This window comes from Cornus florida, unplaced genomic scaffold (genome assembly GCF_030987335.1).
Source record: "Cornus florida cultivar Cherokee Brave unplaced genomic scaffold, ASM3098733v1 CherokeeBrave_3.0.0_Hap2_Chr04, whole genome shotgun sequence".
Classification (NCBI taxonomy): domain Eukaryota; kingdom Viridiplantae; phylum Streptophyta; class Magnoliopsida; order Cornales; family Cornaceae; genus Cornus; species Cornus florida.
The window spans coordinates 71,903,766-71,975,854 of NW_026775574.1; the positions used below are offsets into that span (position 1 = coordinate 71,903,766).

The 72,089-nt window shown below is 35.6% G+C and overlaps 3 protein-coding genes and 1 non-coding gene across 4 annotated transcripts in view; 3 read left to right on the top strand and 1 right to left on the bottom strand.

Moving 5' to 3' along the window:
• Window positions 1–19,690: 19,690 nt before the first annotated feature.
• On the top strand, window positions 19,691–42,090 carry LOC132303496 (protein phosphatase 2C 29). The gene is made up of 4 exons (XM_059800773.1): window positions 19,691–21,735; window positions 25,860–25,973; window positions 35,524–35,788; window positions 41,499–42,090. The coding sequence occupies exons 1-4, from the start codon at window positions 19,915–19,917 to the stop codon at window positions 41,621–41,623; spliced, it is 2,325 nt and encodes a 774-aa protein (XP_059656756.1). The 5' UTR covers window positions 19,691–19,914; the 3' UTR covers window positions 41,624–42,090.
• Window positions 42,091–42,265: 175 nt separating this feature from the next.
• LOC132303497 (pentatricopeptide repeat-containing protein At5g46580, chloroplastic) lies at window positions 42,266–44,654 on the bottom strand. Its single transcript, XM_059800774.1, has one exon. It carries the CDS (start codon window positions 44,526–44,528, stop codon window positions 42,381–42,383), a length of 2,148 nt encoding a protein of 715 aa, XP_059656757.1. The 5' UTR covers window positions 44,529–44,654; the 3' UTR covers window positions 42,266–42,380.
• A 1,035-nt stretch (window positions 44,655–45,689) lies between these two features.
• TRNAC-GCA (transfer RNA cysteine (anticodon GCA)) lies at window positions 45,690–45,761 on the top strand. The gene has a single exon. It is a non-coding gene; the product is annotated as a tRNA-Cys (tRNA).
• Window positions 45,762–69,572: 23,811 nt separating this feature from the next.
• The window catches only part of LOC132303498 (plant intracellular Ras-group-related LRR protein 5-like), a 3,077-nt gene continuing 560 nt past the window's right edge, over window positions 69,573–72,089 (top strand). Inside the window, exons 1-2 of the mRNA XM_059800775.1 lie at window positions 69,573–70,203; window positions 71,226–72,089. The exon at window positions 71,226–72,089 is cut by the window's right edge and continues 53 nt beyond it. Of these exons, the coding sequence (XP_059656758.1) occupies window positions 69,684–70,203; window positions 71,226–72,089 (1,384 nt within the window). The 5' untranslated portion in view covers window positions 69,573–69,683. The remainder of the gene's footprint in view (window positions 70,204–71,225) is intronic.

Here is a 72,089-nt window from a genome sequence, read left to right on the forward strand (position 1 = left end):
TGAGTAACCTAACACAAAAGTTGACCTAGCCTTGTTGCAATAGAAGGGTTTCACTTGAGTAGTTAGATGCAAAAAATAATTTTCTCCAGAGTGGCCCAGAGGATGAGATATACATGGTACAACCAGGGAGTTTCTTAGGCAAAAGGAAGGAGAAATTAGTGTGCAAGATGGAAAAAAAAATTAAAAAAAAAAACCTTGTACGGTTTAAATCAAGCCCCATGTCAGTGGTACAAGAAGTTCGACAAGTTTATGCAAAGACATGGCTACTGTAAGTGCAATGCTGACTATTACTGCTACTTTAAGAAGTTGAGACACTTTACATTATTCTTCTACTTTATGTTGATGACATGTTAATGGCTAATTCTGATTATGAAAAAATCAACAAGTTGAAGAAGCAGTTATGTAGTGAGTTCGATATAAAAGATCTTGGTGCAGAAAAATAAAGTTTTGGGATGAGAATTAAAATGGATAAACAGAAAGGTACTTTGTAATTGTCTCGTGCTGATTGCGTTAAACAGCTTTTGAAGCGGTTCAACATAACCATTTTTGGTTATTCAAGGATCAGTATCCGAAGATAGAGGATGAGAGAAACTTCATAACTAGAGTCCTATATGTTTTGGCCTTTGAAAGTTTGATATATGTCATTGTGTGCATGAGACCAGACATTGCCTATGTAGTGGGAATAATGAACAAGTTCATGAAGAATCTTAACAAGCTACATTGGAAAGTCGTGAAGTGGATATTGAGATATCTATGGGGTACAACATATAGTAGCCTATGTGTCAAAAGGGTGAGTTGATAGTACATAAGTATGTAAATGTAGACTTTATTGGCAACGTAGATCAGAGAAGAAGTACTACCAAGTATGTTTTATAGTGGGTACTGTTGCAGTTAGTTAGCATTGTCCACATATAGCAGTGATAGAGGCCAATAAGTATATGACTTGATTACAAGGTTTGTTGGCAGAGTGGGGATTCAAGCAGATGAAGAATGTTTTGCACAGTGAAAGTTAGAGTACGATACATTTGCTGAAGAATTCGGTATTTTATTTAAGGACCAAGCATATAGTCATTCGTTATCACTTCATCAAATCATTGTTTGAATATGAGGTGTCAACACTAAAGAAAATACTTGGCACTGAGAATCCGACTGACATGCTGACCAAGGCAGTGAGTGTAAGAAACTGAACTTGTGCGTAACTTCAGTCGGTCTTCTCGGATGAAGATAGAGATAAGTGCACCAATATGCATTAAACGTGCATCGAAAGTTAATGAAGTGGAATTGCTCGTATTCCAACCTATAAGAGAGGAATTGTTGAAGTTTTGGAGGCCAAATCACTCTCGAATTACAATTCTAGAGAAGTGCGACTGGTCATAATTTTTTAGACCTATCGCACTTGTATTATGAAGCTTTAGTATAATTTTGGAAAACTATAACAGGTTTCACTTTGGCAATAGAGGTCACAACGGGAGTTTCGATAAGTGCGACCGATCGCACTTTGATGTCATATGCGGGATTCAATTTCCTTATCCATTTTAGACTCTCTAAAAGGCTTAGAATTGTGGGGTGAGTTGGTTTCTGATACGGTCGTTATTCAATGCTCAAAGAATGTTATAAAATGCGGTCTTAGAAGCCTTAGATTTCAACTTTAAATTTGTAAAAACCACTACTACTATATAGTATGGCAAATAGGGATCGTCCACAAGGACTAGCGGCATGATTGTCAAATGATACAATGAAGAGGTTATTTGTTTAAAATCCTAATTAACAATTAATTAAACTAAAGTAATGAAAGTAAAAGAGATGATAAAGGGCAAGATAAAATAAAGGGGAGAGAGAGAGAGAGAGAGACTTAGGGCATAGAATCCACCTCTAAGCTATGACATTATACCCTTGTAATCAAATTGGGAAAAAGTCAATTATGAAACAAAGAATTGTGGCTACAAGCACACAGTTGCAATTGAGATCAAAAGGATATGTGAATTACACCAATAAGTGTAATTCATTAAAGTTAAGCATGCATTGTCTACCCCACTACATCTATTCTAGAGTTGTAGTACAATCCATCAAATCTAACATGAATTATCAAATTGAATGCAATTATATCAATTCAACAGCATTGTATAACCATCATCCATATAACTACAAGATATGAAGATGTTGAGATCAATCAACCACAATCAATACATAAGACAATATAAAGATCATGAGATGATGATTTTAAGCATTAACACAATAAACTTGGATCAACCAAGCATAATTCGTAGGTTATACAACTACACAATTTGAACCCCCAAAATGAAGACAAGTGATACAATACATAACTTAGGATTCCCTAAGAATGAAGCTAGCTAGCCGTGGAGATAGTGGGGATCATCATTGAAGCTTCAATCTTCATCTCCTAACATTGTCAAAGCTTTTTTCTTCAATCTCCAAGACCAAACCCTATAGAGAGAAAGTGTACAGATCCCAAGCCTTTGCTCTAAAAACTAATCTAATTCAAGCCTTCTTCAACTTGGTTTGCATTTGCTATTTATACTTGACTCATAACTGCCAAAAGTGGTTAGAACTAGTACAAAAAAGTCATCAATGGAGTGCACTGCAAACTGGGCTCAAAGAGGGCTCAAGATCTGAACTTGAAGGGCATTTCCCGCGAATGCGATAGATTGCATTAAAAACGTGATCGATCGCACTCAAACGATGAGGCGTCCATGAGATGAATTACATGGATCAATTTCTGCATTTTAACTTCCCTCTAGCTACCCTTCATCTCTAAGATTCTGTTGAAGCCTTAAAGTGTTGGATTTAGCTAAGTGTAGCCTTAAGCGCCTGAAATTGGAAACAAATCAAATCAGAACTAAAAAGATGAATAAAGATAGAAATAAGGTGCTAACATATGCAAGAATAAGGGCAAAGATGTGCACCTTTCGACATTTATTATTACGTTTTCTTTTGATGTATTTAATAATGCAATATCAGCAAACATCATGCACCATTATTGCAAATAGATATGGATTTACCAAGATAGTTGTTAAAGGCTCAAGGCGATACAAGGCGGCAAGACCTCCTGGAGCTCGAGTGCAAAGTAAAACACATGCATAATTGGAGCGAGGCATAAGTTAAGGGGAAAAAATGGCACCCAATAAAGATACAATAGTAATATAAAGATGTAAAACTAACCCAAATACTTAAGTTCAATAGTCAATATAGTAACATAAAAATGAAAAAGTCAACTAATTAAATAAAAACTAAAACAAACATAGAAATGTTCACTTCTTTTTAAGAAAACAACACCAAAGGATCAAAATATGATCATCATCATCAATAAGCATAACATCATCTTCATTATAACTAAATGATTCATAATTCTCAGCATCCCCTTTTTTCTCATCTTAATTTGCATGTTCATTATCCACATCTATAAGTTTAACTAACAATGAGCTTCCTACTGTCTTCTTTGTTGGTCGATAACTAGATTTTGATCTAGACCGATGCTTGTTCTCTTTTTCAATACTATTACCACTAGTAATAACACCCCATGCCAAGGAATCATCACCAAAGACTTGATTATCTTTTGCATTAAGACCGCCATCCATCCTCCCAATCAACCATTCATTGCTCTCATCAATCTCATCGAGTAAAATGGGATCAAGAGTGTCATACATATTATACCAATGCCTCCATGCCCTATTGTATTTTATGAACACTAATTGAGAGAACCTATTTCTTTTCTTATGATGAAGCCATAATAAATTTAACTTTAATTAGTAAGTATAAAAATTAAAATTTTATTTTTTAATAATTAAATTACCAATCTAGTTAGTAATTACTTACATGTTCAAACACACTCTAATTTTATACACAACTAGAAACACTACAAGTGAGGCTTAGAATCTTTATAACAAACTTTTGGAAAAGTCTTGTTAACTTGCCATATACTATGATAACCCGAATTCTCTGAACCCGGTGCACCAGCCAGTAACCAAAAAACTGACCCAATTACGGATTCCAAATGCGGAAGTAATGAATGAGAAAAAGTTCCTAGAGGTAAACAACACCTCTAAGATGATAAAGTGACTTCCCGAGAAGTCACGAGACTCATAAAGAAACAAATACGGAAGTTAAGGTTTACAACGTATAAGGCAATGAACTAGGGGTAAATTGGTCAGTTCAAACAGAAATGGATGGTACTGTACATACCATTAGATAGACAATGAAATATTAATAAACTTTGACCCAAAAATCACCTGATTTGAAGTTAAAACAAAGAAGATATGAATTTCTAAAGTTTTACAAAAAGGTTGCCAAAATGTACCTGGTAAGATCGATATGCTGTGAGCAGTTTTATATTCGAAAACACGTGATTTTCAAGGCTAAAACGGGATTTTTTGGAAAACGTTTGTTAAAAACCCCTACCTAAAAATGAGTCTTCTGATCAACCATGGTCCAAACCAAAAATAAAAGGCAACGTAAAATGACCAAAATGCCCCCGAGTGCAAGGTATGTCAAGAAAAAAAAAACAATTTGCTGCGAGTAGGCATTTGCGAAGTAACCCTTCCTAAAAATGATTTTCAGGGCTAAAACGGGACTTTTAGGAAAAAATTTGCGAAGTAACCCCTCCTAAAAATGAGTCCTCTAGTCAACCATGGTCTACACTAAATATGAAATATAATTAAAAAATGACCAAAATGCCCCCAAGATAAAACTATGTTGTAGAGATAAAACATGTTGAAAATTGCCAGACATTCCACACATCAAAAGAGTTTAGCCTTTGGCCTTATTACATACAAGTCAAAGTAGCATCAAAATAGAATACTTAAGTTCATATTACACAACCAAAAGGAAGTAAAGCATGTTTCTAAATAAGTTAAACATTTACAACTTCAAAAGAACAAAATCATGCCAACACTTGCATGTCAAAAATATATACAGGATGTCCAAATGAAACTCAAGTCAAGCTAAGGATGTTGAGCATCCAAAAAGAGAGTCTCCTTACTTGAAAAACAAATATCAACTAGGGTGAGTAAACGAGTTACTCAAGATGATAATGTATATGCGTATAACCTAAAGTTTTAACGAATTTGCAAGTGAATATAAACGGATACACGTGGATCATGCCACCTAACGTCTAAGTTCAATGTATAGCAAAAGGATCATCCTAAAACTACCTTTGAGACCCTTTCAAACACAATCCACAACAAGTATCACAATTGAACAACATTGGAATAACTAATACAAAACAAAAGTTACAACTACTTAATGTTATCAACTTGGAATGAAATGCAAAATCAAACAATATGGATTTACTTGGACATCTCGCCGGATAAAACCAACGCAATTAATTACTTTTAGGTTACTAGCCGATTGGTAACTTCCATAAGTGCGCACTAAATTTCGGGAGAACTCGTACCTCTCGCACTAGAGTCGTACTCTAGCCATGTCACAACAACGACACCCCAAGAATCCAAAATCAACAAATAATTCACAACGTATACTAAGTATACAATGCACTTAACCACTTTCCATACACAACCAAGTTTGGAAACCAAACAAATCATTCCCTAAGTCTTCAACTGCAATGGCATTTACTACAACAAGTTCACAATGTGAATTTCACTAAGCTATAACAATATTGCCAACATATGAATTCCATTCATGCTAGTATAAAATGAGTTTCAAATCCATGATTTAAACATTAATACAATATCAAATACACAATCAAATCATTGGCAACAATAATATAGAATTTCTATAGTTACACAAATAAAATCTCTAAATTTCAAATCATCACTAAATGAAATAAAATTAATACAAGTTAAAGATCATCCAAAAGCCTTAAAACAATATAAAGCCTTAAGTTAATTTCATACAATATACATTTATATACAACCCTAGAATTCAAAAAACATGCATACAATTTATATTAACCTCAAGAACACATTAAATCACTAAGGATATAAACATAAAACATTCCCTACCTCACTAGAGAATTGAATCTCTAGAATCCTCAAGAAATGAAAGAAAAAGGGGAAACCAAAGAAAGGTGTGGTAGAGATAGATGTGAGGAAGCTTTTGTCTTCAAGGTAGAAGACCAAAAGCTAAAGGGAAGGGGCTTGAAAGTGAACAATGGAGGCTAGGGTTTTTATGTCAACAATAGTGGTTTTGGTGAGGAAGACAACAATCTCTAACTTTTCCACTAACCTAAAGGCTTTTTGTTTGTCAAATACACTACACCAACACTACCTCTCTCTCACACACACACATCCACCCTCCACTTGTCACCATATTAGGTCTCATCACAAGGCTTGATCCAAGCCTTACACTTGTCAAATTCCTAAACTAACGAGTGTTCCAATGGAAAGTCAACAAATCATCCAATGGAAGTGTGACACTTGTCACACTTTTCCAAAATTGCAAAAAAGGTCTTTCCTCTAAATATCTAGCAAAAATAATTGTAAATGGTCCCTAAGACAAAATATCTCTAAAACTTAACTACCTCCAAATATCGAAAAAATGGAGACTCGGTCTTCACATATGCCTCCCACCAATTAATTATAAAACAATATTAGTAAATGATGTTTAGCTTCATGTTTGTATTTACGTAGTCCCTGTGTGCATCTCTATCTAATAGTAAAGAGATTACCAAATAGGTCCTCAGCTTTAGAATAAAATGACGGTTACTCACTAATTTTGTCTTGCTCTTTGGTGACTAAAACCAACCTTGTTTTGCATTTATATAAACCCTTTGCAATCTTTTCATCTGCCTCAATATTTAAGTTTAAATAAATGAACTTTAAGTTTAAAAAATAACATGGCGTATGCAAAAGGCGATGAAGTTGAACTTCCTACCTCCTAACAATGATTTTAAAAATTCCTTATACTTCTCTTCTTTTTCTTTATCCCTTTCATAGCCTCCTAAATGTATCCTATGGGAGGCATTATTTCACCAACATTTAGTATCAAAATGTAAACAAAAGGACCGAAAACCTTAAGACTAAAGACAATGGTGATCCAAAAGGAAGGCATCAAAATATAAGAAACTACTCTTTTGCCAATTTGCTCTTTTGCACATCTATTATGACTCCATTCTTCTGAAGTAAACTTCTTTATCTAGTTATCTTTTTGCTTATGAATACTTGATAATGTGATGAAAACAAAGCAAACCGAGTCTTAGGAAGTCTAAGCAACTCCCTTTTGAGATAGAGAGAATAACGTGCCAAAAGAAAAACAAAAAAAAATCAAAAAACACAACAAAAGAAGAAAAAAAAATTGCCAATAAGAGAAAAGACGAAGAGATAGAGAGCTTTCCTGATTCCCGAGTAAAAGGGGAGCTTATCAGAGACCACTACAATCTCGAATTGCTAGAGAGGGAGGGAGCCCCAAATCAAATACGAGTATACGATAGTGTATGTGTGTTTGAGAGCCTAGAGACCTAAGTCTTTGGGTTTACTTTAACTTCTTGATTCTATACTATGCGGTAAGGTCCACCACTAAATATACTTAACATCAATTCTATTTAAATAACTATTTAAAAAAAAAACATTTGAATCAGGCGCACCCCATATGTGCCTTAGGCTTATAGCGCCTGGCCAATGGGCGCGCGCCTAATTAAAGGTGCCTCATTAGTTTATGGAGACTCATTAGTTTCACCATACATCGTATGTATTTTAGTTTTTGTGTTCATTTACATATCTTGGATACTATTGGAGATTTAATGAAGGAATCAGTGGAGGAAAATCTTTCAATACTTCTCCTTTTAAATTTGGCAAGAAACTTGTACACTCCACTTTACTCCTTTGGAGACTAAAACCCTCACCATCCACTTTGGGAGGTAGAGGAAATACCACCAGCTTAGTTCCAGTCATTTCCCGGCATTATTCCGACCATTTCCCGGTTCATTTCTCAGCTTAGTTTCAATTTTTTCTGGCGTTGTTCCGGCCATTTTTCGGCTTTTTCTGGCTTAGTTTTAGTTTTTCCATGCGTTGATCGGGCCATTTCTCGGCATAGTTCCTGCCATTTTCCCTGGCGTAGTTCCGGCCATTTTTCCCTATGAAAATCTGGTCATTTTCACTAGTAAGATCTGGTCTGGTCAATTTCCTTGTTTTATTCCAAACACCTTCTCATCATCTTTCAAGGCTTTTCTTTGGCAAGTTGAGCATTCATGATATTTATTCTCCAACTTGAGGGGGGTGTTGAAATATATATATATATATATATATATATATATATATATATATTTCTACATAATTGTAGAGCAAAATCCTCTACCAATCACGGTAATTCGGTCAATTTCCTTCCAATTATAAATATTTATATATAATGGTGGAGAAAAATCCTCCACCAATCACGGTGCATCTTTTAACTATTATACATTTTCCATATTTTCTTATTTTTACCATGCCCTATATATAGGCTCTTTGTACTCAAGCAAAAAATACATCTGAATAATAGAAATGTAACCCTTCGTAGCTTTTTGTCCATGGATATAGGCCTTAGTGCCGAACCATGTAAATCTCTGTATTTTTCATCTTTCGTTTTATTATTTACAACATGGTATCAGAGCCTATTTTCTCTTCCTAGGTTTAGACCCTATTTTGTGGTATTCCCTTAGCATCTAAAATGTTGATAAGGGTTTTTCGGTGCTATTTGTGACTTATTTGGGATGTTGGTTTGTTCGACAGTAATGTTCTTCACCTTTGTCGTGTTTCTGATAGTTTTTATTGACTTGTTTGGGCTGCCGGTGTATTCGATAGCATTGTCTTAGTCTTTATCGTGTCTCCGGCAGTTTTTATCAACTTGTTTAGGCTGTCGGTGTATTCAGTAACATTGTCCTCGTTTTTGTCGTATCTTCAGCAGTTTTGGCTGTAGGTGTGTTCGATAGCATTGTTCTTCATCTTCTCTCTTCATCATTCACACTTGTACGTCATCTCAATGGCAAGTTGAGCAGGCATTCATGCTCTAACTTAAGGGGGAATATTAAAGATTTAATAGAGGAATTAATGGAGGAAAATCTTTCGATAATTGTTGTTGTTTCCTATTATTGAAAGATTTTCCTCCATTGATTCCTCCATTAAATCTCCAATACTCCCCCACAAATTGGAGCATGAATGTCCAACTTGCCATTATTGATTTACATTTTATATTTGCTCATTCAAATTTTAACATGGTATCAAAGCTTAGATGTTCTTGTTATCCTGTCTAGAATTTGAGGGGGAGTATTGGTAATATCGCATTTCTTTCTTGATGTAGTTTCAGCCAATTCCCGGTGGGTTTCGGTCCTTTTTTCGGATGGTTCAGCACCTTGGCGTTCCTCGATGTAGTTCCAGCCCATTTCCCAGCTTAGTTTCGGTCATTTCCCTGCTTAGTTTCGGCTTTTCACGGCGCTGTTCCACCATTTCCCGGCTTAGTTCCGGCCATTAAATCTTCAATAATAGGAAACAACATCAATTACTGAAAGATTTTCCTTTACTGATTCCTCCATTAAATCTTTAATAAATATTTTTACAATTTGAAAAGGGATTTGTTTACTTTGTAAAACACGTCAAATTATGTCCTTTTGGAATCTTATCATACGATTTCTTTAAGTCTATAAAAACCATATATAAGTCTTGTTGTTTGCTCCTACATTCTTCCACTAATCATCTAAATATGTATACTGTTTTCCTTGTGGATCTTCCAGGTATGAATCTGAAAAGATTCTCGAACATTGTAACTTCTTCCCTTAGTCTTTGTTCTATTACTTCTTCTTTTTTTCTCCATATTTTCATTGTGTGGCTCATTAATTTAATTCCTTTATAGTTGCCACAATTTTACAATTTTGTGTATCTCCTTTTATTTTGTAAATTGGTACTATTGTACTTTTTCTCCACTCATTTGGCATTATTCCTTGTTTTAGGATGTTGATAAAAAAAAATTGTTAGCCACTTAATTCTTATAGTACCTGACGTTTGCCAAGCTTCTATAGGTATATTATTTGGCCCTGCCAGTTTATTCATCTCCATCTTCTTAAGTGTGTCATCTACCTCCTTATTATGCTGCCATTGAATATCTCCCATATTACCATCTGGCCATTATATATACAAAAACATTATATCTTTATTCAAACCCTAACTTCACATTTAAGAGCAACGCCACTACTTCACCATTATTTGATCACCTATCTTCTCCTTCTTATTATATTTTCTCAATAGACGTCGTTGGCGTAGGAAGAATTGAAGTTGATAAATCTTGAAAGCCATCACAATGGCGCTAAATTAGCTAATGTTTATATTTGGGTGGTTGTTCTTTCTTTAGATATATATACACACGCGCAAGATTAATTGCAGCTTTGTGTTCAAATCTTCTTGGGTTTTGGTATGAAATTAGATTTGGCAAAAAATAGAAGAAATGGGTCGAGATGGAATGGGTTCAGGACTACTAAGTTTGTTAAGAATCGAGGATATATGGGGTTAAAGGATGAAACCTGTAATGAGTTCGGGATAGGTATGGAATGTGGTATTCATTAATATATTGGAACACGATTCAACCAAACATGTCCCATATCCGCCCATTTATCATCCCTAATATTGAAACGTTACATTTTAGAACTGGTAAATAAAATAAACCAAATTTACTTAATTTGTTCACTACTTTTTAGGGGTGGGACTTGGGCAGGTTAGCCCACGCTAAACTCAAGGTATTTTTTTTTATTTTTTATTTTTTTAGTTAGAAGGTAACCTTCGCTAAACTCAAGGTTCTAACACCTCAACCCATGTCAAGCCCAAGTCCCGAGGTACCCATCACATCGTAATCCGCACCATACCACACATGTTTCATGAATTTTCGGGTTCCTTAGGTCATCCCAAATTGTAGTATCCTTCTAAAAAATAAATATTTTTAAAAAGTTAAAGTATATAATTATGGAAACTTGACATAAATCAACCAAACTATGTTATTAGAATTTGGAAAGTTGTGGCACTTAATTTGGAAAGAACTTCAATCTATTACTCTTTATTAATTTGTTTTCTTAACTTAAATTCAATTACTATAATATATGTTTTTTTTTTTTTACTTTAAAATTTTAAAGTTAGTGTGTCTAAGGTAAATACAAAATAACAATGCAACATATAATTAAAAATATTAAAAAAAAAAAAAAATGTATACTTTTCTTGTATTTTTGGTTCCTTATGTTAGTAAAATCTAGTCTCAAATCATGTCAAAAATAAATTCAGACTCTAAAGTTAAAATCTAATTTCGTTCCAAGATCTCAAGGACATCATTGTCTGTAAATTTTTGAAGCGAGATTGGATTACTCAAATTAGGTCCACCCAAGTCCCATCCCTACTACGAGTACTTTTCTTTTTCTAATCTGTAATACTTCTAGTTTATTTATGCACTATTTTTAATTTTAGTTTTTACTTCCTACTTTGGATATTAATAAGACTTAAAACGGAGTGCTATTTTTAATAGGACTTTAAATTTTTAATAGGATTTTGGATATTAATACTTCTACTTGGGATATTAATACTTGTAGGTTGAAACTTGAAAGTAAGTCCGACACGGATGACATCATTTCAAACGGAGTCGCGGGTTAAACCAAAATAATGGACCCCACGCCACAGGACTTTTGTAATCGGTCGTTGACCAACTAGGTACATCATGGACCCCACTTCCGCCTCCTTTCATGTAATGCAACAGCTCATTTTTTGAACTCTTATCACTTCACAATAATTAATTAATTAATTAATTAAACGCTCAAATATCAAAATTGGTTTTGATTCTCACTTCCATGCTGATTTTCCACCCTCCCCATCTTTGCGCGTGACTTTTACCCTCTTCTTTTTTGCCCTTTCAAAATAAAAATATAAATAAAAAATAAAGTGATTTCACTTAGTGAATTTTAAAAAATAAATAACACAATTGTCTTTCGAAAAGAAAATATATTAGAGGTTAATTTACCGTGACTAATTAATCAAGAGATGTATGGGTGTTTATTAGATTAGTATCCTCTAATGTTTAAGGATATTCAAGTTATCTAAAAAATAAAAAGTAAAATAATAATTAATAAATAAATAAAGATTATAATACCATGTTTGATTAAATTATTTGAAAACGAATCTTTGAAAGTATCGTTAAAAAGTGTTAATTGAAAAAATATATATTCTAAAATTGGGTAATTTTTTAACAAAAATTATTTGAGAAATTATCAACTTTTTCAAATTATATTCTATTTTTATGTTCTTAATAGATTAAATTAAATATGTTGACACTTGAACAAGGATCCAAAGTCATACTCACAAGTCAGGGCAAATTTATTACATGTTCTTAAGATAATTGGTCCTAATTAATCACTGATTGACATGCAAGTAAAAAGTTAAATAAATTGATACAAAATTAACCCATTTGCTTGCTTATTAGCTAGTGACCAACTCAAAATCAATAATTTTGACACCAATAATTTTAGACCCAACTCTGACATATGCATATGCTAGTAAGATTCAAATAAAATGGAATAGAAAATCTTAAAATGTGTGCATTTATTTATATATCTATATATATATATATATTCTACATAAATAAAAGGTTTTTTTTTTTTGCCCCAAAAAGGGTAAAAAAAAACAAACACAAGTTAGAACTCACTCTCAAATGCTTATCCATTCTTATGGAGTGAAAATTAGCACATGTATGATATGTCACAAAAAAAAACTGCCAAGATAGGGAGAGATTGGGGTGTTGAGTTCACACTTACCGCGTGACATTTACATGTCGTTGTCGTTTAGCTCCAACATTTGGCGCTACCAACAATTTCTTTGACTTGCAGTACGTCTTTCCCGCCTTCACATGCAAATTCTTCCCTCTTTCTCTCTCTAAAATTTTCTTTTATTTTTTCGTTAAAAATTATTGAGGCATCTGTCAGATAAATTAAGGTTCCGCTTGTCAAAAAGCTATGGTGCGACTTCCAAGGTCATTTGCTAACTTATTAAATTTAGTAAATCTACTGTGCAAATTATTATTTTTCCCCAAATAAATGACCGAAATATTTCTTAGTCTTGATTTCAATAAATTAAATATATTTTTCAGAAATTTATTATTATTATTATTTTACATTAAATATAAAGACCATTTGTCAAACCTATCCCAACTCATCTAGTAACTATTTCTACTTCACAAAAGATATTATTTTATGAGTATCATTATCTTTGTCTTTACTTTATATAATTTTCATGTTATTTTTTTATTATATACCATATCTTCTTTTATACGTAGTGTTAAAAATAAAGTTCATTTGTCAAACCTGAGCAGCTAGTTACTCTTTCTACTTTACAACTGAAACTTTTTCCATTAGTTCATCATCATTAAGACCCCAAATGAACCAATTGTAAAGGAAGAGTTACGGTTTGGCTCGATCTCATTCGTTAAGAAAGTCAGTCGAGTTCAAGTTTAATTTCTAAGCTTATATAATAAATAAGTAAATTCCAAACAATGTTAAATCCGACTTGTGTAATCTCATTTGTATTTATGAACATAGATTCATATATGTTCGTGAACCATAGGCTTGTTCGAAGGGCTTATATATATATATATGTGTGTGTATCTATTTTTATTAGATTTCTTTAATTTTTTAAAGCATAAAATAAAAATAATATAATTTACTAAACAATCCTAGTACTAATTTTGACCATAAATTTAATTTATTTTCTTAAACAAGTTGAGTTGAGCTCAAATTCAGTTTTTTGAACTCATCGCGATCTTAAGCTGAACGTATAACAAAAATGAGCCAAGCTCGAGTAGCCTAAAGCTCGGTTCATTTGCAAGCCCAATCATCATCTTTGCCTTTAATTGTTTCACTCTTAAATTTGACAGCCACTAAGGTTAACTTCTCCCAATAGTATATATGACTACCTTTGTGGGCAGGTGCGAAATACTGAGCGAGCTATTGCACTGCCAAACTACAGGTGCCATGATTCCACATCAGCTGTGAAGATGAATGTGAAAATGTTATATGTAGGTTTAACATCATTCTATGATACAGTATGTTTTAAACTCGTGATGGTCGTGAATCCATCAGAACTCTGCAGTTAAGCATATTTATGTTAGAGTAGTATCAGGATGGGTGACCTCCTGAGAAGTCTGATTTGGGAGAGCCAAAAGTGGACAATATTGTGTCTGGTAGGGTAAGGGTTGTCAAATGGTATTAGAGTCGGAATCCAGCTAGAAGTATGGTCAACGAGGACATTGGGTCCCATAAGGGAGTGATTGTGACTACCTTTGTGGGTGGGTGTGTAACACTAGGAAAGCTACTACACTAGCAGGCTATGGGTGTCATGATCCCACATCGCCTGGAGAAGGATGGCCGTGAACCCATTAGAACTATACAATTAAGCATGTTAAATTCCTTTACCTCTTCCAAGGGGCCTTGCAAGATCTACTAAAAAATGGGGGGAGCTTTAGGCTAGTTTGTAGTTATTCGCAGTATCTTTTGCGACCTCATGGGAAGTCTGATCTAGAGAAACCAAAAGCAGACAATATTATATCGGGTAGAGTGAGAGATGTTACAATCTAGTTACTATTCCTACTTCACAATATAAATTATTCCATAGTTCATGACTATTTAACGGTGTAGTTTAATTAAAAATAATGTAGAAACTTTTTATAATATTTTACTTCACTTTGTGGAAGATTTTTTTGATTTTATTTATTTATTTCTATAACCAATAATCAACTCACAACACACACACACACACACTCTCTCTCTCTCTCTTCACCTTTAAAAGAAGAAAATATATTGGGTTTATTTCGATACCCAAGAGTCAACCTCACAACTCTATATTCATCTTGAAAAAGAGAAAATATTTGGTAAGTCGAGTATGTCATGTCATTGGTATACTCACTCAATCAACTTTCACTATTTAAGAAAATTGTCCGCACTTACATAAACAAAAATACTCTCGATCAACAAATAAAAATGATGGATATTGATTGGGGGATTATACTAATCATTGAGTCAAATAAAAGCTTTGATTTTCATTTAACCAAAAAAAAAAAAAAATTTTTGATAGAGTTTTTTGAGATATTTGCCTAATATCGAAAAAAAAAAAATTATTACTTGAAAATATTTTATAGCCCAAACAACAAAGTAATAAGTCTATTTTAATAATAATAATAATAAATGTAGAACTAATGGGCGCGAACTTAATTAAACTGAACTAGATGGTTTAACTTTATAGTAATTTACTACTAATTTCTATATAATAGTAATATATCACTTCTGAATATTCATTTAAAAAAGATTCGGGGATTGCGACATAGAAGAGAGCAGAAATATTCGTGCCGTTTGACTAATCAGATGCATAATACAGGCTGGGTGAGACCTTTTTCTCTCTCTCTCTCTATCACAACTCTTGGTAATAGATAGATGTATGATTGAATCCTGATCGTCCATTTATTTTAATTTCTTTTTATATGAAAGTCGTAATAGCTGTCCAGCGTGGCGTGAAAGGTACCCGACCAGGATCCGTGAGAGGGAGTGCTTGCTCAAATTTGGGGCTTCTGCCAAGTCAAACCTATATCCACACTCTACAATCCTACTCATGCTGCATTATTTGATTATGTAACAACAAAAATGTACGTGGATCGATTTTTTTTTTTTTTTCAATATTATTATTGTAAGAAATCAACTTAACTAAAAGAATTTTAGTCGATAGGTAAGGCCACATAATTTCATAAAAATAAAAATAAAAATAAAAATTACTCTTGATGTCAAGCTCATGTTCTTTCCGAACTCTTAGCCTCTTAAAAGTATTATTCAGGGTACATCAAATTTATGGACGAATTATACACCGTCTGACGTTTATCATTATGATATTTACTGAGATTTGATGTTTATGCTCAACAACATCTCTAATATTTTATTTTCGACAAACCTATTAATCAAATTTTATAAAATGACAATTTTACCAATTTCTTATATGAAAAGATGGTAATAACCTTATGTATTGTAATAAAATGGCAAAGTAATATAAGGTTGTTACTAACTTTTTACACTTAAATTAACTTTTTAACCGTCGATGAACGACTTTAGGAATAATCAAATTAATAAACGTTAAATGTTCTACAATTTTGTAATTTGCCATAACCTCGTGAGATATCATTGTAATTTATCCTAGTATTCAATTATATTATTTTTTATTAACGAAATGATAATCAAATTTAACTTTTATATTCTCTCTTTCTCAAAAGACACAATTGGATTAGGATACTCGCATGTGCAATTTTAGACCATGTGTTTGACAATGTATTTAGATCAATAACGCAATAATTTAAAATTGTTAATGCAACAATTTTAAATAAATAACATAAAAGTGTTGAATTTTCAATGTAATAATATGACAGCGTTGTTATACGATGTAATATGTTATACGAGTGCTACATAATCGATGTAATTGTCTTGCATGAGTATTACAGTATTGTTGCCTTATTGCATGGATGTTGCATATTTTATGCAGCACATTTCATTGTGATGTAAGCTCCGTTTGTTTAGATATAAAATGTTTTTTAAAAAATATTTTTTTATTTTTTGGTGTTTGATTGCCATAAAATATTTAGGATGAAAAAATATATTAAAATTTTATAAAAAATAATTTATCCATTAATTTTTGGTAAATAATTTTATACGTCATGCCCGAATGACTCGACCTCAATATCAACCTAAACTTTTGTCAAATACCGAAAAGTACAATTAAAAAAAATATTTTACCTAAAAAATAAAAATATTTTTTGAAAAAAATATTTTACGTTGAAACAAACGGAGCCCTAGTGTGAATTTTTTTTTGTTATTACATTTTATACTTTTAAATTTGTTCTTTTATACATTTATACTCATAAAATTTTAAAATTGTCCACACTAAAATTATGAAAAAATTCCTCTACATAAATTTGCCATCTTATATGAATTTATAAATATATTTCTGTGCTGCACGGTTGATTTAACAGTAATAGTGCACAAGTACTTCAAAGTACTATACACAATAATATTATAGTAATAGTAATAATAATGAGATATTAAATACTAGTAATGATTTGGTATAAGCAAGGGTGCACAAAAATACTGTAAACCACAACATTGTCTTTTAGTGACAAAAGAATAATTAAATTTCACCTAAAGCAATGCGAATTTTATTTTATTATTTTTGAAAAACAGGTATAACATATTAGTTAGCCTTGTGTGTTCACACTGATATCCCACCTAATTTTACAACTTATTTTATTATAAACCTATAACTTATTTTAATATAAGTATTATATGAAGTTTTGGTAGTAATAAAGTTTAAAATCTAAATGAGAAAATAATTAATTGAATTGTCAAAAGTCAACAACATTTGAAATGTTTTATATTAGTGACAAATTTGGATCTTTGTAATAACTACTGTGATAAAAAAATAATAATAAATAAAGTTGGGTGTATTTGATTTGGTTCTATAGTTTTTAATAAGAACATGATAAACCTGTGGTTGCATACTTGCATCACATGATAGGATTTATTTATTGTGAACTTGTTTGTGAAGAGTGAGAAACTTTTAACATATCTACTAAAATATTCTTATACATTATGTGAATTCCAACTAATATATATATATATATATATATATATATATATGAAGACTCATCTAATATATAAAGTATGCTTTCTACTTGGAAAGTTGTAATTAATTACATCCAACATCGATCAAAGTAGATGACTATAAGATAGATTTTCTTCTCAAAGAAAGTCAGTGGACCGACAGTTGAATGCAATTTATATAGCATCCCTAGGGCGAGACCTTAAATTATTGGGTAAAAATGATAATGTACAATATAAGTCTAATCGTAACCAATGGTAAACATAGATAGAGTCTATTTGATAATAGGAGACGTTTTTGTATTTCTGTTTTTATCTAAACAGAAATATATTAAAATTTTGAAAGTAAAAAAATAAAAATATATTTAGTAAGAATGTGTTACAAGTTTGAAAAATAAATGACTAGTTAAAAAGATTATTTAGCGCACACATATATATATATATATTTTGTATTGTTCATCATGTGAAAACAATCTAAATCACCAATTTAGTATTTTCCTGTTTTGACATCTTTTTTGGAAACAAATACAATATTATTCATATAAAATTGGTGATTTAGATTGTTTCATCATGCGGAAACAATCGAAATCACCAATTTGGTATTTCATAATTATAGATAGAGTCGGAAATGTTTTGTATTTCTGTTGCCTTCGATAGTGGTTAGAAACTTGTTTGATAATGTAAAATTTTGGAAGTAAAAAATATGAAAACATATTTGATAAAGGAAAAATATCTTTGATAAAAATATGTTACAAGTTTGAAAAATAAATGATTAGTTAAAAAGATTATTTAGTAGTTTTTTTTTTTTTTTTTAGGGGGGGAGGCGGGGGGTTATTGTTCATCATACGAAAACAATGGAAATCACCAATTTGATATTTTCCTATTTTGGCCTCTTTTTCAGAAACAAATATGATACTATTCAAATCGCAATAAAATTTATCAAACACATTTCCGTGTTTTGTTTTTACCAAATAAGAGCCTAAAATAGAGATCGCAGCATCTTATGAACGTACAACCTTTTCCTTTCTCCTTCCTGTTTCTCATTTCATTTAAAGAATCAACCCTATATTAAGTAAGTTTATAAAAGTTATACAAGTCTGGTTTGACATGAAAGGTATAAAGCAAGCTAAAAATAAATAATCTAATATTTTTTTTTATGTAAATCTATCCTGACACATTATATTTACAATATATATATATATATATACACACACATGCACACTCAAAATGGTTGGAGATGCTCTTAGTTGTGTTTGATAAATATAGTAAAGGGATTTTAATTAGGGAAAAAAATAATAATAAGGGATTTAAAAAGAAAAGCTCAATTATTTAAAAAAAATGGGTAAATCAAGTAACCACTGACTTGTTTTGTTTAATTAGTTATTCCTAGAGTTTCATATAACAACCTTGCTTTGCGCCAAGACCGATTCTTAACTTTTAAAGACACTAAAAAATGAAAACATTTATTCAAATTAGGGCCTATTGACTTTGTTTTTTCTAAGAAGGTTTTCAATAATATAAAAGAACTAAAAGAAAAAAAGGAAAAAGAGAAGTTTGAAATTTCATTTGGCAGACAAAAGTCCTCCCCTATTCCTCTCCTTTCCTCCGTATCACTAATACAATTCCAAAACTCTGTGTAGTTGTTTCCTTTTCTCTTCTCTTCTTTCCTCCTCCCCCAATTCAAACACTCTGCAGGACTCGGCCTTATACATGCACCCAAACAATAAAAGGGCCAAAAGCAACTCCATTAGGACAAGTACCTTCAACGGTTCAAACCCCACCTCGATTTCCCAAGTTGACCCTACCACTTTATCAATACAATTTGGTATTCACTTGTCATTCACTAAACACATAGGCCCAAAATAGTCAAAGTGAAAAATATTGTCCTGAAATGCTTATCTGGCAGCTGACGTGGACTCCTCTCCTGTAAACTCCAGCGTATCGAAAATGCCAGGTGTAACCGTCAACCAAAAGCCAACAACAGCACAGCAACAGATGAAACCTAGTGAGAGAAAAAGAGTAAAGTCAACACACTCTCTCTCTATCTCCTCCTCACTTTCCCTCTTTTAAGTAGTATAACACACACACACACACACTCTCTCTCTCTCTCTCTAACATTTCACTTTCTCTCTCTAAAACAAAATAAGTTTAACATTTTTCTCTCTCTATTTTTTATCACTTCATCAACCCGCAGAACATGATAAAAACAAAACCAGTCTCCCCTCTTTCCCTTTCTCTCTCTACACAGCCGGAAAACAACTGGTGATTTTTTTTTCTCTCACTTTCTCGCTCCCCAAACAGAGTGCGAATCAAATGTGATGGGAAGCGGTTTATCGCACCTCTTCCCTTGCCTCAACCCGGCGGTGAACCGGGACCAACCGGAGGTGATCTTCACGGCCGCCGAGCCCTTGGACGAAACCCTAGGTCACTCCTTCTGCTACGTCCGGTCCTCGGCTCGCTTTCTCTCTCCGACTCACTCCGACCGATTTCTCTCTCCTTCTCACTCCCTCCGGTTCTCTCCCTCTCACGAACCGGCCTCCAAGCCCAGACCGCCCGGTCCGTCTGAGACCGGGTTCAAGGCGATCTCTGGTGCCTCGGTGAGTGCGAACACTTCTACTCCCAGAACCGTCGTCGAGCTCGAGAACATTTACGATGATGCCACTGACTGTGTTGGTGGTGGTGTGAAGCCGAGTATCGTGAATGGCTTTGAGAGTACGTCGTCGTTTAGTGCTCTGCCGCTTCAACCGGTGCCCCGCGGCGGCGGAGGCGGCGATCCGTCGGGTCCGATGGACAGGGCGTTCTTCATGTCAGGTCCGATCGAACGAGGCGCGCTGTCGGGGCCGCTCGATGGGACCGGAGGTTCGGACGGTGGTGGTCGAGTGCCGTTCTCGGCCCCGCTCGGCGGCGTTTATGTGAAGAAAAAGAGGAAGAAGGGGATATCGGGGATTCGGAAAGCGTTTAGCCGGAATTTTTCGGAGAAGAAGCGGCCGTGGGTGGTGCCGGTGCGGAACTTCGTCGGCCGGAAGGAGGTTTCGAATGGTGGATTTGAGGCGGAGGTGAAGAGTGAGAGTAATGTTCAGTGGGCTCTGGGGAAGGCAGGGGAGGATCGGGTACATGTTGTCGTATCGGAAGAGCATGGGTGGCTTTTTGTTGGGATTTATGATGGGTTTAACGGACCTGATGCGCCTGAATTCTTGATGGGTAATCTATATAGAGCTGTGTATAATGAATTAGAGGGTTTATTTTGGGATTCTGAGGAAGCTTGTTCACAAGAAGGTGTGAATGTAACTTCAGAAAATGCAGTAATTGCAGAGGACAATGGTAAAGCTGTGGGTAGTGGTGAGGAAGTTCAAGTATGTGGAATTGAACTAAACCCTCATCAGCCCGATCGAGGATCATCGGCGAAGAAAGTAACATTTCAATCCGAACAGACGGAGACGACAAGACGGAGGCGGTTATGGGAATTTCTTGCCGAAGAGGAGCCCGAAGATGGGCTTGACCTTTCGGGTTCAGATAGATTTGCATTTTCCGTTGATGATGCGCTTAGCGTGAACAATGCGGGCTCTGCAGTGAGCAGACGGTCACTATTGTTATCGAAGTTAAAACATGGATTGATTAAGCATAAGGAGACTAGGAAGTTGTTTCCATGGAGATTTGGATTGGAGGCCAAAGAGAAATCTGAAGTCCAGGATAGAGTAGAGGAGGAGAGAACGAGCAGAACATGTAGAAAGCGTAAAGTAGGTCCGGTTGACCATGAATCGGTTCTGAGGGCAATGTCACGAGCTCTTGAAGTAACCGAGCTTGCGTATTTGGATATGACCGATAGGGTTCTTGATCGGAATCCGGAGCTTGCCTTAATGGGTTCCTGTTTATTGGTTGTGTTGATGAGAGATGAGGATGTATATGTGATGAATGTGGGTGATAGTCGGGCTATAGTGGCACAGTACAAGTCCCAAGAAATTAGTTGCAGCACAGGATCGGTAGAGCCAATGGATGATGGGTTGAACACGGAGGATATAGTTGAGGAGACCACAGATGCTGGCGAGAGGGTGAATAAGGTGGAAAATGAGGCTCCTGCTCAAGCTATGAGGTTGACTGCATTGCAGCTGTCTACTGATCATAGCACAAGCATTGAAGAAGTAAGTTTCAAAATTTGAATGATTTTAAACTCATTATTTTGTTTCTTTCTTCATCTGTTGGGTATTTTTAGTTTTATATAGTACTCCTTCTTGATAGGTGCAGTACATTCAATAAAGTGACATGGTATCAATTGATTCCTGATGTTTATTTGCCCCAAATGTTCATATGAAGATATTATTTCTTTAAAACGTAATGCTGGGCATTTTAAAGCTTGAAATGGACTATTATGTTTAAGATGATTTTCGGAAACTTGCTCTATTGGCCTAGAAAGTGGCTATTGCAGATTTAAATGTGTATTACATTTAGCCCGAGTCCAGTTTCAAAGATCCACCAACCACCACGGTTTATATTACAACTCCTTAGCGGCTAAATTTTTTGTTCTATTACGTACAACGGGGACATAATGAGAGAGATTGCATGATTATTAGATCCCCAACAAAGCGCACACACCTAGTTTCTTCGTTCCATAAAACTCTGTGAAGAGTGGGATGACTTGGTGATTCCTTATTACACTTGGGGATTAATGTTTTTTCATTTTTTCTGGTCTTATAGAAGGAAATAAGAAATTTTTTGAAACCCTGAATTTAGGCAACATGTCAGTTCTATATCGACTGCTTCTTGAGCAAGCTAAGGGACTAATATTGTACATTTCTCGAAGTTACCTTTTCCACTGAAGAAACAATGATTCGTACAGCCTTTACCAATTTATGTTATTGTTTGCCATGTCTGTTTAATGAATGCTTCTTGGCATATCTCTTACTTGTGAGTGCATCATAAGTTTGACATGCAGAGGGACATCCTCGTGGGGATATAGTCATAGGCTCATAGCTATATTTTTTTATCGTTGATCTTCCCATAGCCTTGTTGTCTTGCAGAATCTTATTTCATTTTGTCAGCATCTTGACTTCTTGGAATTGCTCTTCCTTATTTATAGTAGGTTTTCAGGTTCTCGTAATCTATTTTCTTAATATATTGATCTGTGGAGGAAAGGGTCCTGATAACTAGACAAGGTGCTTGTTGTTACCCACCCAGGCATATTTTCTGTGCACTGAGATATTGTTATAGCAGATTTTCGTTTTCTTTCGTTCATATATTGTTTTCTTTGTGGACAAGTTGCTTTGTGGATCCTAACATGTCATTGCCTTTATAATTGACCACTTCGAACAAAAGCAAACTTTCCTATTATTGTTTTTGAATCCTACTGTTGAAGCTTGTTCCATGGAAGTGAAATTTGTGTTTGAAGTATTTCTCTTGTAAGATCTTCTGAGTTATTCTGATACCTTCCTAACAGTTAAGGAAAAATAAGGAAACATCCTTTTCTTTGTTAAGCATCTTTTTCTTCGTTTTTGAATCCTATTGTTGAAATTTGTAAACATTGAAGTGAATTGTGTTTGAACTTTGAATTATATCACCTGTGTGATAAACTTTGAGCTTTTGATGCTTTGAAAGGTGAGGGAGACACAAGGAAGCCTCCTTTTCCTTGGTCCCATGTCACCTACTACTTTTAAATTTGTTCTCAATTTCTTTGTCATTTTCCTAATACAGTAGAATAAGTGTGATTTGAGAAGCTTCCTTGCAAGCTTCCATTCTAGCAGGGTGCTTTTTTTGATGTTTGACTCCTTGATGGATGTTTTGTATTTATATTAATTTCTTGGAGACAGATTATTTATATTTTACTTGATTTGATACTCAACTTCCATAGATCATTGGATTCTTATTTTTCTTAAAACCTTTATTTATTTATTTATTTTTATTTCATTTTAATTAAATTTTTTTTTTTTTCCAATTTTAATAAATTGTCTAGTCCTTCTAATTCCTTTACTCTAGAAATAAACACGAGGTAAGTTTGATCCAAAAAAATATGTTATTTAATTAAAATAGTAGCCGCCCTATCTCCTTGGCGTAATTTTGTTTGTTGTACTTCTGGGTCACAACTCTCAGTAGATTTTGTTAGCATTGGCTGCAGTTTTGGCCTTGGCCTTATATTTATCTCATTATGGGACTATTAGTGTGCTGCAACATATTTTTCATGTCTTCTTTTTTATTTCTTCAAATTTTTCCTTTTGTGTTCACTGCATATGTGACAGTACTTTTGCCAGTTTTTATATCTTCACGTGTGGTGGTCCATTCACCCATGACATGCATACTTGTTTTATGATTCCCTTAGTTAGTGCTAATGCTTTATTTCTTGTGCAATTTATTGAAAAAGTTCCGATTATGATGCATCTGATTTCTTGAGCTCTTTTAATTTTTTTTTTTAAATAAATTTTTTAACTAGAAATAATGATGCATACTTGTTATTTTATTTTAGCTTTTGATACTGGGTTCAAAAGTTGGTTAAGGTGCAGTATAACCTCTATAAATTAGTACTCGATAATTTAATAATCTCTTTTAAATAATAAATTACGTCAGTCCCAACTTGGGCCAAGGTACTAAATTAATAATTTCTTTAAATTTATAAGATAATAAATTTCAGAAATTCCCTTATAGGTTTCTATAGGTCCCACTTATTACATAAATTAATAATTTGGTAAGAAATACATATAGGACTGACTATGATGTTTTCTTGAAATATATTGAATCTTAATTGATTAAATGAGTACAATGCATTGAATCTTTAAGACTATTGAGAAACTAAATGTTTTGAACAAAATAGATAATGTACATAAAATATCTTGTTAAATTAATAACTTATTAAGTTATCGATAAATTAATATCTTGCTTATATAATAAAATTTATGTGGTCCCAACACTATTAATTTATAGAGGTTATTTGTAGTTAGTGAAGTTACCTGTCCAAGGGCAAAACAACATACTCAAAGTTTCAACAAGGGCACAAAGGAAAAGTGAACTCTCAAATTATGCACTCGCTAAAATTAGTGTTCATATGCATTAGATTTGAAATTTGCAGTTCGATATAAAAATTTGCGTTTTAGAATGCATAAAGCTGTTTTAGAAACTAATATTCTAATTGAAGTAGGATATGGGAGTTCGATCGATGTAAGGATCACTCGAAGCTCATTGGACTAGGTTTGATTCAGTGAACTTGACTTTGATTGATCAAACCCTGCAATTGAACACTTTACAACTATTGGCACAGAAATCGGTACATAGATTGGTGTATCCTTACTTGTGCCACGAGCACACATGTTCCAAATTTCAACAAGTATGTCCTTTAGGAAGACAGGCCTAGAGTTGAGTGGATTCCAAAAGACCTCACTCATGGTATCTGTTTATCCCAATACATATGTTTATTTTTTAGTTCTTTGACCGAGGATGGCTCATTTAGGGGCAACCTCTTAACCAGAAGGGATTACATTTGTTACTATTTAATATGCCTAGATAATTTTGTTTTGTTGTCATTTTTCTTTTGTGAGGAGATTCCCCACTCATTTGTGGATCCTTTTTTCTCTTTTGAATAAAAGAACTGGTTTCTACCGTATAGACAGGCCATATTTAGTAGAGTGCTCCAATCTTTTCCGTCAGTTTTTCTTCTTTCTCTTTCTCGGAGGAATGCATTTATCAACAACATAGATAATCCTGAATGTTTGGCTGGGCTTTCAATTAGTGAAATAATTATGTGTTTACTGCAGATTTTTGGACAGTTAAGCTCTCCAGACTGCAACTTAATTTTATCACTGACATGTATTCTCCATGAAGCTTTTTATTCATCATCTCCTAATTTATAAACAACATAGATTTATTTATTTATTTATTTTTCTAATTATGGCTTCATAGATCTAATGTATTATAAAATTATGATTCAGAATGGCGGCTGGGATTTTTTTCAATTAGTGAAATAGTTACTTACTTTAGATTCTTGGACAGTCAAAGAACTCTAGATGGCAACTTCATTTCATCACTATCATTTTTGTCCCTTGAAGCTTTGTTCAACATCGCCTGGTGTGCTCATTGTGGAACACATTAGATGTCTTGATTTTTTTTTTAAAAAAAGTTAAATGTCTTAAATTTAGATGTTCTGCTTTGTCCTATTGTTTCCAAATCCATGTTTCTCTTGTGTTGATGCCTTGATGGTGGCATGCTTTATTAGCTTTCTTCCTCACATTGAGGACACTTATTTGCTCAAATTTTCAAAGTCCCTTTCTTCATTAAACAATTTCAGGAAGTCATAAGAATCAAGAACGAACACCCAGATGACAGCCATTGTATTGTCAATGATAGAGTGAAAGGTCGTCTTAAGGTTACCCGTGCGTTTGGCGCTGGATTCCTCAAACAGGTTTGTTGATTATTTTTATACTTGATTATTTGTAGTGAGGACTTCCATGTGATTTCAAGGCTGCCTGATAAAAAATTTGAAAAAAATATTAAGCTGTCTGATAAAAGAATCTGAAGTTACTTCACACGTCATGAATTTCCATTTGTTCATCCTGCATTTGTATTTGCAATATAATACGTTTTGTTGAGCTGTAACTTGTGTAGGAAGGCACACTTAAAATTAATTCTGTAGCTGTATATTAAAGAACTAACGCTTAGACAAAGAGATATATCAAGGTTAGATATCAGTGCTATGAAAATTTAAGTATGAACCAATTCATTTTTTGTGTTCAACATTTTAAATAGGTTGAGAAAAGTGTATTTAACAGATCATGACATTGATTTTGAAATGTTAGAAACATATAAATTCAGGAATTTTAAAATATTTTATATCATTACTATAAATAAGAATAGCTAAAGAGGTGTCTATTTCAAATACAAACTTCTTAAAAAGGTGCGTATGTAGAAAAGATACAGCTCTCTATTCAAGCTTATAAATATGAATGGCTTCTCCATCCAAGTATACATACAAATATTTATTGTGGAACTCTTTTATTCTCTCTTGAACAAGTATTGTAATCTTTTAAAAACTCTCTTCTTTTTTATATCAATATTATTAATATTCTACTTGTATCATTTTATACTAATATTGCATAGATGGTAAGAGACAAAGAAGACGACCTAAACTAACATGGAATGAAGTGATAAGAAATGATTTAAAAAATTAAATCTAGTAGGAGATATGACTTATGATAAAAAAGAGTGGAAAAAGAGAATCCATGAAGTCGACCCCATTTGTACGGGATAAAGGCAAGGATGATGAAGATTATTGTTAATATTTAATAAGAATTATACTTTTTTTTTTTCTTTCCATAATTGAGGTTGGATTCCGTTGAACAAATAAACAATCCATACAATGGATCAAGGGAGGGCATACCCTCCCTGTACATCAAAACAGCTAAGCCAATATTGAAAAAGACCACTTCCAGTACACATGGAAGCACAAACAATAGAGAGGCTGAGAGAGCCTATTTCGGATTACCAATATCATTAATAGAGAGAATATTAAGATCAATGAGTTCAAATATGTTCAGATTCATGAGAGATAGAGAGAGAGAGAGAGAGAGATGTATATTCTGTGTATTTCATATATATCAAACCCTAAGCCTACTACAGTGGCTTATATAGAGTACTGGTCTCAGCTAATTACACAATGACCCTACCAACTATATGTAATTACATAATGACCCAAAATATTCTAACACTCCCCCTCAAGCTGGAGAGTATATATCAAATAATCCCAGCTTGGAACAGATAGTCCTTAACCGATTATGACCCAATGCTTTAGTAAACATATCAGCTAACTGATTTTCAGACTTCACAAATGGAGTAGAGATGCTCCCACTTAATATTTTTCCTAGAATAAAGTGACAATCAACTTCAATATGTTTGATCCTCTCATGAAACACAGGATTTGATGCAATGTGAACAGCTGCTTGATTAGCACAGAACAATGGAGTAGGAGTTTCAACTGTCAACCCAAGTTATTTTAGAAAATGTTGTATCCACGTCAACTCACGAGTTGTATGGGCCATTGCCCTGTACTCAGCTTCAGCACTAGATCGAGCTACCACCGTTTGCTTTTTACTTTTCCATGTAACAAGATTTCCTCCTACAAATGTGCAGTAGCCTGTAGTAGATCGCTTGTCTGAAGGAGAACCAGCCCAGTCAGCATCTGAAAAACCTTCCACCCTGAGATGACCATTTGATTTGTATAGTAACCCAAAACCTGGAGCTTGCTTGAGATATCGGATAATCTGAAGAACAGCAACCCAATGTGGCATTCTAGCAGCTCCCATGAACTGACTTACAACACTAACTGCATATGAAATATTAGGTCGAGTGATAGTGAGATAAATTAATTTCCCAACAAGGCGACGAAATCTGCTCGGGTCATTAAATAGATCACCCTTATTAGACACAAGTTTTGTATTTGAATCCATATGAGCATCAACTGGACGACCACCTAACATACCTGTTTCTTCTAACAAGTCCAACACATATTTGCGTTGAGATAAACTTATACCCTTCTTGGATCTAGCAACTTCAATACCCAAGAATTACCTAAGTTTACCCAAGTCTTTAGTATGGAATCGATTTTGCAGAAACAACTTTAACTTAGCAATGCCTTCAGAATCATCACCCGTGATCACAATATCATCTACATACACCACAAGAAAAATGAAGCCAGCTTTAGTGCGCTGGTGAAATACCGAATGATCGGTCTGGCATCTGTTAAGACCAAATTCGAATGCCGCCTCAGAGAATTTTCCAAACCAAGCCTGTGGAGATTGTTTCAATCCATACAGGGCCTTTTTAAGGCGACAAACAGTGTGACGATACTTCCCTTAAGTAACAAACCCAGGTGGTTGCTCCATATAAACTTCTTCAACTAAGTCACCATGCAAGAAGGCATTCTTGACATCTAATTGAAACAAAGGCCAGTGACAATTGGCAGCAATGGAAATAAGTACCCGAATAGAAGAAATCTTAGCAACAGGAGAAAAGGTCTCATCGTAGTCAATACCATAAGTCTGAGTGTACCCTTTTGCCACCAGACGAGCCTTCAACCGCTCAATAGACCCATCGTGAAGGTATTTAACAGTATCGACCCACTTACAACCAACCGTTTTGGAGCCCGGAGGTAAGGGAATAAGATCCCAAGTCCGATTACGGTGCAGGGCATCCATTTCATCTACCATGGCGTTACGCCAATCCGAATTAGAAAGAGCATCCTGCAAAGTCTTGGGAACAAACGTAGCAGACATTTTGGATAAAAAAACAAGATAAAGAGGAGGAAATATTATGGTAGGAGACAAAGTTAGAAATGGGATGTGCAGTAACATACGACCGAATACCTTTACGGAGAGCAATGGGCAAATCATCAGGTAAAGGCGTCGGATCCGAAGACTCTGAAGGAGATGGAGGGAGCGAAGTAGACGGTCGAGGTCGTCGAGTATAAACCTGCAAGGGGATAACAGAGCGAGGAGGTGGGGAGGCAAGAAGCAGAGAGGAAATAGTTGGCATATGTAGCGCTAGAGTAATATCGAGAGGGGTAGTAGAATCAGAAAAAAAATGGGAGAGACTCAGAAAAGGAGACATCAACACTAGTGAAATAGCGCTGAAAATGAGGACTGTAGCAACGATAACCCTTCTGAGTGCGAGCATACCCAAGAAAAACACACTTAGTGGCACGGGGGTCAAGTTTGTCAAGACCAGGTTATGGACATAACACACACATCCAAAGACCCGAGGAGTAAGATTAAACGATGCGGAGTCGGGAAATAGAACAGAATGAGGAGACTTCCCTTTTAACACTGACGAAGGCATCCGATTAATAAAATGACAGGCTGTAAGAACAGCATCACTCCAAAAACATTTGGGAACATGCATATGGAATAAAAGGGCACGACATACTTCGAGGAGATGACGATTTTTACGTTCAGCTACTCCATTTTGTTGAGGAGTATAAGTACAAGATGATTGATGAATGATGCCTTTACCATGAAAATAAGTCTCAAACGGGTCCGAGAAATATTCTTTGGCATTGTTAGAACGTAAAACTTTAATGGAACATCCAAATTGAGTTTTGATTTCTTTGCGAAATATTTGAAAAATAGAGAATAACTCAGAACGATTTTTCATTAAAAACAACCAAGTCATACGAGAATGATCATCCACAAAAGTCATAAAATAACGAAATCCATTAAGAGAAATATGTTTTATTGGGCCTCATACATCGGAATGAATTAACTGAAAAGGACTAACAACATGATTGGTAGCTCTCGGTTTGAAAGATACACGACAATGCTTACTAAACTGACATGCATCACAAGGTATGGACTCAACACGACTAAGACTAAGGCTGGGGACTTGATGCTGCAAAACTGATAAGGATGGGTGGCCGAGACGACAGTGCCACTGGAAAGGAGACAAAGATGATTGAAGAGCCGTGGGAGTTGGCCCAATATCAAAGTAATACAAGCCACCTACTTCATGTCCAGTACCAATCTTCTTCATCGTCTTGAGATCCTAAAAAATACAACACAAGGGATAAAATGTAACGGAGCAATTAAGAGATTTAGTAATTTGACTAATGGACATTAAATTAAAAGGGAATTGAGGAATAAATAATACAGAGGAAAGGGATATAGAAGACCTGAGTTGGGTGGTTCCCACACCCAAAACTTTAGTGGAGGAGCCATTAGCAAGAGTAACACTTTGTGATGAAGAAATAGACTGAAAATCAGATAAGAGATGAGAACTACCAGTCACGTGATCGAATGCGCCAGAGTCAAGAATCCAGGGACTCTGACGAGAGGATAAGAGACATGCAGGTGCACTACCTGATTGGGCAAAGGAAACCGTGGAAGATGAGGTGGAAGGCCGTTGTTGAGACATAAACTGAGCATACTCGTCGCGGGAAACTGTCATGGTGACCATAGCAGGTTCAACAGCCACTTGTGGAGCAGCCACTTGTGAAGCATTTGGTGTGGCAGAGAAAGAAGAATCCCCTTCATTAGAGGTTACTTGATGTGCATAGGAAGAAGGTGGTGGTTTTCCATGAAGATCCCAACAGTAATTGACAGTGTGATTAGTAAGACCACAGTGAGTGCAGAGTTTTGAGTCTCTGCCTCTACCTCTGCCACGACCACGACCACGACCACGAGTAAACCGACCGCCACCGCCACGAGAAGGCTGATAACCACCCTGGTTCACAACTAATGCAGTACGTTCACTGCTAGGAGGAGCAGTGACACCACTTTAAGCACTCCCAGAAGCGCCACTAGATAGAGTAGCATGCTGGAGTCTGGAGAACATATCAGGAAGAGAGGGAAGTGTAGGGCTACCCAAAATCTGTGCACGAACTGATTCATATTCAGGTGACAACCCCGTGAGAAACCGAACAGCATTAAAATCCTCACGTTGTTGTTGCATGCTCTTTACATCAGAGGTGATAGGCTGATACAAGTTCATTTCTTCACAAATTCCCATTGACTGGGAGAAGTATTCTGCAAGACTATGAGTACCTTGCCGGAGGTCAAAGAATTGTCTGCACACCCCATAAATTCTGGTGATATTACCAGTACCTGAATATAGCTGTTGGAGGCGATTCCATATCTCCTTGGCAGTATCCAAATACAACAGGTGGGAGCTGATATCTTGTTCAATACAATTCAGCATTAAGGAAATGATCTGAGCATCCCTTTGGTCCCATGAACTGTCGTTAACCAAATAAGAGCCAAAGCCTTTGGTTTTCAGAAAAATAGCTACGGACTTGGCCCATAAAATATAGTTCTTGCCATTGAGCTTGACAGAAGTCATGGGAGGATTGAAAGAAGTAGAAGAAAACAGGTCGGAACCAGCAGCAGCCATGGAGAAGGACAAACAGAGAAGAAAACCGAACCTGGGGAAAAAAAAAACTGAATCCGGATCTGGGCAGGCGGGCCGGATCTGGGCAACTGGGTTTGGATCTGGACAAACGGGCCAAATCAAAACGAGTTCTCTGCTATTCCGGTTTTAGTAATCTAAGGTTGGAATAACTTCACGCCTGCAGCCAAACACCACTCTTCTCCTTCACAATCAGCGCCGGCAAGAACCAGATCTATGCCACTGACCATAAACACCAATCACCCAAGGTTCGCAATGAAGAATCAAGGCTAGTACACACCCTAGCCCTTGCAGCGATGACGATGGCAACCCAACACAAGCGGCGATTTAACAACCAAGCAAAGAGGGTTCGCGATGAAGGACGATGACGACTACGAGTGATCTTCTCAGCGTACCGGTGACAAGAACTTTCGGCAAAGACACCAATAGCACACTCGCGATTCCAATCGTGAGTCCAATCTCATACAAGGGCAACACAGCGTACCGGCGACAAGAACTTTCGGCAAAGACACCAACAATACACTCGCGATTCCAATTGCGAGTCCAATCCCATACAAGGGCAACACTCTTGTCGTTTCCCACACCCATGAATATATATTGCTCTGATACCATGTTCAGATTCATGAGAGATACAGAGAGAGAAGAGAAATGTATATTCTGTGTATTTCATATATATCAAACCCTAAGCCTACTACAGTGGCTTATATAGAGTACAGGTCTCAGCTAATTACACAATGATCCTACCAACTATATGTAATTACATAATGACCCAAAATATTCTAACAAAACACTACAGCTTTAGCCACCTCCATAGCTGATTTACTGCAGTCATGATGCATTCTTAGATTCCTTTCCTGCCAAATAAGAATTGTACTTGAAATTTAACTCTACTTAAGAGCACAAAGTTTTAAATATGAGATTGAGTTATATATAATATATCATATTATTTTTATATCAGTATTGTTAAGAATTAGTTTAAATTAGGGTTGGGATCTAGGAAGCACGGACACTCCAAAATAGGCAAAGAATCCGTGTCCGACACGTGTCGGACACGGACACGCGTCGGACACTCCCCGACACATGTCGGACACGCCAAAAAATGTGTCTGGAATTTTTTATTTTCGGACACGGCACAGACACTCCGCGGACATGTGTCCGACACGCCAAGGGGGTGTGTCCGACACGCGTGTCTTATTTTTGGTGGTTTAAAAGATAATTTTTAAAAGAAAGTTGGGTTAAAGTATAAATATATGAAGTTATTTAATAAGTTTTACTTATGTGGTCAAAACATAATAATTTTAAACTTTCAAGGTTACTATGCAATTTTAAACAAAAGAAATAGATATTTAAGGCTACTCATTACACTATTACAAGATGAGATTCAAAGGACGGGTTGCTCTCTCAAAGTGACGAAGCTCTGCAACTTCCTGCTGCCGATCAAAGCGACTCCCTCCAGCCTCCAGGTTAGTCTCTCTCTCTCTCTCCTCTTCCTCCTCTTTTCTTCCTCCTCCTTCCTCTTTTCTTTCTTTTTCTTCACAAACCCTAGTTTCTTTCTTTCTTCTTCATCTTTTTTTTTTTTCGTTTTCCTTTTTCACAAACCCAGATTCTTTCTTTCTTCTTCATCTTGTTTTTTTTCATTTTCCTTTTTTAAAACCCAGATTCTTTCTTTTTCTTTTCTCTCTCTCCCTTCCCCCCCACCCTTTTTCACTAACCCCAGTTTCTTTCTTCTTCTTTATTTTATTTTTTTTTCATTTTTCACAGACCCCAAATTTCTTCTTCTTCTTTCTTTCTTTCTTCTTTTTTTTTTTTTTTTCACAAACCCGTCTTTCTTTCTTTCTTCTTCTCTGGTGTTTTTCCTTTTTCACAGACCTTAATTTCTTTCCTAAATTCTTTCTTCTTCTTCTTCTCTGTTGTCTTTATTCTTGCTTTAATTTCAGCCGGTGTGAGTCTGTAACTTATTGACCTGTAAATGAATAGGATTTCATCTTTGATTTAATTTCAGCTGTTGCATATGAATTGTGAATCTGTGATCAAATAGGAATTTATTCATTCTTTGCTGACTGTTCTTTCTTTGCTGACTGCTGTAAGTATGGATTTTTTTTCTTTTCTTTTTATGTCTAGGGAATTAGACATGTCGATGTCATTGTCTACATCAGTTGCTAGTAGTACTCCTCAATTCGAACAAGATGAGAACAAACCACTTTGGAACTATGTCACAGTTAGAAAAATTTGGTGGTGGAGGAAATTTTTTATTCAAATGTCACTTTTGTAATAACGAATTCAGGGGGTCTTATACAAGAGTTAAAGCCCACTTGTTGCAGAACACTGGTATGGGTATTCGTATATGCCCAAAAGTCACATCTCAGAATATTGCAGAAATGCAAAAAACAATTGAAGAAGCCGAATTGAGAATTAAAAATTCTAAACCAAAAAAAGTACTACATCATATATATATACTATTCGTCGTGTCCGTGTCCTAATTTTTTTGGATTTGCCGTGTCGCCGTGTCCGTGTCGTGTCGTATCCATGTCCCGTATCCGTGTCCATGCTTCTTAGGTTGGGATAAACATGTGAATGGTTCTTGTCCATAAAGTCAACAAACTATCATGATCACAATTGAGATTAACTATATTAGTAAGTAACACTACATCTAATATAAAGATATAAATAAAATATCATATTAATTATTAACGGGCCAGTGGCCTAGCGGTATCAGCCTCTTACTTCCCAAAGGGAGGTCAGGGGTTCAAGTCTCAGAAGAGACGTGTGTGTGAGTACCAACTAGGAAAAAAAAAAAAAATCATATTAATTTGTATATTATATATACACACATGCATTGCACGTGCAATTTTTACTAGTTTCATTAAAATCACTCAAAGGGAAGTGCACTTGAGGAACGATTGGAGGCAAAAGTTAAGGACTCGGGTTGATTAGGACTTTGATGTATGAATTCCGAGAAAAGGAAAATAAGGCTTAGGGGCTATTTAGTGTTGTTCTTAACTTCTTATGCTGTGAACAGAAATTCATGAATAGTTCCTTCACAATTTGGGATTATTATTTTTGTTGTTAGGAATACTTGATGAAGGAAATAACTGGGCTTATTAAAGTAGATTTTTTATGATTGGAAGGAGAGGTTTTAATGAGATTCAACTGCGAGAAGAAACGTGTATTAAAAAGAAATTAGAAGAAAAGAAAAGAATCTTGACATCACCAAGAATCCCGTAGGTATCACAGTTAAGGTGAATTGCATTGCATAATTTCAAGTGAGATTCAAAGTTTATGAAATTCTCTGAAATTAATAGAATATATATATGTATGCGGTAATCTTGACATCACCAAGAATCCTGTAGGCATCACAATTAAGGTTAGAATTGCATTATATAATTTCAAGAGAGATTCAAAAGCTTATGAAATTCTCTGAAATAAATAGAATATTTATATGTAAATAAAATAATTTTCAAAAGCTGGACCTTTCCTTAAAGACTTTAAGACTTGAAATTTATATACTTAAAAGACTTTTACTTACCAAGCCTTTGCACCAATTATAGACCTTATAATTATAAACACAAATTGACATGAAAATTACATGCTCAGGCTTTGCCTCTCTACATCCATGTCCAGCAAATCAGGAAATCAGGGAAGTACTTTTTTATTCTTAAAACTTTTTAAAACAGAAATAAAACTAAATTAGAAGCTATTTAACTAAAAGAAAGCATAGAAATGAGACTCAAGAATAAATTATGCGAGGGTCTCAAGTGGGTTGACTTGAAATCCAACCAGTTTCCAAAATTTATCTCTTCTTTTTCTTGAACTTATTGTGACCTGCATCAGATATACTACAGCACATGCAAGCATGATCCACCTGACTAACGGACTTTTGTTTTATAAAGCTTTCCATATGCATTTGTTTTGAATAGTTTGTCAACTGTGGACAAGCCCAAACAATTGAGATAAAGCTTCATTCAGTTCTAAAGTATTTCCTGAAGTAATTGTAAAGAATGTCAATTTTACTTTTATCAAGAGTAAAAGACTAAATGATTTTAATACGCATGTGGATGCAGCCCAAGTTGAATGATGCGCTGTTGGAAATGTTTCGGAACGAGTATATTGGTACTGCACCATACATATCTTGTTTGCCTTCTCTTTGTCACCATGAACTCTGTCCAAGAGATCAGTTTTTAGTTCTCTCATCTGATGGCTTGTATCAGTACTTGAGCAATCAGGAAGTTGTTTCTAATGTTGAGAGTTTCATGGAGAAGTTTCCAGATGGAGACCCCGCACAACACCTGATAGAGGAACTTCTTTTTCGTGCGGCCAAGAAAGCTGGTAATTTCCTCATCTTGCAATTCATTTTTTCTATTTATACCCATTAGTTGTATGCTATGCCTATCCCCATAAGCTTGTACATATATAGAGAATCATGAAATTGACCCTGGAATTACTATCTGCAACATTTGCAACATACACACATGATCACGTTTTTTATTAGTGGGATGTGCACAATGTTGTCAAGAAGTATGATAAGTGGGATGCGCACATGATCACTGTACTATCAATGTTGTGTATGCATGTTTAATTGATTAGATATTTTACATTTGAACTTGTTTGTGTTAACTTCCACATTTTGGTCGTTTGTTGTGAACAATTGTTTCTAAAATTCATTGTCTTCCTAGCGTTATCTAAAATAGTCTCAGAGATCTTCTCTGTTTGGTCAAATTGGTATGTCTTCCAACTAGGAATAAATCTATTATTCTGTTCCCCCAACTGTGTAGGTCTTTCACTTGGTTTTTTAAGAGACTGATTGAAGGGTTCCCCCCTCCTCTTTTTGGATGTCTGCTGAAATAAACATGCATTCATCATTTCAGATTCTTCCACAATATGTCCTTATTCTACATAAAATTTGTGAATTATCTTTCTTAAAAGATGTATGAGAGTTCATGGCCACTGCTCTTGTTCAGTTAGAGGGAACCACATTCCCTGTCGCTGCTTTTGCTGTTTATAGTTGGGAATTCAAAGAAAAGAAAGAATCTAAATAAAGGCACCCAACGTGAAGGGGACCCCACTTGGAGGGTCAGACTAGCTTCATTACTTCCCATTGGGCTAGAGATTTCCTATCCTACCTTACCCGCTCATCAATTCAGATGATTTGCACTGAACTAACCTAAGTTATATGGACTCGGGTACGGCCCTACGGGTGTCGGACACGGGTATGTATTCATGCGTCGGATGTGTCAAATCTCCAAACAGAAGGACACACGAACACGGCTAAATATTCATTTTATTAATTTTTTTATTTTATTTTCTAGAGTAAAGTAATGTTTTTATCTAATATAATGTTCGATATAGGCATTTAACTCATTTTAAAGTAATAATATAATGTAATTGAATGATTGGATATGCTTTTTAAGTACATGTCCTAACCAAAAGTGTCAGACACATATCCCATATCCATGTTCAAGGGATACGTGTCCGACACGAGTACTTCACTACTTTTGAAGGGTCCATGTAACAGAGGAACTAACAGACCCTTGTTGTATTGGACGTGAGCTCCAATGTGCAAAGTAACATTTACTTATGATTCAAACTTTCGAAGTGCACAAGTTATGCGTTTTAGTAGAATTTCTAGTCTAAATTTTATGTAACTGACCTCAAATAGTTGGGGAAGAACTTTGTTGAGTTGGGACTAAATTCAAAAGGAGGGTTAACATTCCTAGCTTCTCTAAATTCAATTCATATTGTGCTTGTGCTTTGCGATGCCCTGGACTCTAATCTGTCACTTCTCTATCACAAATTATTTTGCAACTACTTGCATGACTAGTTTGTTAGGCTAGGTTAATTTGTAGGATTAGGCGGTGAATGAAATGGCCATTCTTGTAGGATTAGGTTAATTTGTAGTATTGTTATCCATTCCTCAGCTCAACTGAATGAAAGACTACCTAATTCTCGAAAAAAGAAAAAAAGAAAAAGAGAGTTGATTGACAATACTGTCCCCTGCAAAATAAAAATAATAAAAACTAAATTATTCTTGGAATCCCTAAACCCTTGCTCTCCAATCAAAGCTAAGTTTGAGTCACATTATCTATTTTATTTTATTTTATTTTTATTTTTCCTTCTTAGAAGAAGGTTCAGTGGGTTCCCAAGCCCGTGACTATTGGAGGTGGCAGTGTATTTGGTGGTGCTTGTGGAGGGAATAGAATAGGAGATCCTTTGATGGCGAGGAGACTCTGATTGGGGTGCTAAAATTCTCTATTATTAGTTCTCTTTTTTGTTGGGTTGTTGAGAGAAATTGTAAACCAATGGGGGAGATACTAGATTTTTTTTGGATATATTGAGAATTTACCTATTATGTCCTTGTGTGGCTTTTGCGGGTTGTCCTTGTGTGGCTTTTGCGGGTTGCGTTCCCAGTTTGAATGGTTTCTAATACAAGCTTGCTTGTCAAAAAAAAAAAAAAGAAGGAGAAGAAGGAGAAGGAGGAGAATACTTGTGCCATTGCAATCAAATTGGGGAAAATACTTGTGCAATAAAAGAATTGTGGCTACAAGCACACAATCATGGTCAAGAGAATATTTAAATTGTATCAACAAGCATAACTCATCAAAACTAAGCATGAATTGTCTACCTACCTACTTCCACACTGGTGTTGTAGCACAACCCATCAAATGTAAGCATGAATTATCAAATCAAGTGCAAATACATCAATTAAGCACCATTGTTTAACCATCACCCACATAGTGAAGATGTTGAGATTAATTAATCACAGTCAATGCATAAGACAATGTAAAGATCATAAGAAGATTAATTAAAACATTAAACATACAACTAATCTTGTTACAACGAATTTAAATTTGCAAGGTTAAACAATCTACACAATTAAACCCCAAATTGAAAATAAATAATACAATACTTGGCTTAGGGCTTTATCCAAACCCTAAGAGAAGAAATTGTTAGCCACGGAGATGATGAAGATAAACACTGAAGCCTCAGTCTCCATCTCCAAGCATAGCCAAAGATCTTCAATGGTGGAAGAGAGGAATTCTAGAGAGAGAAAGTCTCCAATCCTTGCCCCAAATCCTCTTCAATTTGTATCCGCCATCAAATGATGCTTCATCCTCCATAGATACTCGGATTTTTGGCCTTAGGATGGTCAGAACTCGGCCCAAGGATCATACATTTAACGCACAAACGGCCTTTTTTTTTTTTTTTTTCGAAGAGAGCTTTAGATATGACTTTATAGAAAATCTGCCGTGACTTACCATCGATCGCACTTAAGATGCGACCAATCACACGCGATCAATCACACGCAAGATGCGATCGGTCACAGTGAATAGTAACTTCTGCACTTCAGTCCTTTTTGCTGCCCTTCTTTGCCGAGACTCTGTTTGATCATCCCAAAAGCTTCAAGGCATTGGATTTAGCCCATTTAAGCCTTATTAACCTGAAATAGACAATAACACAAATTAAAACTAAAAAGATGAATAAAGATAGATTAAGGTGCTAACATATGCAAGGATAAGGGCTAAAATGTGCATCTTTCAGCACTTATCAATGGGTAGCTTGTATGATTGTATCCAACCCATTCTCTTCCAAGTTACATTCCTATGAAGTATGAACCAAACATAATAGTAGTGAATCCATTGATACATTTTTGCTTCACCGTGTATGAAGCAATATGGAGTATGCCTTGCTAGTTTGGCTGTATCCATTGGGAGCATGAATCCCTGATACCATTAAAGTCCCCAACAATAGCCCGATCTTTCCTATAGGATGCACAACATGTTATTTGTTGTCAAACATGTAGGAGGTTGGATAATTGTTGCAGTCAGTCATTGTAGACCATATGGAACATTACTTGAATCCATCTAGCTAAAGCTTTTTGTAACCGCTATTCTTGGCTGTGGTGCAATTGCTGCTTCAGTGCTTGAATTGCGAGCTTGACTTGCTTGGTCGTATTTGTGGAATTGAGTTGGAGCATTATGACCTTAACCTTTCTGATGAGTTCAAAATCTGTTGACCATATGAATGAGCTCGAAGGAGCTGATTCTTTTTGCAGAGGTCATCTTATCTTTATCTTGGCAAATTTTGTGCCTATATTCAAGCACCGGTCATTAAAATCCTAAAGATTTTACACTTACTTGATGAAGGCTACAAAAGAATCTTCCAGCTCTCTTCTCTAACCAAAATTATACTGAATTAAAACCACTTAACAACCCCCAAAATGAGCTGGTAGTCGTCAATTCAGCAATTTTAGTAGTTAAGTTGAACTGTGATCCCATGCTGATGTCAGTTCAATTACGAGCTGGGTGCTCATGGTTCGGGTTCAATCTAGAACTGAATGGACCAATGTTTGTTCTTAAAATTGGAACCAGAACTTCTCTAAACCAATTCGGGGTATTGGGTTGGTTTGTGTTGGTTCCCAAGTTGGAAAGGATTGGAATGAAGGTATCAAGTTTGTCAATGAATTCCTATACAATAGCAAATTTATTGAATCATATGCATGATTTGCATTATTTCTTGGACTTTGCTTTAGATTTACACTTGAATCAACCATATTGGTTAAAGAAAACTGAAGTCCTAGAATATATTATAGGAAAATAAATCAATTAGACTTGGAAAAATAGATAGAAATCAAAGCAGCAATAAGAAGATAAATTGATAAAGAAAAAGAACCTCACTTTTGTTAAAGAGTAGGAGAACCAAAGCAAACGGAAAAGACAACAAGAAAAGAAACTAAGAGAGACAGAGAATGAAGAGGAGTACCAGAAGGAGAAGGGGGAAAAAAGAGGTAAAAGAGCTTATGAGAATTGGAAAATTAGATCCAAATAGATGGATAAGAAATGAAAAAGGTGATCTTAATATCTAGATCAAAGAAGCCATAAAAAATAGAAGGGAGAAAAAAATAAAAGAACATTCATTCAATCAAAGAGTCAAGGGACCAAAACAAAAAGGATAATAATTGAAATGAGAACAAGAGAAGAAGAGTTGAAAAAGGAGAAGATAAAAGAAAGTGTAGAAATGAGGAAGACGAGAAACTGACAAGGCATTGTGCAAACATATCGTTGTAAGGGAGAGCCTCTTCCTTGCATTTGTATGCATGTGATCAATTAGTAAATCAAGATCATGTGGACTCCCCTTTCATTTTATATGTAATATAAAATGAAAAGCATACGACTGATCAGTTCTGGTGTTGCACTCCACTTGCAAAATTGCTGTAGACAAACCCTAATAGTTTCATTTAACATAATAAAATCTTTGGGCTTTTTTTGTGTCAAGGTGCACAAGCTTGAGTGCCTTTGATGTAGATGAATATGTTGTTTGGCCACACCTTAGTTTCTGCCATATTCTTTACCATGTAGAAGATGTTCTGTGAATGGAAGGTGTATTGTGTCGTCATCTAAATGTTTTGTTTCAACTTATCTGAGTTTTGAGATTTGTCTTGTTTTGACTTTTATGCTATGTTACATGGACTCAGGCACGGGTGTCGGACACGGGTATGTATCCATGCGTTGGATGTGTTAAATCTCCAAACAGTAGGACACACGGACACGGCTAAATATTTATTTTATTAATTATTTTATTTTATTTTCTAGAGTAAAGTAATGTTTTTATCTAATATAATGTTCAATATAGGCATTTAACTCATTTTAAAGTAATAATATAATGCAATTGAATGATTGGATATGTTTTAAATACATGTCCTAACCAAAAGTGTCAGACACATATCCCATATCCATGTCCGAGGGATACGTGTCTGACACGGGTACTTCACTACTTTTGAAGAGTCCATGTAACAGAGCTTTTACGTCTATGGTATCTTCTTCTGCGAGCATTCCTATCGAGGAGACACTGAGACTCTTTTGCCTGAATTAGGTATACCATTTCATGGTTTTCACAACTAGTCTGATCAAGTTGTTTCGAGGCAATTGTATTGAATCTGCTCATATCTTTCCCATTGTGGCATACAAAATACCGTTTCCTTCTCAAGTATGCATCCTTTAAACCTATATTATATTTTTCTCCTTGTTTTTTCCGGCTGCAGGAATGGATCTTCATGAATTGCTGGACATCCCTCAAGGAGATCGTCGGAAGTACCATGATGATGTTACTGTGATGGTGATATCGCTTGAAGGAAGAATATGGAAGTCATCAGGAAAATACCTTTGAAACCTGCACAGAACATGAAATATCTCTACAAGCAAGAGTTTTCTGTATACAAGTGAAATGGTGGTATCCTTGAGCTGAGTAAATCATTCTACAAGGAGTTTGGGAGATCCAAATCCTGATCCTTTTTTTCATGGTACATATGAATTCTTTCGCCTCAAATCATAAGAACACAGTAAAAAGAGGGAACTCTACATGTCATCAAGACTCAAGTTGATGCCGAAACATCGGTCTCGGGATGGAAAAAAATAGGAATTTTGTAGTGCAATTGATGGGAATTGCTCCTTAGAGGCAAAAAAGATCCCTTTTTTTGTTCCTTTCTTTTATTCAAGATTTTGCACAGATGAAGGCTTTCTTCATTCATTTATGTCTCTTCCTTTCTTTTTTATAGCAAAAAAGATGTGTTTGTAATTTGGTGGGGGTTTACATTTCCTTACAGAAGAGAAGCAAGAGTCTAATTTGGAGTTGAATTCCCACCACTGCAGACTTACAAGAGCGGGAAATTCTTATCAGATCTGTGTAAATTTTTTTTCTTTTCCGGCTTATGCGCAAAATGAAGACAAACCTATGGACAATCATCACTAAAGAAACAAACTAAACCAGGAAATTTCAAATAACAACTTGAAGTGTACTTTGAGATCAAGATAACATGCAAAATGCTGTGAATATTACTGGTTGAAATTATTAGTTCAATTACTAGAACTAACATTCTACATTTTCGCCGAAGCAATTGCTTCTATAATTACACTTTGTTCATCGCTTATGCTGTAACAAGGGCCCTTGATTTCACCCATGAAACTAAATCTTGTCGATTCGCCACAAAAAAACCAGCTTTCTCTTCACTTTCCCTGAATGGCACGGCAAGTCTGTTCACGTGCGACGCAAAGGCACTAGCCAATCCTTGAGAGAATTTATGGGTTCCTGTACCAGTGTTGGCTGAAAATAACTCCGGCAGTTCCTCTTGCCGCTCCACAATTTTAATCAGAGTTCCCATCCATTCTTCAAATGCTGTGTGAGCTGCACCCACGGACAGTGACCGGACATTCAGCCGCCACTCATCTTCGGTCTTGGTATGTAAACCTGGATATAACCCATACACAGTCCCTATATAGAGAAGCTCATGAGCTCTCTCTTGGAGATTTCTGTTTCTGCATATGTCAATCAAGCAATTGCAGAAGGGTCTCCGGACCTCAACTGCAGCGTCGCTAAGTATGCCCCTGAACTCCTCTTTAACTGTCTCGAAGCTAGTTTCCTCTTCTTCCAGCAATTTGATGAAGCCAACCAATTTAGGGTTTGCTTGGTGTAAACAAGCAAGGACCTTATTCAAATCCTCATCCATTTTGCAGTAGGACACAACAGACAACAAGCACCCACACAGCCTATCGTCTGGCTTAATACCTCTTTCAATTGACACCTCGAAAACCTTGACCAAATCATCAATTCTCATGGCCCTCCCCAAGCATTGAATCAAGCAAGTGCACCCCATGACATTGAGCTCAACACCCAACTCAGACATTTTCTCAAACAACCCCATTGCCTTCTCCACATTCCCTCCACTCCCATAGATGTTCAGCATTGCAGTGTAGCTCCAAGTATCAGGCCTACAATGCTCCGATACCTTCATATCATCAAACAGAGTCTCAGCCTCCTCCTCCAACCCTAGATCAGCACACATGCTCAACAATGTGTTATACAAAATGAAATCCATAGGCCACCCATTCGACCTCATCCGCTGCCAAAGCTCCAATGCATCGCGAGCCCACCTCGCCCTCCCATAAATCTTGACAAGCGCGGTCAGGGTTTTCTCATTCGGATCAATCCCGGAATCCACCATCTCCTCGAACAAACTCCTGGCCAACCCAGGCTTCCCAGCCTTCCCCATTGCCTCCAACAATGTGTTGTACACAACCAAATTGGGCTGCACCCCAAGTGACCTCATTTCCTCCAACACATACCTAATGCCATCATAGTCCCCAGCCTCACCAAACATCTTCCCCAAGACAGCAAAGGCAACGGGGTCAGGTCTCCACCCACTAGCCCTCCCTCTCTCATACAAGCTCATCACCTCCTCCACCTTCCCCAATTTGGCATACACATCCAAAACAGCAGAGTATGTGACCTCATCAGGCATCAACCCTGTCCTGTACATCCTCTCAAACCACTCCACAGCCTTGTCAAAAAGGTTACACCTCTTGGCACAAGTTATGATAGTGGAGTATGTGATGTTGTCAAGCTCAACCCCATTACTGACCATCTCATTTGCAAGCTCTTCCATGACCTGAAACTGCCTACCAAACCTCAGAGACTTCATTGTCACATTGTAGAAGATGGTTTCAATAGGAAACAAGTTTTGGGTCTTGACCCAATTGAAGAAAAGGAGAGTCTTTTGCCATGGCCTCAAGCTATTGAGCACCAATAGGGCATTTTCTCTGGTGGGTGGGTGTGGGATTTCTTCAAGAATTGCCATGCAAGCAGCTTCGGAATTGGGGGAGTCATTGAGCTTCCTGGCGAAGAGCCTCAGGTCTCTGATTTGGGGATTGTATGAGTATGGAGAGCGCTTGTGGCGCTGGAGGCTTAGCACAGAGGGTTTGGGCTTGGTGGGGTTGACCCAAGTGGACTTTGGCTTTGCTTGGAGGTGGGTTTGGTCTTTTTTGGGTGAATCAGAGAGGATTGTGGTGGATAGAGGCTTGAGTTGGTCGGAGAGAGATGGGTTTTGTTGGTGGTGAGGCTCTGATAAATCTGGTGGTGGTTTTGGGGGAGATGGAGATTTGGAGGAGGTGCATGAAATGGTGAATCTCTTGGTGGGGAGTCTTAGTGGAGAGGTGAAGAAGATTGGTCTCTTTGTGTCTGCCGTGTGTGGGATGCTACAGTGGACATCTAGAGCTGTGGAGAGTGGAGTTGCAGCCATAGACAGAGACAGAGAGGAGAGAGAGAGAGAGTGTGGAGGTTTGGTTGGTTGATGAAATTCCTATCTTTGTTCTTGAAATGTTTTGATTTTTTTTTAAAGACCTTATCTCAATCCAATGTTGGTATGTGAAACCCTAGAAACATTTGAAAATGGAAGGGTAAAAGAGGGCTTTTGATTTTATGGAAGCACAACTTTGTTTGTATGACAACGTGGACAAACGTTGACAACTTCACCAAGAGGCAGATCATTTGGGCTTGTGGCTGTTGTGTTTTTAGTGGGCTTGGGCCTTGGAAATTGAAATGGTTTACACGATCATCGAACTTATTAATGAAAATAAAGCAACAATCTTTTTGTGGCCATGTATTTTGAATAGCTGCAATCAAATTCTTCTTTTCAACTTAGTAATTGTTCACTAAGTCACACAATCATTTTTAATTGGTGTTGATCTCATGTTCGGCGTGCTCTCGCTCCTGTTCCCATTATTTGAGATTTAATTTTACTGCTCTCATGCTCCCACTTTCAAATTCTCTCTCACTTCCACTCTCGCTTTATATGACTTAAAATTTTCATACACCTAGTACTAGAGAATTGCTCTTATTTTGTTTTCCTAATTTTCTTCATCTTTCTCCAGAGAAATGCATGAATGTTAGCAGATAATGAAGCAAAACACACAAGTGCATTTGTAACTTTGTTATGATTTGAATAGCATCGCATCTGTTTTCGAAAGAGGCCCAAACTGGATACAAAAAATTGGTGTTTTTAACAAAACACTAGCGGTGTACAGAGGAAAAAAAAAAAAAAAAAAAAAACTCCAAACGACCTTTTTTTAATTGCCTATTTTGTTTTAAATCTTGTAACAATTTTTTACCAAACATATTTTCAAAACATGTTTTTGCATTCAAAAATCTTGCAACAAATTTTATGTTACCAGACATGCTTTCAATCACTATTGAACACACTTCATAACAAAAATGTTATTCTGTTTCGGATGAAAACAGAAATAAAAAACGAACACGGTTTCCAAACCAGCCCAGAGTGTGTGTGTGTGTGAGAGAGAGAAAGACAGTACTGATTTAAGAATGCCTTGCCAACAAGAGAAGATGTGATCTAAACCGAAGCCCATATCTATCTCTGGACAGCCCAAAATACAAAGCAACATCGGGGTCCTTAGCTCAGTGGTAGAGCATTTGACTGCAGATCAAGAGGTCACCGGTTCGAACCCGGTAGGGCCCTTCTTTCGTTTTGTTTCCCCCCGCCCCCCCCAAAAATTATTCGCTTGGCAGCCTCAAATACTGTGATCAGTATATATGGGTGAGCCTCTTATTATCTGATATATAAATATACACACACATATATATATTTTACCATATACATCAGTATATGTGTTTGATTAATGCTTCAAATGAGGGACACTTCATTTTAACATGCCTTGTGGGAAAGGCAAAAAGGTTTTCCGAATTGGCTGCATTTTTTCATTTTTGATCTCTCTCGGTTAAATGCAATTTCATCACCAGGGTTGAACCTATAACAAAATCGAATCTCGTCATCATTGCTGCCTTTGAAGGTTTTATGTTTAAACGGTATCATAAATCTTTACTAAACGAGTTTATTTTAAAAAATTGCTTATCATTTCTTTAATAAACGCTGAATAAAATCATCAAACAAGATAATGGTATAAGTGCGCAACTTGTACTCAACTATAAACCTAACTAATTAGTTGATTAGATGGAGAAAAAAACAGAAAAGAAATTTAATTGATTAAAAGGCGAGGATAATAATAATAATAGTGCAGCATTTTCATTAGGAAGAATTCTGACAACAACTTGTGAAAAAAGAATTACGACAACTAATATAGTTTTCCCACAAGAATTTTGTATATATATATATCTAACTATAATAACATATATGTCTTCATCAATATCATCTTCACTTCATTTAACCAATCATGAAAATCCCAAAAGGGTAAAACGGGGGATTACACATATTTCATGAGTTTATCCGTTGTCCCTCCAAGTTTTTGGATCATATATATATATATATATATATACACACACCTAGGGGTGGAGTCAAGAATTTGGTTTAGGGGGTATGTTAATAGTGACAAAATATATATATTTTCAAACAGGCCGAAAATATAATAGTGTAATAACAGTGCATTAGAGATTATTGCACATAAATTATGCATGAGTGTAAGAAAAAAGAAATTTTTAAGAAGAAAAATGAATTTTTTAAGAAGAAAATAATATAAAAAGAAAACAATATGAGAGAAGTTTGAAGGGAAAAATATGTTTTAATTGTAGAAAGAGAACGCAAAAGTTTTTAAAGATTAAAAGAAATATGAAGAATAAGAAAGAAAATGAATAAATAATTAAAGACGCTTTTAGAAATAGATAATTTTATGGGGGATAATTTATAAATTTTATAGAAGTGTTTTATAAATATTTACAAATTATACGCATAAAATAAAATAAAATATTGTGAATTTAGGGGATCATTTTATTAATTTTAGGGGGACATTTTATCAATTTTTACAAATTTATGTATAAAAATTATAAAAAAAACTTTAGTGGGGCAGCATGGGCAGGAGGGCAACTGCCCCCCTTGGCTCATGCTGCCTCCGCCCCTGTACACGCCTACACTAGTTGCATCCAAAAAGTGACAGATAAGATACCATAGTTACCAAGAACTAAGGACTTTGGTGGATCAGCAAACTCGGATTAATTAATTTATTTTATTTCTTAATTAAAAGATTTATGGACTATATATCAGCAGAAAGTGTTGTAATGTCACTGTTGAATGTGATTTATTAAACAAACTAGTGTATGGTCATCCAAAATGTTACAGGACAAAGAGAAAAGATAAGTTTGTTTACCAACTCTTAATAGGTCGTGCTAGAATTAAAGGACAATTTCAAGAATAATCTTCTAGCTTTCAATATTACCATCAATTCTCAATATTATAGGAGTATTGGCATTTTCTGAGATTACAAAGTCAAATTAAACAAAAAAATACCATCCAAAATGATATACAAATAGAAATGAAGAGATGGCAGCAACATTTAAAATTTCAAAGATAATTGACCGTCGATTATATTATGTCATCAGCTAATTATTTCTTATTATATAAATAAAAATATTTTACTTTAATGAACTCAATCGCAATACATGTCAATATTTAATCAATATTTTATCAATTCGTGAACTCTGAGCAATACAATATTTCTCCTAAACAATGGCGGCCTTGCAGTTGTCATGCAGCCTTAAATTCCTTTCTTTTCATATAGGCCAAATTGCAGTAATATCAAGCATGTATCGACCAAAAGCATGTACACACACAAACATATCGCCAAAAAAAAAAAACATATTACTTAGTCCTAGCGGATAACCAATCTCTCTTTCTCTCTCTATATAAATATATACAGACACAAGCATGTATGATCTACCAAAAATAAATAAAAATGTGTAATAATATAATCACATAGCTTACAAAAGAGTTGTGCTATTTGGCCTGATAAATATAAAATCGATACTTCACCAAGTTCAACGTGACAGAGTAAAAGTAGATCATTTAAAATTAAGGGCTTGGATCCCCTCTTGTTGAGGAGGTCGTGTCTCAAAACTATAGCATTTTAAGGCACGTTAACTCACTCTTATTATAACTTTTGGAAAAAAAAAAAAAAAAAAAAACTTACCATTATTATATTTATTCTCTTTATTCTCTCTCTCTCTCCTTCCATATCTATATCACTCTATTTTCTCCACCTCTTATACCCCCACTCTCTAACCCTGGCCATCTCCACCTCTTCCACCTCCATCCTCTGACGATAGTTATCACCCCTACCATCTGAACCTCTCCACTAACCACTATATTTATAGACGTATATACCTTGGTAAGGCCGTGCATCAAAACTCATATGTATAAATCTAATTTGAATAAGAACCAATAGATCCACACAAATACACTCATGAATCACACATTGTTCTTCACTATTGAAAATCCTATAATTTTTTTTAATTTGTTTTCACCAAGTTGGTTTATTTTGAGGGGGTTGATTAATATTCTAAAAACAAAATAGGTTATTTTGAAGAATAGACAAATACCACCTTAATTAGTTTTAAGCAAAGATCAACTATGCCTCCATGCGTCAACTTTTTAAGGCACATGATAAGTCCATGATTTCCACGATAGGAGCCTCTAAAACCAAAATATAAGATTGCTTCCAAAACAGATACTCTCCAAAAATATAAATTAACAAAAATAACATTTTTTTTTTTTGAGCATATGTATCGGCCCCACAACACACACCATTCAACGCAGCTATACCCCTGGGGGCACAAAAATAACTCTCTTTACTTACCGAAAAGATAAAAACAACAAAAATAACTCTAAAGAAAGTAACAATTGAAAATTTAACAAAACAATAATTATGAAAGAAACCATAAACAAATCAATATAATAAAAATTTAGGTTCTTCAATCATCAATTTTTGTTGATATTTAAAACTTCAAATGAAAGTTTTGTTTTAGATTTGTAGAAATTAATTTCTTATAGAGTTCGTATAGAAGCATTCCAATACATCCCAGAGATATGCAAACACAGTTTGTGAAAACGAAAAAAAAATAAATATGGAAATAGTTTATTTTTCTATTATTCTAAATAGAGAAAAAAAGAGAGATGGAAATAATCATGTATGTATGAGATGGAATTCATAATCGTGCTTGAGTTGGAAGGATTTTAGGATAGTAAAAAAAAAAAAAATTGTGTTTGAATTGAAATTGTAGTATAACCACTTCAAATTTTTATGTGAGTCAATTTTTGTCGAAAGTTCTATAACAGATAATTATATCTTCTTCTTTACAAAAATTGTTATGAAATAAGTATCGAATAAGAGTTTATGAGAACAAGAGAAAAATAATGACAAAAAAAAAAAAAACAAATAACACACACACAAATGAGATAATAATTTATGTGGTTCGGTTATGCCTAACAGGGAAAAGACAGAACAATATTTTACTATGAAAATAAAGAGATACAATGCAAAGTGGATCACACCCAAAACCCAATTACACCCAAACTCTCTCACTCACTAACTGATATTACAAACACACAATTGAATTGATGATTTTGGATGCTTCAAACTATGGAGGGCAAAGGCTATTCATAGCCAAAATGGGACACCAAAATGAGGCTAGTTGGTGACCATTCAAAAGACTTGCTGGGCACACATTCTTAGAGGCCAAGAATCTTGATGACATCATTGGTGATGCAAGCCTCAGATTGAGCCATATGTTCAACAAATTTCCATATTGGCAAAAATTCAAATGAGCCACTGTATCTCTGCAAAACAAACTGTTTTCTCCACAAAAAAAATAAATTAATAATTTTAGTTAAGTTTGAGTCATCCTCAAACTTAACCCTTGGGCTTTCATTCTTCAACCCATGTATGCCTTGCGCAGTCACAAGCATACCTCCAGTATTTATGTCAAACTCTAAATACTTGCCAAAAGTAACCTCAGAAATTCCAAGTTTGACATCTCCTTCAGCAACCTCCCACAAACCACCGGTTGGTAGTGAAAAGTCATCTTCCACCCTTATGGAGAATAGGACGTCTTTGATTTTTCCTCGCATCTCTATTGTGACCAACTACTTGCCTCCCACGCATCTTAATGGCATTCGAATGGACTATCTCATTGCCACCGAGATTATTGCAAGTCAATATCACACCTGTCCTCATGGGTCTGTCTCCCTGTAAGGACTGCTGCAATTTCGGTTGCCATCTGAAAATGGATTTCATTCTCCCACCATGTTGTGTAGTCCCCTCATAACCCTTTTAAGAACTAGGATCATCACTCCTCTTTCTCACTCTTCTTTTTCCAAGACCTAAACGCAGATTTCTGCTAGCTGTAGAAGACCCTGTAGAAGCTTCACCCGTTATTGTATTCCTTTGGAGAAAATACAATTTTTTCACCTTGGTGCCCTGTAGTACCACAAGAGAATCCATCACGACCATCATTACTCCACTTTCTGTTACAACCTTGTTACCTTTGGAGTCTAGCACACCTACTGAAATAAGATTCATCTTCAGATCCAGTACATGTCACACATCTGACAATGTTCTCACCAACCCATTGTACGTCTTGATCTCGACTGTTCCAATTCCCAAAATTTTGAAAGCTTTCATGTCCTCCTTCAAAATCGAACCACCTTTCATCTCTTTATAGGAAAAGAAAGAATCCCTACTGGGACATATATGAACGGAACAACCAAAATCAAGAATCCACCTGTCATTAAATGACATACCAGAACACAAGGTTGTCATGAGAACATAATCGTCACTTTTTGAATCACTTGTTGTAGCAGTTGCCATAGAAGTTACTTCTTGAACCTTCTCTTTGCCATTCCTATTCTTTGCCTTTATTTTGGGACAATGCTTGATGATGTGCCCTATCTCGTGACAGTAGTAACATTCTACATTTTTATGAGATCTAGATTTGTCCCTACTAGCAGAACTCTTTGTCTCATTTTTGCCTCTTACAAATAGACCCTCGGCCTGTTCATCTTCAATATTCCTAGACACCTTTTTCCTCAACTCCTGAGAGTTCAATGAGGATTTAATATCCTCCATACTAATAGTGTCTTTTCCATATAACAATGTGGTAACAAAATGCTTATAGGAAGGAGGCAAAGAACACAATAAAATAAGGGCTTGATCCTCGTCATTAATTTTAATATCAGTATTTTTCAAATCCATAATAATAGAATTGAAATTATCAATATACTCCTTAAGAGGCATACTTTCTTCATATGAAGGGTGTAGAGTTTCTGTTTTAGGTAAAGTCTGTTGGTGAAAGACTTCGTCATATACAAACTCTCCAATTTTTGCCATAACTCTATCGCCGTGTCTTCATCAATAACTTCACGCAGTGCCTCATCAGCTAGATTCAAAATAATCGCACTGTGTGCCTTTTCGTCGACCTCATCCTTGTCTTCGTGGGACATAATTGTTGGCAACTTGTCCTTCCCGAATAACACCTTCTTTAGACCTTGCTGAGTCAGCAGGGCTTGTATCTTAATGCACCAAAGGCTGAAGCTAATCTTGCCATCAAATTTCTCAATCTTGTATCTGCTCGATTTATAGGCTTCTTCGATTAATAGGATAATGACACATGTCCTCTCCTGATAAGGATAAAATCATAACTGGACCGGACCGGTTATATTATGATAATTATCCTTAAAAATAATTATTTCAAATATATTTTATTAGGAATAATTATTCCAAATATATTTTATTAAGAATAATTATCTTTTCATTTAATCATCTGGGCTGGGCTAATTAAATAAGTTAAGTGGACTATGTTTGGGCTAATTAAATAACTTAATTAAACATTAGATCCATATTTGATGGATCAATTTGTCAAAACCAAAGCCTACTAAAATTGTAGTGTCTACAAATTACCCTCACTTCGAGTCCCAGGTTTGACAGGACTTGTCTCCTTTTTCAAGTAGGACTTGAAGTATCCAACTTGGTCTTTGAATTGTAAAAGGCTTTCCTATCCAACTTTATATTATAATTTTTCTTTCCCATTTGAACTGAATTATACAAATCCTAATACAAATAAGAGGTATTTTATTGAAATCCCTTTCTAATTTGAATTAAATTATACAAATCGTAATACAAATAGGAGGTATTTTGATGCCTATATATACCACCAATGTTATAGGGTTTGACATTAATTCCAATAGCCTCTGAAGACTGTGTTGGATTGCGGCCTCTACTCGAACAAATACCGCAAATAATTAGTATGACTTTTTTATTTTTATTTTTTTATTGCTCCCTTTTTTTTATTTTTATTTTTATTTTTTTCCTTTAGATCCATTGGTCCATTAGAATGCATTTTTACTTGTCCCTCTGGGACCTATTGTTCCTTTGGAACACATCTTTGCTAATCCGTCAGAACCCATTGTTCCGTTGGAATACATCTAGTCCGTCAGGACTCATTGTTCATTTGGAATGCATCTAGTTCGTCAGGACCCATTGTTCCGTTAGAACACATCTTTACTAGTCTGTCAGGACCCATTGTTCCGTTGGAACGCATCTTTACTAGCCCCTTTGGGACCCATTGTTCCTTAACACATCTTTACTAGTCCGCCAGGACCCATTGTTCCGTTGGAACGCATCTAGTCCGTCAGAATGTATTGTTCCTTTGGAACGCATCTAGTTTGTCAGGACCCATTGTTCCATTAAAACACATCTTTACTAGTCCGTCAGGACCCATTGTTCCGTTTGAACGCATCTAGTCCGTCAGGACCTATTGTTCCTTTGGAACACATTTAGTCCGTTAGGACCCATTGTTCCGTTGGAACGTATCTAGTCCTTCAGGACCCATTTTTCATTTGGAACGCATTTAGTCCGTCAGGACTCATTGTTCCGTTGGAACACATCTAGTCCATCAAGGCCCATTGTTCCTTTAGAACACATCTTTACTAGCCCGTCAGGATCCATTGTTCCGTTGGAACGCATTTTCCATGTAGATTTTGGAGCGAGAGAACGACACCATAGAGAAAGGAACTACTCTGGATGTCAGAACTTCTCTTGTTGGCCGCTTTGCACTAAAGCCGCTTCATTCTGATCCTCCGTACTATCATTTGATAGAGTGGTCCCGTATATTTTCCTGTGAGCTCTTCAACCTTGGTTGTAATCAGAATAAGGAGATAAACTCGATTTAAGATGTTTTGATTTTACACTCAGCACTTTATGAGCATTTTTTTACTAACAAATATGTTATCATTGTTTATTTGTTTAGCCGTTCATAGTTTATACTCTTGTGGGCCAGGAGTTGTACACACACACACACACACACACACACATATATATATATATATTTTTGAATGACTGAACTTGGAACAAACCTCTAATCTACCTACGTACCCGTAATAGGGATCAAGTCAAATACGTAGTTCGAGAGGTGATGAGCACTGAAAAGTGCGTATTTAAACCCCTTAAGCTTAGGCATTCTAGTACCTTTATCTATCTTACTTTACCATTTTAGATTGATTTCGTATTATTTCCATTTTCAGGCACTTATCTCGAAAATAAGCTAACTCAGCCAAATAAGAGCTTAATTGAAGCAATTCTGGGATTGAACAAAGAAAGGAGCAAAGTGGAGGAAGAAAGAAGCAAAATGAAGCAAAGCAGTAAGTTCGATCGATCCAAGTCCAAGGTTCGATTGATTGAACATTGATCAATCTCAGCACTTCAAGATAGATCTAAGCCTTGACCCAAAGCACTTAAGTCCAAAAGTTCGATCAATCCAACATCATTCTTCGATCGATCGAACACATTTGTCCTTATCCAAATGATTGATCCTATCCACAGCTGTACCACCCACCAACCACTTTTGTCCTTTTCTCATAAATATCTCCCATAAATATATCGGATTTGTCTTTTTCCAAAAAGCTTAGCTAGTTGGATCGATCCAGCCTAAGTTCGATCGATCTCACTTACTTTCGATCGATCTTACTTCCTTTCGATCGATCGAACTTCCTCTAGTGCGAAAAAGTTAAAATTCCATCCATTGAAAGTTGTCCTTTATCCAATCATTAGGGAATATTGTGTGCACGATCCCAGCTTATTTTGGGTGCCATTTTGACCTACCTATATAAGGATAAGGATTGCTTTTTCAAAAGGGAGCCAACATTACTTTTCATATCATTTCTAGGAGAGGAAGTTTAGAGGAGGAGGAGGCTAGAGATACCATTGGAGATCTTCATCAACAAGGAGCAAACCTCTTCCATGGAGTTAGCCCTTGAGGGTTGGAGCATCCTCACCATGAGTGGCTAGACATCCTCTTAGGGCTAGAGTTAGCCCCAAACATGCTTTTTATATCTTAATCTTATGTATTATTGAGGGATTAGTGTTGTAATTGATGTTTTGATACTTTGATATATATAGATCTTGTTTATTTAATGATTTATGTGGTTTAATGCTTTCAATTGGTCAATTCATTCTATCCATATGTCTATGTATGCTAGAACAGATGTTCATGTGTTTATCTTTAGATTTTGTGTTATTGATGCATGTCTATGTGTATTGATGCTATAGATTTAGAGATTGTCAAAACATTATGCTTAAAATAATGCTTTTGTGATTCTCTTGATAGTTCATGCTTACCTCTTGATGGATTGTGCCTCTCCTCTAGTTTATTTTCATGCTAGTAGTGTAGATATAGTGTAGTTGTAGTGTAGTGTTAAATAGGAGGACAATCTATGCTTATTGTTTGATGATCCAAGCTTATGAATGCAATTAGCATATGTCTCTATCCTTGTGTTGCATTTGGATTGTGAGCTTAATGAAAGGATTAATAACTTGTTTTGATTTATTGTGCCTTTCACATGTTATTTAGACAATATATGCTTCATAGCTTAGATATATTGTGCCTTTCACATGATGTTTAGACAATACATGCTTAACTAGTCATCCTTGCTTATTGAATCAACCAAATACATACACACCACTATTGCAACCCACTATTTGCCCTCATTAATCACTTGTCAATGATATAGAAATGTATTGCTTGGTGGTGATCTCTAAACCCCAAGACTCTTCTCTTTCTTACTTACTCTTAATTGTACTCTTTTGCTATTACTTAGTTTAATTTAGTTGCTCTTTAATCAACCAACCAACCAATTGTTTGATCACTCGACCTACTAGCCCTAATAACGATTCCACAATCAACTCCGACATTGCTTAATCCCCATAATCCCTTGGGACGATCCCTACTCGTCCTAGCTATATTTTTAGTAAAGGTACAAGTGGCTTTATAAATGTAAAACTTGGCCCTCGCCTTAATGCACACTCTCAAACGGATGGTAGGACGACGGTAAACACCACCAAGAGGAAACAACTACATTTTTTTTTTTTGCGATCACAGTTTTAACTTATATAGGCCAGGAGCATAGTGTAGTTTAAGCTCATATAATCAGGAGCATAGCCTTCATGGGTAGTAGCGCTTCAAGAATTTGCCATTAATGGGCCCCAGTCTTACTCCATCTTCATCAATAATGGGAAATGCGTCGTTAATATAGACTTCACGAACAACATGTGGCCCATCCCATTTAGATACAAATTGATTTCCCTTGCGATGTTTCATGATAATTGGTCTACGAACCGCTAATACTAAGTCTTGAACTCGGAATGACCGAGGTTGAACCTTTTTATTAAATGCTTTAGAAAGTCGAGCTTGATAACACTCTAATTGTTGTTGAGCTTCTAATCTCTTCCCATCCAATGCTTCTAGTTCTTGAAGACATAAGATGACATTTTCTTCACTTGTAAGACCTTCTTGTGTGACAATCCTTAACGAAGGGATCTGCTGTTCCAATGGAAGAACTGCTTCAACGCCATAGACAAGATAATACGAAGTTGCTTGAGTAGGTGTACGATGTGTAGTGCGGTATGCCCATAATGCTTCTTCCATTTATTCATGCCAATTTTTCTTTGTCTGGTTGACTACTTTCTTCAATAGCTCACAAAGAGTTTTATTGAATGCTTCCGTGAGACCATTTGCAGGGGCATTGTACATGAATGATTTACGTTGTTTGAAGCCAAACTTCTCACAAAGGTCAGTCACCCAACTATTTTTGAAATTCGTCCCATTATCAGTGATGATGTATCAAGGGACACCATACTGATAAATAAGGTTAGACTTGATGAAATCAACAACTGTTTCCTTTTTCACTTATTTATTGGGTGCAGCTGGTTCTGGTGGTTGGTGTATAAAGTTAGCATAGAATTGACAAGCTTGACATCTCTTCGCATACTCTAAGTAGTCTTTGACCATGGTGGGCCAATAATAACCCATTCTTTTGACATGAAAGTGAAGTTTTAGACTAGATTGATGGGCTCCACAAATCCCAGAATGTGCCTCATTCATTGCGTGGGTTGCTTCATCATTTCTAAGGTAGTGAAGGAAAAGACCCTTATATGAACGCCTATACAACGTATCCTTGTAATAGATGAAACGAGGTGCTCGCCTTTGTATTTCAGTCTTGTGGCATAGGTCTTCGGAAAGCTTTCCATATTCCAGATAATCAATGATAGGGAGTGTAATACCCTTAATTTAAAAAGGATAGGTTTGGAATTTATTTTATTGTTTAAATTATATTTTTATTTATTTAATTATGAATTGGTTTGTTTTAATTGAAAATTTATTTAAATTTCATTATGAGTTTATTGGGTTTTATGTTTATACCTTGTTTTAGTTTAATTGTATTCATGATTGTGTTTTGATTGCATTTAGTTATTTTTTAATTAGGATTAAATGCTTTACTTGATTTAATTTAACTGTTTAATTGATTTAATCTAATTTAATAAAATGGTTTGATTAATTTAATTTAAGTGGTAATTATTTTAATTTAATTGTATTTTTAAATAGGGTTTTGTTTTAAAAGTCAGTTGTTGCCGACATAGGTTTTATTAGGTTTCTTTGGGTCGGTGAGGATTTTTAGGAGGGTTGGAATTAATCTAGGGTTTAGTAAAACCCTATAAATATATGTGAGATGTCTGTATAGGGTTTTAGAAAAACAAACAAAACCCTATTTACGTCTCTAGAGATAGAGAAGCAACAGAGTAGTTTTGCAGTGGGAATCGTCGGAAAGCTTTAGAGACGGCGTAGAGATTTTGAATAAAGATCTCAAAGGCAAGTTCTAACCTTACTCTCTCCCTTATACTCGTGTTCTTTGCATATTAAATTGGTTCCAGGTTTATTATATGAGTTTAAAACAAAAATAGATAGGCTATCTGTTACTAGGACGCAAACTGTTAGTCCTAGGTTTGGTTTGATAAACTGTTAAAGCTTGGAACTGATCTTGCATTGTGCTTGGTTAAATCCATATTAGTAAGTATAATCAAGGCTTAAACCAACATTAGAATTTACTGGGAATTACTTAGAAATTTCTGGAAATCAAAACGGTGATCTGTAGAAGGGTTAAACGTAGCCGGAAAAAAGAACACGAGGCAGAGAAGGGGGAGAGCCGGCTCTCCTTGAGGTGGAGGCAGCTCCTAGGCAATTGGAGCCGGCTCCAAGGCTATTGGAGGCGGCTCCAATATTTGGGGAGCCGGCTCTACTTTTATTTTCCAGTTTTTACTACGTTCTGTTTGTGGTGTCTTCAGTTTTCAGTGAAGTGGCTTCTTGGGGGTTGATTTTCTAAGTTTTTCTAAGTAGAATTATGACTGTAATGGATGGTTTAGCAATGGTTTAGAGTAAGATTAAAGTCTCCAAGAACAGAATAATACAGAATTGAACTCAGAGCATTAAATGTTAAAAGTCTGTGGAAGTATTTCTGTGTGTCTTACAGAGATGTATGAATTTGGTGAATTCTCTGTGTACTTCCTGTTTAAGGGATAGTGTTGATTGAATAGGGAATTAAAATATTTCTTGAAGCACATTGGAATCTAATTTAGACACTTAAGAACTCTAAGTATAAAGAACAGAGAAGAAACGCTTTAAGTTTGCAAAGAGAAGGCTCATAGAAGCAAAGAGCAGGCTCTTTGCAACCAAAGAGCAGGCTCTAAGCAAAGAAAGAGCAGGCTCTTTCGGTTAAAAGAACAGGCTCTTTCATTTGAAAGAGCAGGCTCTTTCACGGGCTTCCAGTTTTGCGTATTCTGCGACCAATTTGGCTACGGAACTCGGATTTTGGATTTTTCAGAAGCTGTAGGAAGCTATACTTGGGTGTTTTGAGATGTTCTAAGTCTAATTAACACTTGTGAGAGTGGATTAAAGTTTAATAAACCAATATGTGTTTATAGCTTAAACATTAGTAAGCATCGACGGAAGTTGTTCATTATAGTGCAGGGAAATTATAATTTTACTGAACTTAATTTATATTCTCTGTGGATGGAAAATGGATTATTATGATGCTATTAATAGTGACAAGCATGATAATTAATATAGTTAAGTTTATTGTACTTGTCATGGACTCGTGGACGAGAATGATGAATTATCTGCATGCTCAGAAATATGATAATTTATAATGGAGATATAGGATGAATATGATAACCTATATATTTATTTTATATTCATCATGGTATTAATTGTTATGTCTTATGATTTTGGGTTATCAATTACTGGAGTAAACATGTGAGTCTATATCTCTATTTATGCTTATTACGGCTCAGTTGCTATGTGCATTGTTTATGTTTGGTATCAACTGTTGGATGGAATGGATTGTATGTACCGGTATGGGACGGTGACATACTAGGTTTGGACAGCACAAGTTGCCAAGTCCTACCTATTTGGAATGAGGGTACAGGTTATTAAATAAATCCTCCTTATATGTATGTAAGTCGGTGCGGTGGACTACGCTGAACGACTTAATGGATTTCTTGTGGATGGATGGAACTGGAGTTTAAATATATTTTTATGGTACCGTGACATGAGCTTGAGTCTCAGAGTCAACGGTTAGGATGCGTATATGCAGTTGGATGTGTAGCTGACTGTGGGGATTGAGGTATACCCTGTTTAGGCTTAGGTACTCATACCCACTCAGGTGCGATTTGTGTGATGCCTTCTATTCAGGTTGAGACCCTCTTCATAGTCTAGCGAGAGTCCAGTAGTGTGGATATATATTTATGTATGGACTATTAGCTATTGTTGAACTATTTAGTATGTACATGCGTATCGGGTCTCTGCTTGGATTGCAGTAGGATAGAACTTGTTCGTGGGCCTAACCCACTCCTATTTTACAGGTGTACGTCAGTTCCAGGCTTGAGCTTGTTCGTGTGGAGCAGAGACGGTCACTCATTCTTTCGACGATGTAGGATCTCTTTCCAGATGTTCGACTTGGATTTTATCTTCAGTTTTACTTTGATTCAGTTTGGGATTTTTATATTAGGGGTCCACTAGAGATGGATTCCCGAGTTGTTAAAAGATTGGAGATTTTGGATTGTAGGATTTTAAGTTATTAATATTTTAAGGTTTTTATATTGAGGATTTCTTTTATAGTTTCTTTCCGCTTATTCTTTTATTTCTTAAATCATTTTTGTAATCTGTGTTCGTTTAAAATACTTTAATTGTTTGGTACTCCTTGGTTCTGTGCTCGGACTTGATCTCCCGTGGCTCTAGAATCGAGGGGTATCACAGGGAGCCTCCAGTCTTCTTCCTCTTGTGTCCAACAAGAAACCAAATTACTTTATTCAAATTTATCTTTCAGGACTTGTGGCAAGACCTATCGTTAACATACAGGAACATCAACCAAGTCCTCATCAGTTAACGCCAATGTTATAGCTAAATTTTTCAAAGCATCAGTTATCTGATTTTCTTTCCTCAGAATGTGTTCTCGCATGACGCTATCCAAATGTTCCAACAAATGAGAGGCATAACGATGGTACAACACTAGATCATCTTTCTTAACCTCATATTGCTTAAAAAGTTGGTTGATCACCAATTTAGAGTCTCCATATATTTCAAGATCCGTGATCTTCATCTCATTCGCTATTTGAAGGCCGATGATCAGGGCTTGATATTCAGCTACATTATTTGAGTAGTTTTCAGCGAGCGCAAAAAAGTATGGCATAACATGTTATTTTGGAGAAACAAAAACTACACCTGCTCCGGCCCCTTCTAATCATGCTGCTCCATCGAAAAACATCATCTATGGAGGGAGTATGTCCACAAGAAATACTTCTTCATCAAGAAAATCTTTAAAAATTTCCTAATCGGCTGGAATAGAATGGTCAGTTAAGAAATCTACTAAGATTTGTCCTTTCACTGCTTTTTGTGTCATATAAACAATTTCAAACTCGTTGAATAAAATTGACCATCTCGCCAAGTGTCTGAAAAGGACCGGTTTAGACATGACATATTTGAGAGGATCAGCTCTTGTAATAAGATATATCGTATGAGCCAAAAAATAATGCCTCAATTTCTTAAAGGCGAAGACAAGCGCAATGCATGTTTTTTCAATTGGAGGATAATTTCGCTTCGTCGAGGTAAGTCTGCGACTTAAGTAATATAAGACTTTCTCTTTATGTTCTTTATTATTCTGAGTAAGTAGGGCACCCAGCGATTCTTCTTGCGCAACAATGTAAAATATGAGTGGTTTTCCAGGTACAGGTGCTCCTAATACCAAATAATTGAGAAGGTATTTTTTGATACTATCAAAAACATTTTGGCAAGATTAGTCCCAATTGAATGGGGCATCCTTCTTTATTAGTCGATTAAAAGGCTGACAACGACCAGTTAAATTTGAGATGAACCGACGAATGAACGCAAGTTGGCATTGTAAATTTCGAAACTCGCATAAATTCTTTGGTGGCAGCATCTTTTGAATGTCCTCAACTTTATTAGGATTAATCTCAATACCACGATGACATACAACGTATCCCAGGAATTTCCTTGAAGTCACACCAAATGCACATTTAAGAGGATTCATCTTGAGTTGAAATTTTCTAAGGTGATTAAAAATTGTATGTAGATCCTGTAAATGATTTCTTCGTTCTTTCGTCTTAACCACCAAGTCATCAACATAACATTCAACAATCTTGTAGAGTATGTTGTCGAAGATCCTTTGCATAGCGTGCTGGTATGTTGCTCCTGCATTTTTGAGTCCGAAGGGCATAACTTTGTAGTAATATATGCTTTTAGGAATGCGAAAGGCAGTTAGCTCCTCATTTTTCGGAGTCATTCTTATATGATTATACCCGGAGTAACAATCCATGAAAGAGAGAGCTTCATGCCCCGTGGTTACATTTACAGTGAGCTCGGGGATGGGAAGAGAAAAATCATCTTTTGGGTATGCCTCATTCAAATCACGAAAGTCCACACAGATTCGAATCTATCCAATTTTTTTCTTTACTGGAACAATGCTCGAAATCTATGTTGGATATTTGACCTCACGAATAAATCCTATTTCAATCAATTTGTTGAGTTCTTCCTCTATCCTCGGAACTAACTCTGGACGGAAGAAACGTTGAGACTGCTTAATCGGATGTATCCCATGCTTGACAGCAAGATTGTGTACTACAATTTGAGGGTCAAGACCGGGCATCTCTTTGTATGTCAAAACAAATACATCCTTATACTCAGACAATAATTGAAAGTAATTATTTTCTTCTGAGGGGTTTAGGAATGTACTAATGAAAACTGGTTTGGGTTAATCATCATTCCCTAAGTTGATTTCTTTTAGTTGATCAACAGTAGCCTGCCCCCCGTCTTGTAGTGTTGGTGGAGCTTTCTCGATGTCATTTGGTTGTTCAGAGTCAGGTTCCCCTTCAACAGTAATATGGTATGAAGTAACATAAGATGATTCGTTAGTGTCTTCTGTTTTATCCATTTCTTCTGATTGATTAGTGAGTACAATGGTTTGCCTTCGAGCTTTTACTGTAACATCATTGGTGACATCTACCTCTGTCTTACGTTTCATTCGCGAGGGCACTAGGCTCCGAATTTCATTATTGTTCACCACGTTGATGTTAGCTTTCTCTGACTTTCCACTCTTGCTACTTTTTAGTGGTGCATCATTAATAGTACTAATTCGAGAAAATACTGATTTTCGAGATTGAGGTTATGGAGATTTTCTTCCTTGGTCATAAAAGCACATTCTGTTAAAAGCAGAGGTACAAGGCAAACTGCTGACATGAGAACTTGAGACATTTGACATTTGGCTTAGCAACCTGTTGAATACAAATGTTTGATCACATGGAGCTCTTATACGGTCGAAGAGTGATTTTTGATGTATAGTCTGCTGGTCTTGTTCATCCTTAACTTCTTCAAACCCAATGTAAAAAGTGTTTAACTTCTTATCCTTTTGTGATTTGAATTCGAAGTGGCTCAGAAGCTATGAAATCGAGACCAGATTTGGGTGGAATGATCTTTTGCCCTTGTTCTTTTAACTTCTTCTGTGTCTCGTTGAGGCCATGCACTTTCTCACCGGTGACCTCAGAATTAAGTTTTCCAAGGCTTGTAGGATTTGTAAAATCTTACCCCGACTTAGCCAAGAGGTGGTATGCTTTAGGATCAAATCCTTCATCAGTCATTTGTTTTAGAAGTGATCCATGTTCGACCAGAGATTGAGAAGGCTGCACGAACCCTTTTAACGGAGGCTTGGAAGGTGAAGACTTTTGAATCTTAGTAAGAGGAAGAGTTAACTCTCCTTGTAACTTTTGCATATCTTCTTTTTCCTTGGTTTGCGACTTTTTCACTTTAAATTCTTTGGTTTCAAGTATCTTGATGACAGGTGACTGCCCTTCTTGTCGTTGAGATTTTGGAACATTCAAAATAGGTTTCGTCTGATGCGCTTTTATCAAGACCTCTCGCATTTTAGCTACCTTTACAACGTCTGTCACTGAAACATCTAACGGGTTACTTAATGCTTCTTTTATTTTTATAGATTGAACCTCTTGTGTAGATGGATGGCTTGGGATGGGAACTTCTGAAGGTGTATCGGGATCGATATAGAACTTGGCATCGTCAAAATGAGATTTTGCTTTTGTAAATGGTTCATGGTCCACCACAACCGTTTGTACGCCATTCTTGTAGAATTTGAAGCACTGATGAAGAGTCAATGGAATGACGCCATTATTAAGTATCGAAGGTCTTCCCAATAACAAATTGTAGGACATTTTTGCATCAATAACATGGAATAAGGTTTCATCTTGGAGCCCGCCAATAGTTACCTTCGCCCGATTAATGCCAATACCTCTCTGTCCTCCTTGATTAAAACCTTGAATAATAAGACAGCTACGAGATAACTCGTCGACTGTGATGCCGAGTTTTTTCATCGTAAATACGAGATTCACTGCTAATCCATCATCAACAAGAATTTGAGTAACTTTTTGTTCTTTTATGTAACCAGAAACAAAGAGAGGACAATTATGTGGCTTTGAACCTAACTGAAGATCATCGTCTGTGAAAGTAATTAGTGCACAACATGAATTAAGCGTACCTCCGACTACTTCCTAATTATTAGACTTTTCAATGATGGTTGTTTCTTTTGCATGGTCCTTCACAGGTTAGGTTTCATCTTGATCATTGCTATTCTCATCATCAGGGCTCATTTTTCCAGTTGAAACCATGTAAGTTGTCACAAATTCGTCATCTAGATATCCTTTTGGAAAGAATTCTTGCAAAGTAATGGGCTTCTGGATCCCTTTGCTCATAGAGGTGTGTTTGGATGACTGTGTCTTCTTGACCCATTTTCTAGTATGGCCATATTGCTGTCTATAGAGGTATTGAGGTTTCTTCTTCCTTTGCCCCCCGTTAGAATAACTAGTTTGAAAAATGTCAGATCGTTCCTTCCGTGGTTTCTTTCTTATCACCAGAGTCCATCATTCTTCATCATCCTGAGGAAAGACTCTTCTAAATGATGAAACGTCAAGTATACTTCCTTGACCAACATAGATAGCGATTGGTTCCAATGAGCCAAACTGGATGGTTATATAATATACCTTAGAATTTGAAAGTTAAGAACGAGCACTCCCTACAATAGAGGTTGTCAAAGTAGCAATAATATGATTTGAAGTTACAAATTCGTCTGTGTCCAACAAGATTTTTTCTTGTTTTGCCAGATTCATCATCACCTCCTTGAAGATAAAACACTTCTCAATTGGATAACTAATAATACGATGATATTTGCAGTATTTTGGGTCGTTAACACGTCTTATCTCTTGAGGGGTGCATTTAGGGAGTTCTATAATTTTACTTTCGAGTAAGCATTCCAATATGCTAGGAACATCGAAATCGGGGAATGGGTATTCCTTCTTCTCTAATTCCTTTAGTGTAGGACACTGGTTTTCCCCTTCTTGAAACTGGCGAGACTTTTTTTTTTTTAATCATTTTTCTTGTTATCTTTAACAGATATCTTGACTGGAGTAGTTGAGATAGTCATGGATTCTTTAGAAGTGTTCTTTGACGACTTGTCGCTCTTCTTCTAGTCCTTCTTATCCTTGCGTGGTTTTATGGCCATCGGACCTTTTTCATCATAGGATTTTATACTGGTCTCCATGTCATGGGCACGCGTAGCTAATTCTTCGAATGTGCGAGGTTTTATGCATTAGAGAATGTAAAGAAGGCCCCAATGCATTCCCTGCATACACATCTCTACAGCAGAGATTTCTGACAATCGGTCCTTGCAGTCAAGACTGAGTGCACGCCACCGATTAATATAGTCGATTATAGGCTCATTCTTCCATTGCTTCGTGTAAGTCAATTCTATTATACTAACAGTATGACGAGTGTTATAGAACATGTTTAAGAATTCTCGTTCCATTTGGTCCCAACTATCAATTGATTCTGACTTTAGGTCTGTGTAATACTCAAACGCGTTTCCTTTAAGGGAGTGGACAAACTGTTTAACTAGTAAGTCCCCATCAGTTCCGACATTGTTGCAAGTCTCGACAAAATGGGCAATGTGTTGCTTGGGGATGCCTTTTCCGTCAAATTGCTGAATCTTCAGAGTTGGTATCATACATGCATCCTTATATTGTCGATTCTCTTTGTATAGGGCTTTGAGTACATGAGAGGGCTCAGATTGTATTCATTATTATATCTTGCAATTGTTCAACAGATAATGAAGAGACTGAAGAAGTATGATTGGTTTGACTAACAGCCTGTTCTGTCATGGGCGTCTGTCTGGGGTCTTCCATATGAGTACATTGTGCCATAGAATTAGGATTCCCAGACGGCATTGTTGTGGAAGATGTAGGATTCCCAGACGGTGGTGGTGTGGAAGTTACAGGATTCCTAGATAGCACTGCTGTGGAAGATGTAGGGCACTGTTGTGGAAGCTGTAGGATTCTGAACTTCCAATTTATTCATCAATGTAACGATTTGCAAGTCCTTCTCTTCAACAGTCTTTGTGAGGTTATCAATGGCATGAGCCATAATTGCTAGTTGTTCTTTCACCATAGCATCTCCAGTCATCATCGCAGCGACCATGTCTGAGTATAATAGGCCTTGAGAGTCAACGTTGTTGAAATGATTGATTGTTCTGAAGTCTGACGTGGTGACTCTGGGGGTGAACGGACATTAGAGTGAGCATCATAGACGGAATGAGGTGAATCTGGTGGTGAAATCTCCTCTGGAACAACGTCAGGGTTCTTGATATGTTGAGTTTTCACGTTCCCCGGCTTTGCAGGATTCGTTTTCACCAAATATTGCTGATGTTTGGATGACGCGATTGCCTGGGACTTGCTACGTGTCACAGGGCCCGCCAAGGTGCTTCCATCACTTGATTTGGCCTTCGTGCCACTTTTCATGGTGGCTTTGGCGTTGACCTTTGCAGTAGCGATGTTCTTTTGGGCTTTCTTGTCTGTCTGAGTCTTAGGGAGAGCCATATAATTTGATAGAGAAGAAACTTGATGGTAGGAGAAAGAGATGAGAGGCAAATGATGTCCTACCGGGAGTGCCAGAAATTTGTACACACAAAATTTGTAGTCTGCAAATAATAACAAAATATGGAGCTAAAATAATATTTTATTAAATTAAAAAAAATTGGAGTACAATCCTCTGTAATATTCTTTACAAAGAATACGATCCTCTGATTCGATCTCCTTTTTTGTTGGTTGGATCCAAGGGCTGTACAAGCTTGATCTTGAATTACCGTGGAATTTAGATGAAGAACGGCACGATTTGATGTGCTTGTTGTTGATCACCGTGAAATTTGATGAAGAACAACACGATTTGATGTGCTTGGTGTTCTTCGCTTTTAGGTTTAAATATTGGGGATGAGTATTGGCAAAGTTTCTGTATTTCTCTCTGAAATTCTAGAATTTTGTATTATGAATTTGTGTACCCCTTCCTCCTTCCTCCAGGCTTCTATTTATAAGCTTCTTCGATTAATAGGATGATGATATGTGTCCTCTCCTGATAAGAATAAAATCATAACTGGGTCGGACTGGTTATATTATGATAATTATCCTTCAAAATAATTATTCCAAATATATTTTATTAGGAATAATTATTTTTTCATTTAATCATCTGGGTTGAGCTAATTAAATAATTTAAGTGGATCAAGATTGGGCTAATTAAATAACTTAGTTAAACATTAGATCCATATTTGATGGGTCAATTTGTCAAATCAAAACACACTAAAATTTTAGTGTCTACAATGAGAACAAGATAAAAATAATGACAAGAAAAAACAAATAGCACACATACAAATGAGACAAGAATTTATGTGATTCGGCTATATCTACGTCCGCAGGGAGAAGACAGAACAAAATTTCGCTATAGAAATAAAGAAATACAAGGCAAAGTGGCTCACACCCAAAACCCAATTACGTACACCCAAACGCTCTCACTCAATATTACAAACACACAACTTAATTGATTATTTTGGATGCTTTAAACTATGGAGGGCAAATGCTATTTATAGCCAAAATAGGACACCAAAATGAGGCTACTTGTTTACCACTTAAAAGACTCACTTGGCGCATATTCTTGAAGACCAAAAATTTTGACAATATCATGGGTGATGCAAGCCTCGAATTGCGCCACGTGTTCAACCAAAATATACCATAAGAGTCAAATGAAAGGTTAAAGATTTAAGTGTGCGTGGGAGCAAAACTTGAGTGTGACAGTTACGTGCCAGAATAAGTTCTTACAAAAATATACATGTCATATATATATATATATGTATGTATGTATGTTGCACCTGCTTGTACACATAAATAATACATATATGTATAGATCTGATTGGCTTAAGACGGATTGGTAAGGATTTTGATTTCCATGAACATTAAGTTGCTAAGTTAGACCAGCAAAAAGTTATCCAGAGTGAAAATTAAGACTTTTAAACCCTAATGGTCAATGGAAGATGTTAGAGTCAGTAGATTTAAATGGATGTTTAAGTCAAGAAGTAAATATCATCCATGACTTCATGTACATATATAATATTTGTACCTTTGATTCTATAAATTATATATTATTATAACGCTTACAAACCATGGAAATGATATATTTGATTTAGACCTAATTACCTCTTTTCTTTTTATTATTATTTTTTATTTTTATACAAATGACCACTTTCAAATTAGAATTCACATTAGGTCATAGTCGCCTTTATTTGTAGGTTACAATTATAAGCACACAGATTTGGTTTCTATGCGCCAAGTTATAGAAAAAAAAAAACACAGCCCCTTTACTCCCACAAAAGTCCCACGGTTAGAAAAGTCAAATCATTACCGCAATATATATATATATATATATATATATATATATTCTTTTGTAGTAAAAGTTGTCGTCCTTCTAAGGCTTCTATGGCTCAGCGAGCATTTAACACGTGCAATATGCATATAACTTATATACATTTATTGGAAGGGCAAATAATGACTTTTAGTCAAACTTTTAGTCAAATGAGTAGTTAACGGGGTGATAAAAATATTAAAATGTCCTTATTATAATTAAAATAATAATAATTCAATTAATGTTAAATTACTATTATATCTTTTATTTTTGAGATTTATATAAAAAATGAAAGGCATTTTGGGAATCAATAAAGAATAATTTTAATCAATCATGTGCTAGAGACACATTTTTTAAATATCCTTATTTACAACATTTTTAAATTCTTGAAGAAATTATATACCCAAAATAAAAGAGGGTGTTATTTGCTAAAAACAATATAAACTTAAGGGTGTTTAAGATACTTAACCCTCGTTTTTAATAAAACTACTAAACAAATTTTAAGTCTATTTAAAATATATTCGATTTGTTTTAGCAAACAAGTTGCATATAAAATAGCAACACCAACCACTATATGTAAAATAATACCAAGTATAAAATGACTATCATAATAATCTTAATCTTAACCCACCTATGTAAACAAAATCAGTTCTAATGATGCTCATGCTAAAAAAATGGAGAGTTTTCGTTTAGAAGGTAAGCCATAAAAGAGACAACTATTTAAAAAACTTAAATTTAAGGAAAGATATAATAGAAAAGAATGAGATAAAACATAGTAAATACTTTGTGGATATAGTATACTTTGCTCACATATGAGACAAAGAAAAGGATGATAATAATGAAAATTGCATGATCACTTTATAATAAACACATATCTTATAAAAATTAAGGCCCCATTTCGTCACTATTTATGTTTATAATTTATTATTTATTTAAAAAGGTTTTGAAGAAAAACATGTTTGTTAATATTGTTTATGTTTACCGATTATATAAATTTACTTATATAATTATAAAAGCCAAAATGAGGTGTGTTTTTTTTTTTTTTTTTTTTTTTTTTTTTTTTTTTTTTTCTGCATGATAAAAGCCAAAATTCCGAATATATATATATTTATTAGAGAAGCAATTTGTTACCTAAAAACTATTATGAGTAAGAAATAATTGGATACTTCCTAAATATTTTTATTATTTATTTAAATTGGTATTGAATTTTTTAAAAACAGTTTATTGTTAATAAGCATATTTTTCTATTTATTATTTTAAAAATAAGATAAATATTTTTACGTTATATCCGTTTATCCATAAATAAAAGTTAATGATGAATATCGCATAATCACTCATTTGATTCTTGTTCAAGATTGAATTTCTTCTCATAGGTCAAAACTTGCACAATGGACATCCCAATTCTTGCACTGCCACTTTCTTATTTTGAAATCTAACCTTATCTACAATGATTGGGTTGTCTTTGTCATACAAATTAGTAATTATTGCCTTCTCAATTTGTTTCACTTCCTAAACTGGTAATTAATAAATAAACTGATTACAGTATTATTTTGGATGGCTGAATTACCCCCATTTCTTTTTGATTTTCAATTAGTGTCGTTCTTACTCCACTTTTATGCTCAACGAGTGTCGTTTTAACTATTTGTGACTAAATTTTGCCTCAAATAGAATTCTTACTTTTATTCCCGGTGACTTAGGTTCAAAAAATAAAATAAAAATATCTCTCTCTCTCTCCATATATATATATATATATATAAATATGTATGTATGTATGTATGTATACATTATGTACACACCACACACAGTCACACACATACTCCCTCTCGCTCAAATTATATATATATATATATATATATATATATATATATCTTAATACACTGAAAACAATAATCAATCCCCATATAGCGCACATAAAAACCAGAGACTCTCTCGGTCTATACATTCCAGTTCTTGCTGGTTCAAAAAATTTGGAGACATGGGTATACCACCCAATAAAGACCCACCACCTGCCTATGTAGAAACAGTGGAAGAGATCATGAGAACATACAGATCATTGCCGCCCAGACCCACCATTGAAGAGGTCGAAGCAGCCATATCCGTTGTCAAGACGGTGAACGCCGAGCAAGAGACGAGGCTGGAGGAGATCTCCAACCAAGTGGGCCCACAGGGTGTCCCACCGGAGCTCTTCTCTCTGCTGCAGCAGGTGAGGAAGAACGTGGTGCTGTTCCAGAGCCATGAGCAGAGGAAAGAGGCCATGCACTTGGTCGAGCTTGACAAGATGTTTGAGAGGTTTGATGAGCTCATTCAGAGAGCCTCTGGGTTGGTTTCTGGTGATACCCAGATGGAGAAACAGAGTGATTTGGGTGACCCAGTTCTTGAAATCGGAAGAGAAGCTGTGATGATCAAGGATAGGGTTGCTGAGGAACCTAAGGTTGATGATTTGAAGGGTTTGATTAGAAGTTCTTCTGCAAAGGCTATTACTGTCTTCTCTTTAGGTTTGCATGAATTTCTCATTTTTTTTCTTTGTGAATTTTGTTTTTGTTCTTTTAGGAATTTATGCAAATATCATGGATTATATATTGCTAAGAACATATGGAAACCCCAAATTGATCAACCCGGCCATGAATTTTTATTTTTTTATTTTCATTTTTGTTCACATATATATATTTTTAGGAATTTATGCAAAATATCATGGATTGCATATTACTAAGAACACATGAAAACCCCAAATTGATCCACCCATGAATTTCTGTTCTTCTTTTTTGTGAATTTTATTTATTTTTAGGAATTTATGCTAAATATTATGGATTGAATATTGTTAAGAACATATGAAAACCCCAAATTGAAAAACATATAGGCCTCATCATTAAATTATCATGTATTGCATATTGCTAAGAACATCTGAAACCCCAAATTGATCAACCCATGAATTTCTCTTCTTCTTTTTTTGTGAATTTTATTTTTTGTTGTTTTTAGGAATATATGCAAAATATTATGGATTGCATATTGTTAAGAACATATGAAAACCCCAAATTGATAAACCCATCCAGGCCTCATCATTAAACAAAGGTCAATGTTTTTCTAAATTCCATTGTCAATTCTTCCTTGTGAAAATGGTGAGTTTAATGCTGACTTTTCATATTGGGGATTCTACCAAGACCAATCAACTAATCAACAGTTTTATCTTTTCTCTTGTTTTGTGGCCTTGGATTGTTAATTTGTCCCATCTAGTCCTCAATCTCATCATTAAACAAAGGTTTACTATTTTCCATTGTCAATTCTTTCTTATGTGAGAAGTGATGAGCTTTATGCTGACTTTTTCATATTGGGAATTTATCAGAAGGAAATATGACCAAACATATATTTATATCTGTCAAGACCAATCAACTAATCAACAATTTTCTCTTATCTCTTGTTTTGTGACATTGGATTGTTATTTTATCTTAGTCTCCTTATCAATGAACAATTGTGGGAAATTGAAACAAATTCAACAGCCCTGTTTTGGGTGTATTTATAGGTGAAGCAGATGAGGAGAGATTGAGTCTAATGAAAGTTGCAGCCTTAATTGAAAAAACTGCTAAAAGTGGAGCACTAGTTCTTGATCTCCAAGGCAAACTGATGGACAAGATGGAGTGGCTTCCCGTATCGCTTGGAAAGCTAACGGATATTACTGAACTGAACATATCCGACAATCGCATTATGGCTCTTCCATCCACTATTTGCTACCTCAGGGCCTTAACGAAGCTCGATGTCCACTCAAACCAACTAATAAACCTTCCTAACTCTTTCGGCGAGTTACTCAATTTAACAGATATTGACCTCCATGCAAACAAGTTGAAATCACTACCACCTTCTTTCTCAAACTTGGTGAACCTAATGAATCTTGATTTGAGTTCAAACCAGTTTACTCATTTGCCGGATATAATTGGGAATTTGATCTCCCTGGAGAGGTTGAGTGTGGAAACAAATGAGCTTCAAGAAGTTCCTTACACAATTGGTTCTTGTTCATCTCTTATTGAGCTAAGATTAGACTTTAATCAGCTCAGGGCTCTTCCCGAGGCAATTGGGAAGCTTGGATGCTTGGAGGTTCTTACTCTGCATTATAACAGAATCAAAGGGTTGCCAACAACAATGGGTAATCTTCTAAAACTGAGGGAACTTGATGCTAGTTTCAATGAACTTGAATCAATACCTGAAAGCCTTTGTTTCGCCGTTAGTCTTGAAAAATTGAATGTTGGGAAGAACTTTGCCGACCTAAGAGCCTTGCCAAGATCCATTGGAAACCTTGAGATGCTTGAAGAGTTAGACATATGCGATGATCAAATAACGATGTTACCCGATTCCTTCAGGTTGCTGTCAAAATTGAGAGTTTTTCGGGCTG

Bases quoted from the DNA above. Each gene is read 5' to 3' on its own strand.
- LOC132303497 (XM_059800774.1), bottom strand. From the start codon at position 44,528: ATGGCTGCAACTCCACTCTCCACAGCTCTAGATGTCCACTGTAGCATC.
- LOC132303496 (XM_059800773.1), top strand. From the start codon at position 19,915: ATGGGAAGCGGTTTATCGCACCTCTTCCCTTGCCTCAACCCGGCGGTG. The intron at 25,974-35,523 runs GTTTGTTGATTA...ATGTGGATGCAG, and splicing joins GCGCTGGATTCCTCAAACAG to CCCAAGTTGAATGATGCGCT. The intron at 35,789-41,498 runs GTAATTTCCTCA...TTCCGGCTGCAG, and splicing joins TCGTGCGGCCAAGAAAGCTG to GAATGGATCTTCATGAATTG.